The following is a 60969-nucleotide window of genomic DNA, read 5'->3' on the forward strand; positions in this document are numbered from 1 at the left end:
CATTGTTAGTTAAATTTCACATTATATGCAATACCTATAAAGCACTAAACTCCACAAAGCTCATATTTTTAAGAAACAATGTAATACAATTTTCAATTATCGTGTTGTGGGTTTCTCTATTTATCGTACTCCGGCTCTGCCTTTGCATCTATAGCTTCCTCTTTTGGGAGAGTGACAGAAGAGCATCTGAAATGTAGAGAATTTATATTCCAAACATTGAAGCAGAGACATTCACAGGAGCACAGGGCTCCCACTGAAATTTTAATAACGTCTTAGTCAAATGCTTAAAGTCTTGTTTAAATTGAGTACACTGCAGTGAATACAGTATATGAACTGGTCACTGGTCAGTGGTGGAGGATCGGAATAAACTTGGGAGAATGGTACAGACTTGTCATTTTTCCTATAGATTACTCTCTGGACTAGGTTAAAAACAAACAAAACAATACCCTGATTCTAATTGATGAAGTTTTTTTGGCTCAAAATACTGATTAAAAAGTAGGTCCAAAAAAATTGCAACAAAATTAGATTTGTGCTGCATCCTTTGAGAATGGTCTAATCCTTTTACTTTGTTTTCAAAATTGAATTATGTTTTGCAGTAATAACACGTTTAATATTAGCTTCATCAGGCGTGACAAAGCTAATACAGATGTATTGCAACCACAGCTGCCCTGTGGCAGACTGACAGAAAAGGCTGCCTATACACTATTGGCTAAATGACGGGAGTAGGAGAGTATTAAATAATCTAATTAATCTAATTATAGACGTGAATTAGATCTATAAATATGGAGGTAGTAAAAGAGACACGCATTTAAAAAGTACCATTTCATTTTATTTTTGTTTTCGCAGTTGTGGTTGCATTGTCATGAAAGCTGTACAGCTTCAAATTCCTCTTCCATGTTTGGACGTAAACCCCACACGTCAACAGTATGTTAGTATGTGAAAGGCCCGTTAGTCCATCATTTATCAGACAAATACACATGCAACAGTAATTATGTTGCTTTTGCCATGTTTATTTAGCTCCATAATTGCATCCTCCAGTTTGGAGGCCAGTCCAGTGTTGAGCCCTGATACGTGAAGTTTCTAATGTGCTGTAGGTAATTGTTGGGCTGAATGCATGCTTGAGTGTCGATGAACTGCATGTCCACAGGCTCATGCCACAAATTATAATGTGTGCTGTGTGCATTATAAGGCGTATGAATTATTAATGATGATTAGGAAGAATACAGTCACTACGGAATAATTGAGAACATGGGCTGGCATAAACCTGTGCTACATAGTGTCCTTGTGACACATCAACAAACAGCTCACGTGCAACATCCATGCATCAGGACACAGTGTGGAAAGAACATTTTTCATTTATATCAGGCTACGCTTTGTCTACTTTAGGAATCAATAAGGAGTCGTGCATATCTGTCCTCTGTACCTTATCACAAAAACAGTGAGAAACCATAGCAATTGTACTACAAAGCGTGCACAAAGATAGTACATGTCATACTCCATTTGTCCAATTACCTGAGATAACAGCTATTCATAGTTTATATCATGGACGAGTGCTCACAGCAAGAGACATGTAAGTTCAATCCATTTGCCATTGATCTGCAGTAAGATATTTATAGGTCTACGGCTGAATGTCTTGTAGTTTACTTGTAAACTACAAGTAATATTACCAAAAGTACCAGTGTATTACGGCTAAAACTTTTGAATGCCACTGCTTATAAACAGCACTAAAAGCACACTTCATTCACGTTATTTGATAAAGACGAGCACCGGCCTCAGTCTTACAACCTTTTTGTCCTTATATGGTGAAAGATAGGTGGCGACATATGCTTATTGATGGTTGTTATAATTATATTATATATTTATATTAATATTTTAATTTGTTGAAATGTCAATGCGAAATATGAATGGGATGAGCTCTATACTCAAAACACAGATACTCCTATTGGGCAGTCTCCATCATTCTCATGAGTGAGTGACTGGCCATAGCTTTAAAAACATATTTCAGACAAATATAATGAGTGCACATGAAGTAAATTATAATGTGATTTTTTTTATTTTGCATATCGCCCACACATACTTCTGGGGTTTTCTTGTAGAGTTGTTATTAGTTTTTCAGTTTATGTTTATTTGTCACATGCAGGTTAATACATAGTCAATAATGCAATGAAATGTAGGCTTTTTGTATGACTAGAACCTGTCCTTCATTCATCGCCTCATCAACAGCAGCCTTCAATAATCATCCAATCAAGGCCCCAGCTCAAGCCGCACCTTCGCGTCAGCCAATCATTGCAGCTGCTTATTCCTACTTCAATCATTCATCGCACAGGATCCCCTTCTTAAGCTCCCCGGTCAATCACTCGGCCGTTTCCCAGCCGTGCTGCGAACCTCCTCCGCTCCTCCTCCGCCTGGCCTCTCCTCAGGCTCTGCTCATCGCAACGACCGGTCTCGTCCTACCACCACCAGTGTCCGGGCTTCGGGGGAAGATTCTGGCCATCCTCCATGAACACCATGTATTCCATATCATTACTGCAATCTCTCTGTGAGTCTCTTTAGTCAAATGACCGTTTTCTGTAATACAATTGGTTTATGTTTCTTTTGAACATCAAATACTATGTCTGTATTAGCTTTCCTGTCGTCCAGGCATGTTCAAACCCTACTCCAGATGACCACTTTTTAAGGCTTGTGTTACCACTTAAAACTATGTAGATCTGAAACATATCACATCAGGAAGACAATCAGGTGGAGTAAAGTCACGACTAGACAAGATCTAAACCTGCTTTAGTTCTTGGTTTGTTCTACCAAAAATGAAACCAGGACTATAAGTCTGGTTAAATAAAAAACACCACCGTCACCTGCACAAGTTTGAGGACTACTGTTCCTAAACACAAGCTTATTACTACATTACATTCAACTTGCTGGAGCCTATCGTCATCATAAGCTCATGATTAAGGTTGAGACCTGTGTGTCCTTGCCCTGTCCATCTCCAACTTGATCTGTGTCCATTAAAACTGGCCCAGTGCCACATGCGGAGGCAGCAGCTTCAGTCTGATAAACCCACCACTGCTGCAGCTGCACAGAAATGCATATCCTCAGTGGGATTAGAGAGTGCCCTGAAAAGTGAAGTGGACAAACAATAGTGCTGTGGGGTGCAGTGGGAGTCTGCACTTCTGTGAATTAAATGTTAATCCTAAAATGCTATGGGATTTTTCAAAGACTTTAATTGATAGCTGTAGGATAGCAGTGAAATGTGTTGAGAGTAGGCAAGGTGTCGGGTCAAATGTCATGATGCACCTACATTAGCACAGTGAGTTAAAGGAATAGGCCACCGTTTTTTTTAAAGACTTCCCCCCGCTCACTTCCGTCAATAACCTTTAGGAGTTACTGCGCGGACGTTTTACTCCTCGTATCATTACGCCTCACAATATAGTCCCCCTTTTTATTTGCATATAAAATCGACATGCTACATTTCTGTTTAAATATACTTCACATGAAAACACTTCACGTAACTTTATTTAAATAGGGAACACGTGGAAGAGCTTGGTAGCTTCTATCGTGAGCTTTTTTGGAGCTATGTGATATGTGGGAGAGGCTGCGTATGTGCTCCGTTTGCCTGGCAGAGCGCACGGACAAAGACCAGACGGGGATATATTAACTCGGCTAAAGTGAGGTAAGAGCATATCTCAGTATGTAAAAACGGTGGCCTATTTCTTTAAAACAGAGGGGTATGTGAGTGTTCGAGGCAGCATGAGACAGGAAGAAAATCTCAACGGAAATTGCTTTGTCAACAACACCAACAAGAGTGCAATAACAGCTCTCAACACCCTCAGGAGTGTTTTAAGGATGTGTTTGCACTAGGTCAAAGATACTTCAGTTAAAGTTTAAGGTCTAGTTAAAGGAGCATTTACAACTGACCTGAAAAACTCTCAGCTATCCATATTCACATGCAATCTCTCCTCATGCGGCCATGGAACTGAGGACTTGTCTGATTTTGACCTCAATATGTCTAAATCTTGACCTTCCTTCATTCACTAGTGTCTTAACATTCATCAATATTGAATCGTGCTTATAAAGGGACAGAATTACACAAAAATTACTATTTAGTGACACAAATTTCAAGTCTGCCCAACCCACTTACTGCGCCATGTATGAAGCACCATCCCATCCCCATAAATATTATCATGCACTTCACTTTTGAAACCGAAAAAAGCAATTAAAAAAAGAGCTATATAAGTAAGATACACTTTGTAGGTGATCTTGGTGGAGAAGATGCGTTCAAGGTCCCTCAAGATAAAGTATGCTCTTAATGTGTCCCAGTATCGATCTCTGAGTTACGCTGAACTCCTACACAAACAGAAAATCTCACTCTGGGGGCTCTTTGTTCTACCTGTCAATGACATCATTTCTTTTACAATCAATACCAATTGTCTTTTTATTCCTCTGGTCTTTAAGAGCTGGAATGGGGTTAAAAACATATCAGTGTGAGTGGCTATTTTAAGATTATGAAGTCAATGGCAGACAGACTCTGAACATTTCCATTAGATGCCAAATATAAGAGCGTCTATAAGTGGCTGTTTCCTCCTTTTTCCAGTTCCCTTCGTTTTGTTCGAGTGGCTCCAGGAATACAGGCCCAAATTCAAAACATGTTGGACGAATGATATATAGGATTTGAAACTTTTTGAGACAACTTGTGACCTGATTAATTAAAAGGGGAAATGTGTGATTGTGTAAACGGTTACTTGCAGCAAACATTAATCAATACAGAAACAAGCTACGGGCAAGATGAAGTTATTTTAGTCGTTATCTCATCGGCTCAAAACAAGAGGAAGACCATGTAAATTGTGCGTGTAATAAACAGTGCGTCACAGAGGTCAAGTAAAGTTTGCCTTTGTATATCCAAAACTAAGTCTACTTGATTTTACATAGACTTTTAGATCATGTATGCCATTGGATCCTTGCACAAACTGAGAAAAAACTGACCAAAAAAAATGTTAACTAATCAAACCCAAAGAAACATTTGTGGTGAACATCACTGTATGTGAATCTTCATCTTCACGGTCACAAATCTGTAGTGAGTTTTTAATTTGGCTGGCACTAAAGGTCGTCGCTAATTGATGCTTTCGGAGTTCAGAGGTCATCTCGCCCTAAAAGGAAACTCTTTGTGGATTATGTAAGGTCCCAGGGGAGTCCAGTTACTTTTCAACACATCGATTCATAAAACAAGGCTATACGTAGTGCAGGAGGCTCGCTGCAGGTGAACAGGACGGGGATTTCTATAACATTGTGAAACTACCAAAACGTATGGCATCAAAAGACCTACATATTTAAGTAGCAATTTGAAAAATGTAATGGAAATGTAATACTAAGTCATATTAAAGTTGTGGGAATGAAAAATAATTTAAAAAAACAAATTAGACTCTGGCATTACGTTACCTAAATAATTGCAGCGTTTGTAATTAGTTAATAGCAGCCGATTGCAATTTAGATTAAATTGTGATTAGTTGTTGGTTGAACCCACAGTTTGAAGGATTTTATAACTCACCCAAAAAAATATGGGCATGTGCTTTTGGAGAAAACTGGTGCAATTTTGCTTTGAAAACAATTGCACTCAGGAAATCCATTAGTAATTGTAATTCTTATAACCACCAGCAGCAGCACACCTATGGAACAGAGGGAATACAACATACAGAGCAGTGTCCCAGTAAACACGGGTCAGTGCTGACAGTCCTAATCCGCCTCACTCCTGTCCACAAGGTTTTCGTCAGCAAGTTCCACAACAACAACATTGTCTGAATGCAGTAATTACTGAGTTTGAGTTAGTCAGAATTAGAAACAGCGGTGACGGCAGATTTGTGTTGAAACTGTCAGAAAAAACATATTTTCTGCGCTTGTGCCTGACAATGGTGTCACCGTCTCAAGATCAGCTGTGGTTCGGGTTAGGAATTGAACAGTAGTTTAAAAGTGAAATGCAACTTTTTATGTAAAAGGAAAGTTAATATTAGTGCATATTTGACCTTTCAGTGACCCGGGGGCTGTATGGGTGGTTAGCTTGGCGCCTTTACTTTACATCTCGGTGACCTCTAATACGCTTCAGAATCTAATTGCCGGTTTTTAGGGTTTCTGGATGGAATTTATACGTAACCATGGAGACGGTTCACAGAAATCACAGAAATGCCTTACGTTTTCCGAGCCAGTTCCTACATATGAGCACATTTTGTTAGCTGTCGAATCTCAGATCCAATCAAATTGAACGTTCTAGGGACGACAGGTGCAATACTAACATATGCAGAGTTACGTTTTTTTCATGGCATTTATGTAACTTTTGTGGTTTTTTATCCTTAATGTCATCTAATAAGATGAAGTTTAGTGGCCGTTGGATGTGTATGCAGTCCTTTAAAAGCAAAAACCTAACTGAATTTGAGTTAGCATTTAGCACAGAATACACTTTTATACGTTAAAGTAAAATCTCAAAAATCTCTAGTATATTCATAAATGATTTCTAACAAGGTTAGACAGAAGGTAACAACGGACTCTGAAAAGTCTCCCGGACTAGCCTACTTGCAAACTGTCCACATGCGTTGCGATCGAACGCCGCTTCACCTTTTTAATTTCTATGTGAAAACCTACCAGAAACCCTGAAAAAACAAATGATCCTGGAGCATCTTAGGAGCCACCAGGATCATGGTAAGTGGCTCACTGAAAATGTTGTACATAAAAAGAAACATAATGCACCTTTAAGAGCACCATCTTGTCTTTAGCCAAGTTTTTTTTTACGCATGGGATTGTTTTAGAGCAGAGGCTGGATGTACAGTATGGCGATGTAATATTGCAATGCTTTCAGAGACCACAGGGAGTGAACCTCGGGACACTTGAGGGAATGCTCTGAACTTTACCGGGAAACAATTCTGTACTTTTCTTTTGGACCTTGCCAATGGCGTAGAGAAACATGCCTTACACTAAAACAAGGATCACATGCACTTCAGGACATACAGAATATGTAGGGTTAGTAGGCTTGTACATAATAACCCTTTTTTTTGGCAAAGGACATAAATATACAGCCTTTGAGATTTATCAATTGCAACCATTCAGATTATGAATGATTGCATTGTGATTAATCTTGTAGCCCTGTCAGTCAGCTCATTCTTTCGCCTTTTCCTCAGCGGTTGCATGTGCATAGATCTGACTGGTCTTATGCATAATAGATCATCTGGCAGCTGAGTTCTCCTGGCTCTGGTCACGGCTCATTGGCTGCATTTTCAAAATATCCAGGCTCCACTGTGGGAAATCCTGTTGCCCCTCTTGAACGGGATATTTTCAGCCACTGTAATGTTTATGTTTTTTAATACTAAATGAGCCTCAGCTTAAATTTTTTGTAACTCAACACCTTTAGTGGCAGTGTGGTTAGAAAGACGATCCCATTACAAACGCAGCTCGGACTGATGCAGCAAAACGAGAATCCTCAAATATGCTGTTGCTCAGGGCTGAAAGAATTTGTAAATATGATGGTTAGATTTACAACATAGTCAGGATTCAGTCCACGGTGCGCATTTACAACACGTCCGGGGGCATTATCATTTGAGAGAAGACTGAAATATGACCTACAAAAGCCACATATCTCTTCATGCATGCGGAGATTGAATAAAAACTGGATATCAGGAAGGTGAGCTCTCCTCTTCCCTCCCTCAACTGTTCTTGCATATACTTACTCTTGATATTGCTCTATAAATTATGGTTTTTGGTTGTTGTTTTTTTGCACTATCGGTTTGAGAGTAACACTACTTACATGTAGAACTGACCATAAAGCAAACTGAAGGACAATAAAAGACATTATATGCCCTAAATTATCGCACCCTTTCAAATTTTCAACCATTCAAATTGCAGTTTAGATTCGACTGTGATCTTTGAGGTATTGTTGCTACATAGTGATATATATATTCACTTTAAAAGTCTGAGTAATAGCTTGTACTCTCCCGCTAAACGGCTCATCAGAGAGCTATTGTGAGTGAATGCATTAGAAAGGTAATTAGTACAGTTAGTTCATTTACCAGTGTGCGTCATGCTCTGTGTGGGGTGTGTGTGCCTGTGATAAAGCTCCCAAACACCGGGCGGGCAGAGACAGAGAGCCACAATTTTACGCTTCAGGAAAAACCGGGTGAAAGGTATTGACTGATGAGGACCTCTGTGGCTCCACCAAAACCAAGGGCTGTAGAAGCGTCACGGAGGCAGAACTGTGTGTTGGACTGTGCCTTGGAAAGAACCTGGTGTCTACCTTGTGATGAATACATTTTGAAATACGGGTTTGTGAAACTTTACCAATTAAAGCTGCACGACCCATTTTCGTCTTAACAATTACAACACCTCCCACGCATCCGGATTGTTCATTTGAAATAATCGCATGCAAATGTCAGACAGCGTTGTCAGATTGCAAAGTGAAGCAAGGCAGACAGCCATAAATGTGCATTGTGCTAATTAAGACTCTTAATTATGTAGAACCGATAGACAACGTGCATTAACAATAATTTATGACTGTCTTTACTTTTATTTTATTTATTTATTTATTTATTTGAGCATACATTTTGCTCAAAAGGAGTGGGCTGAAGCAAGAAGCTTATGAGCCCCTACCCTCAACTCAATATGACAAAACATTTCACAATAGTACAATCAATGTAAAAGGAAACAAAACAAGGAACAATAGCAAAAAAGGATGAAGTGCACAGCCTGGTCATGGTTAGCAAGATGGCATTTATGTTAAGGAAGATTACATGTCTGAAATTACATATAAATAAAATTAAAATAAATTAAATAAATTAAATATAATAATAATTCTATGTAATGAAATCGTGATCACTCTCGACCCCTGAAGCTTCAGTTTCCGCAGCAATAATAAGAAAATAAGTTCACATGTTTGGTCATGCATTTAGCCGCATCATTTTGTGATTAGTCTCATTGACCTTAAAGAAGAACTTGTTGCCTTTCAGAACAGCTTATTAACACATGGTCTTGTTACATGTAAGATCCTTACAAAGCAAGTAACAAAAGGCGACCATTAATATATTTCTTTCAGATGGTTAGTGCCAAATATGACCCATAATCACTTAAGGGCACATTCATATATATATATTATACTCTGATTTGTTTGCTCCAATTGTCATTACCATGCTCAACACAATATTAATCTGTGTACAATCTGTGTTTTTTTTTTTTTTTTTTTAATTATGTACAGTATATGATGTAAGCCTTACATTGAGTGGTGCGTTAAAAAGCCGGGTGTAGAGCGGAAGAAGAAGAGGGCCGTACAAAAGCTGCCCTGACAGCTGATTTTGTAGATGATTTGTGGTGCATTAAAACCTACTTACTTCATTCTCAAATCCAATAATATCCAACATTTCGCACATGGTATATAAAAAAAACAATAGCCCTAAAATTTAAGTATTTATGAGCTTACCGTCAGAGCAAGAGCACAGGAATACAGGTTTTTAATAAGTGTCAGAGAAGTCACAGTGCAGCAAAAACATCTTCTTCATCTCAATGCCCGCCACTGACCACAGATGCAGGTACACAACGATAACTCAAGGTCTGCGTGCATAAAAGTTAATGGCCTTCATCCAAATAACAGTTAAAGCCTCTGCCAGTAAAAGTTAATGGGCCATATGAGGAAAAAACAGAACTGAGATGCATGTCACCACCAGTGCACTTCTGGCCAGGACAAAACGGGAGAAAATCTAGTTATGGGAGATTTTGTACAACTGTCAATACTGTCACGAGATGCACAGACTACAATGCACTAAATACTCAAAACACAGAAAAGGAAACACAGAGTAAACACAGCTGTGGGACAATGCCATTTTTAACTCAAAGACATGTGCAAAATAAGGGAGCAGGATCCATAGTGCTAATCTGGATGTGAACGCAAACTGATCAAATCTCACACAGATGTTGGCATCATCAGAGCTCTATTGTGATCATTAGTACGTTGTTTATGCTTCTTTCTAATTGAAAAACATGCATTTTCGATTAAGCCCCGTGAGTGAACAGTGAGTCATTGGTCTATGCCATAAACATAATTGGGTCATGGCTCCCTCAAGACTGAAGACATAATAGTGGCTTCTAGCATGGTAACCTCTGCCCTTTTCCTGGGACAGTAGCATTCAATCTCAAAAATCTGGACATTTGGACAACAAACATCTGCAGGTCTGAGCCATGGTTTCTGTGTGGAATAGAGAGTAGATATAGTGAAATGTCAGGGGCACTCTACCTGCGTCACTAACGTGTCCGGGTGAGTGTTGGTTCAATAAATGATTGTGTTTAGAATACAGGCCATCTTTCAGCTTCATTCAATTGCCATGAAAAGCAAACACACGCAAAGACCCCCCCTAAAAGACCGCACAGGTTCGACACAGCCACAACATGAAACTCTTTTTTGGTGTGAATAGGCTCTATTTAACTCAAACGACAATAGCTTTTTCTATGTGATTGCGAAAATGCACCATCCAGAACATACAAAGAAGAGAATGTGATTTTTTTTGGTAAATATTTCACAAACATGTTCAAATATAATACTGATTTCACTATAACAATACGTTGATTTACTTACAAAAACATCCTCTATGATGTCTTTTTACATTATCCAATCAGAGAGCAGAATGAGCCCCACTCTTGGGATTACAAGATCCTATGGCCAGTATAAAACCAGTGGAAAATGAGCATAAAAGGACTCTCTCTCACTTCCATAACTCCAGTACCTGTCCCCAATCAAGTCCTTCTTAATGCCAGTGTGGGCCTCCAGTAGTTGAAGCTCAGAGACTGAATTCCTGTTCTACCGCCAATGAACATTTTATCATCAAAGTTGTTGTAGTATAAGGAAGTTATTATCAAGAGTAAAGAAATGGAGTAAACCAGCAACAGGTGATGCATATGTAGTTACTGCTTTAAATTGTGTTAAATTAAAGCTGATCAAAAGCATCAGAATCAGCTAATGTGAAGACTCATTGGGCTCGATCTTCCGCCTGGCGCAACAACAGCATTGCTCAAGATGAAGTTGGAATCTTGCGTACAAACAACAGTGTGCCAGTGCTTTGGCCGGTAGCCTGAGGGCGTGCTGACTGCTTGCTGTTTTCTTTTCGCTCTCTCCTTCATACATTAACATCGCATGCAGCCTCTTGCATCCTATTAAGTTTTCACAGAACAAACTACAAACTTTTTCTTCCACTGTAACTTAAACACTGTCCCTCTTCTGAATATATCGATGGGTCCTGCTCTAGCACCAGTATTAAAGAGTGGGGTAAATTGCACGCCACAGAAACATGATCAAAACACCAGCATGTGTGTCCCCACCCCCACCAACCCACTGCCATCCACAGTAGCGGCAGCTTATTCCAGTATTCCAGCTTGGAGAGGGACCACTGCTGTGCATAGCATCACCATGGGAGTCTGTCCAGCCACTTACTGCGCCAGGTATGAAGCTGAATGATTTCACAAAGTCTAGTCTACAGGCTGTGTTTGGGGCGATGGTGCCGCAGTTAGTAGAGCGGAGCGTCTCATGATCGGAAGGTTGGGGTTTCAAATCCCAGATCCTGAAGGTTCCCACTGTTGTTGTGTCCTTGGGCCAAACACTTCACCCACCTTGTTTCCAGAGTCTGCGTACATTGTGTATGAATGAGAGAGTGAATGGGTGACTGGTTCCTTGCTGTAAAGCGCTTTGGGCCTAATGAAGGTAGAAAAGCACAATATAAGTTGAGACCATCTACCATTTAGAAACGCAAGATCAGGCCCATAGACTCATTGAGCTGAAATGTCAAACAACATTACCATAGAAATCTGGAGCTCGCAAACATTGTCCATAGACTTTGTTAGCTAAAAACAATAGAAACATGGTAGAGAAAAGATCTTCTATTAACTTCTCGGTCACTACTGGTAAATCTTAGCCTGGCTAACGCCAGACTAAAATCACAAGTGATATTTAGTCTGGGGACCACCAATTCATTTTCTCGTAGGAGAGGTGTGGTTTACGATCGTTCAGAGCCGTTTATTGGGCGCTACGAATGTCTCTCAGCCAATCGTATCATTGTATCAGACGACGTATGACGTACCCGCTGTAAACTTTCGAGCTAAACTATTTAGAACACGGCCTAAAGCTTGAACAAAAAATAGCGTTGTGTCTGCTGCTGTCATGTTTGATCCGTAAATAAACTTTTTTTTTCTTTAAATCCATAAATAAACTACAAGCTTCCGTATATCGAATAGCTCGTCATCGTCTTGCCATCCCTTCTCGTTCTGTGATTGGTTCCCAAAGCCATCCAAAATTTCAGCCATGGTCCCCAGGCTGTTGTGCAGTTCGAAATGATTCGAGCGCACACAGCAGTCTGGTGTTAGCCAGGTTAGGTAAATCTAACACGCGTAATGCTTTTATGTGAACAATAATTACAGTATTTTACAATTTACAACTGGTTTATCAAGATGGTGCCTCAGCACATTCACAGTTTTGACGACACGGTCCCTCGCTCCATATAATAGGACATTCTGCACGGGAGCTTTCACTACCTCAACTCAGTGTCATGAATAAATAACATAAAGATCAATAAGAGCCGTCCACAAAAGAAACTGTGCATTAAAAATTCAAGTTTCAAACTGGGCTCATTAACAAAGGCCTGTTAATCATAACGGTATGCCTCCTGTGATGTTTGCTGCATCATCATGTTAACATGAAACCATTTGTATCTTTATTCAAATCGGATGCAAACATGGGATTTATGCATGGCGACGAACACACAAACACGAACTGCATTAGTCATGTGGTAATACAGCCTGCAGCTATGTTTCAGTCAAATGACTGTTCACCGCAGCACATACCAAGCTCTCTAAGGATTTAACTAAGTCTCTTCTCAAAATGTTACTAACTAGAGCTTTTTGTTATGTGTCCTCTTTGCTATGTTATTATATTATTTCTTAACCATTTCAATACCGCATTTTACAAATTTACAAACTATTTGAAAGCAATTTGAAAATCAACTGAGTGACCTCCAGCTTTTTATAATATAAAGGACATGCACTAAAGAAAATTGATTCAAATCTTTGCTTTGAACAAATACAAAACGCAATGGACAAAATACATGAGTGGATTTGCGTAGCACTCTACCTTCTGAACAATGTCTGTGAATCGATAAGGCACGTTTGTAAAAGCGGTCTTATGTGGGGGCCCAGCACTGACCAGGAAAATCAAATCTGCAGCCATCATACCATTACAAAAGAGTGGCTGGACGTCTGGACCTCCCGACGGGACACAACTTATACTATTAGAATTACTTCTTTCAGAGTAAAAGGCAAAGCAGACGACCAAAAGGACAAAAGAGAAAGGCTTTTTTGGAAATTGGGTTCAACGCCACCTCCCAAACTTGAACGTGATGGATTCTTATTTACCGCAATGCAAAGTCAAGCGCATGCGTTATTGGATCAGCCAGTGCACTGCTCTCCCCTCAGAGCACAGACAATCATCAAATAACCTGCTACAGCACATCAACATTTTGGACAGGATAAAAAAAAAAAATCATCCCTAAATTACAAAACGCAACATGGCAGCAGTAGAATTTGAAGTGATGCGTTGCGCAGCCTGTTTGTGATTTATGAATACAGTGTTTTGAACGTCAGCATCAATGATTACTTGACTATGTCTATAGGGACAGAGGCTCTGGGATCATATATTAAAGAAACATTCACATCAAAGCATTGTGTGATCAGCAGCCCCTTTGGCGTCTTTTGATTGATATCACTCGTCAGGAAAAGCGGCTCGTGCAATGCAATAGGCTTGTACACAATCTTCATGAGGACCAAAACTGGCGACTTTTGAAAATGTGTTTTAGTGTGTACACCTTTAAGTCCAATAAAAAAAAAAACCTGGCCACCTGGATTTAACCTCTTAACCCCCACCTGAAAACCAAATCTGGAAAAAGTGTCCAAAAAAACGAGAATGAAAAAGGAATAAAACACTGAATAAGAGCCATAAAAAAGTGATAAAGAAGCAACAAAAACATGCCGGAAAAAGCAACAATAACACAATTAAAAAAGCGTCAAAACACGGCGAAAACACCAAAAAGCAACGATGAAGAAAGGAACAGAAAATTACCAAAACATTACCCAAAAAAAACTACTAAGACAAGACAAAAACGTGACACAAATGCAACAACAAAAAAATTCACTATCAGTTTTGCAGGGCTTTTGCAAATGAGGCCTTACTCACTTACTGTAAGCCCCAGTCCAGAAGCTTTCAGATTTGGGTAAAGCCAAACTGGATAAAATGTGTGAGGGATGAGAGGTAGCTGCTATGATCAGGGGTTTGTCAGGTCTAGGATCATCAATTTTCGACCAAAATATCGTAAAGGGTAGAAAAAAGGTGTGTCCAGTTGCGTAAAGGGACATGGAGGAAGAGACATAAGAAACTAAAGCTTTGAACGTCTAACTTTTGTCTCATCAAATCTGTCATACAGCTTTGAAAGTCATTTCATTTTACCCCCAACACGCACACACTTGCCACGACAAAGCAAGGAAATGAAAAATAAATACAAAAATAATCAGATAATAAAGCAATTTGGTCATAATGAGGATCAACAGTATACATCTACAAACTCACTCACCCGATTCATGCACATACGAATTCAACAATCATCATTCATAGCTACACCTACCCCTAAAATATTAGTCAAACAACAAACAACGACCACAAAATATCATTAAAAAATGGCATATTTAACAGAAGTAGCAATATTCCTGTCATTACACACATTTCACAGGACACAAACAACAAAGTGAGGCATTATCTGAATATGTGGGACAGAGAGCGACCTATGGATGTGCAGTAAAGGTGCTGGTACACTAACAACTCACGAAACAACTTTAGCCTATCATAAAATGCGCAGTTATACCTAAAGCTTAAAGGAATAAGCTTTCAGTCCAAAAGCAGCCTGGAGTGCAAAAGAAGATGCTGCAGGTGCACTGTGGGAAACCGCGCTGCTCCTCTGCAGCACACAGTGAATAACAATGTGGTAAGAAACACTGAAAAAGTAGTTCATACAAGAATCCCTTCTATAAACGAGCCACTAATAAACTTTAAGGGCGTAAAGTACAGGCTTTTTCTTACCTCAGCGTCACAAGCGTCCTCGCGTTGCGCCACTCCACGGTCTCATCTCAGTGCGCGGGACATCACAGCAGGTACCGTCCAGCAGGTGAAGCCTCCTCGCTGCCAAACTGTCCCGAAGATAATTGTTGCAAGGGAAGAAGACGCAAAGCTTGACTCAAAAGTTTCTGCTTTTACGCGCCCTGTTACTTACAGTCGCGTTTGGAGCGCATCTCGCTCGATCTTCAGCAGTGGATTGAGTCTGACTCAAGTGAGCGGCTGAAAACAGGAGAAGCGCTCCTCTTCAAATGCCTCCAGTGAATGGATAAAAAACGCACGCGGCGCACATCGCTACTTCCGGTTTTGGACTATTAAAAAAATAATACTCCGCACATCGAGACGCAACATTTCCCGACCATTGCACTCACTCCCTCAGATTTATAAAACATTGGGCCATTAAATGATAGCCCAGTGTCACCATGCAGAAAATAAAAGCTTGAAAACAAATGTGGTGCCGATGCCTGGGCCACTGTCGGACTTAATGTTTGTTTTTGGCTTTTACTTTTCTGTTTTCCTCAAGGCCATACAAATTTAATTACAGCATAACATTTAGTCCATTGATTCCAAAGTATCTAAAAGTTATTGTTTTTGTTGCTTTGTTTTTCAAAATAGTTGGTCAATTTATTGTCGATAGAGATTGATACAGATGTTTATTACCCAATGATCCACTAATTGTTAACTAAAACTTAATGTTCACTTTTGTTTGCGTTGTTTTATTTTGTAATCCCACTCTTTTCGTTTCCTTGTAGATTGTGGGCAGCCTGACAATATCCATTGATAATAACAGGTAGTTGCTGTGTGAATTAAGAGTCAGAAGCAATTTGCTGTGACATATTTTACAGGAAAACAAACACAAAAACAATAACATACACAAATGCGGTGATCTGTAGAGAGGTTTTTGGCTAATTTCTGAGGACTTTTCACCATTCAAAGAAAGACTAATTTGGCACAGCCACTGTGACACACATTTGTGAGGTATGCACTTTCTAACTTTCATCCTAAACTGACATAAACGTTGACGCTCATTTAGCTTTTGTCTTCATCGACAGCTGGCAAAGTGGCGTTTGTTGTGGCAAATGTTTTGAAAGGCAGAGAACTAAACCAAGTGCTCGCGCTGAATCTAAAAAAACAAACAAAAACACTAATCTTCCTTCACTACGAGCCTTAATCTGTGGCTGTACGTTGCAGCTGCATCTAAAAGCTGTTATCTCTCCCTGGACTTGTGCTCTTATCTCCTACAAGTCTGTATCTTAATCCATTTCGATATCCGCTGTGCCCCTTGACCTTGAGGTGTCCCAGTGTGGACAGTGCTGAGCAAATCCTTCTTTACGACATGTGTAAAACCGCACCCACATGATCTGCGTGCTCTGAACCATGCGACTACACAGTACCAGCATGTACCGCAGCACACTCAGCACCTTCTGCAACCAGAACGCTGTGAGAGGATAGGGGCGCCGGGCCATTTTAACTGAAATCAAAAGATATCTTACAAGGGAAAGATCATGGATATGCGCTCATTTGTATAAATATGGGCACTTACTTTTCAAGTGTAAATGTTCAATTACTGAGTCATATATTGTTCATATTTATATTCGTCATCCACTCATAACAAGCATTTATTTGGACCTGTATTTCATAACTCTCGAATGTCGACAGGTTTGCTCAAGGTTCATGCAGTCCAGTGTGTTGTGAGTGGCACTTCTTATTAGCTTTTTGCATTGCAACAGGTTGTTCCCTCCTCAGTAATAATAACAGTGTCAGCTAAATAGACGCATTAGTAAGCAGGAGCCTCAGGCAAAACCTGTAAATATTAAACACATCGAAAACAGGAGACTGCTGAGAAAAGGGCTGGTTTTGAAGAATGAAATGAAAGTGGTTATGGATGTCAAGCCAGAAGACATTCAGAAATGGTGATCTGATCTTGGCTTTTCAAACATGGTCCAAGTCTTAATAATAAGTTTGGAAAGCAAGAAGTGTCCCCTATCGTGATGTGTTTCTTGAATGAAAATGAATCTTTGATAACTAACTTTTACACATAATATTTTCATCAAATCAAAACACCAGTACAAAGAGCTGTGGCAAAGATGCAACATGTCATAACAGTGGAATAATTGTGGAAATTGTGGAACTAGCTTGTCCTGGTTAAGCTCACAGAGAACATCTCATTCGCTACTTATTTTAGATTAATTATGATTTCAATAAAGTTTCCATCATACAAAACATAACAAGTGGTCAGTGACCCTCAAGGGCACACCTGTGCCTCCTTTCAGTGGTGGAGAAAGGGAACGTGCTGGTCTGGCCAGTCAGATCCAGCAGGAAGCATGAATGACAAAGACTGAATAAAGATGATTCATTATTGACCTTAATTTTGAATCATGTGCTGCGTGAGAGTTTCTGTGTCACCGTGGCAACAGTTTCAAATGAACGTGAAGCTGGAAGCGACAATGAGCATCACAAGCTGAACATACGGTCAGGTCCACAAATATTGGGACATCGACTCAATTCTTATGTTTTTGGTTCTATAATCCACCCCAATCGATTTCAAATGAAACACTAAAGATAAACTGCAGACATTCCGCTTTCATTTGAGAGAGTTTACATCCAAATCCGCCGAACGGTGTAGGAATTACAAGCGTGTTTATGTGAGCCTCACTTTTCAAGGGACCACAATTAATGAGACAAGTGGCTGCTCAGCTGTTCCATGGCCTGGTATTTGCTTTTCCCTCATTATCCCAATTGAAAAGTAACAGATGAGTCATTTCAAGTGTGATATTTTCCTTTTGGATAATGTTGCTATTATTTTCAATATGAGAGCCAAAGAGCTATCACTGTCAGTGAAACAAGCCATGATTAAAACATATTAGGCGTGGCTAAATCAACAGTTTGGAACATTATTAAAAAGAAAGAACACACCGGTGAGCTGAAAAACACCAAAAGACCTGGAAGACCACAGATGACAAATGTGGTGGATGACCAAAGAATTCTTTCCCTGGTGAACAAAACCCCTTCACCCCAATAGGTCAGATCCAAAACCCTCTCCAAGAAGTGGGTGTATGTGAGTCAAAGTCAACAATCAAGAGAAGACTTCACCAGAGAGAATACAGACGATTAACGGATGGACAATGACCCAAAGCTACTACCAAAGCCACCAAGGAGCTTTTTAAGGCAAAGAAGTGAAATGTTATTCAATGGCCAAGTCAATCACCTGCCATGAATCCAATTGAGCAGCATTTCACTTGCTGAAGATAAACTGAGGGAAAATGCCCCAAGAACAAGTAGGAACTGAAGACACTTGCAGTAGAGGCCTGGCAGAGCATCACCAGGGACGAAACCCAGTGTCTGGTGACGTCTTTGCCTTCTACACTTCAGGATGTAATTGACTGCAAAGGATTTGCAACCAAACATTAAAAATAAAAAAAAGTTTGATTCATAATTGTTACTTTGTCCCATTACTTTTGGTCCCTTGAAAAGTGGGAGGTTCACATAAAAACACTTTTAATTCCTACACCGTTCATCTGTTTTGGAAGCTTCAAATTAAAGCTGAAGGTCTGCAGGTTAACTACATATTTTATTGCAAATCCATTGTGTTAATTTGTTTATGTGTCCAAAAACATAAGAAATTAGTCGATGTCCCAATATTTATGGACCTGACTGTAGCTCAAAACTACTATTACAGTATTGTAATAGTAGTAGTGCAAGGAAGGAAGATTGAATAACATTTCTCACTCTACACCCATAGAGCCCCAGTTAGTCCAGCAGTTCTTTATTGTTCCTCAGCTGTGTCGGTCTGGAAGCTCATGACTGTGTATCCTGCCCACCACCTGAAGAGGTCCAAAGGCGTTTTTTCTTTTCACTGGGAAATTATATCTTAAGAAGAAAATAAAAAATGGCTGTGGAGCAGTTGTTTATTTGTAGGGGCGTAGGTAGCTTTAGTCACAGTTCAGTTGTCTACACTAAAATAAGTCCCAATTGTAATGATTATTTGTATTTTAGCACTGGCTGCAAAGACTCCGTTATTCCCCCTTTGCTGGTCCTGGCCCTCTTCACTCCCCATCATGGTGGAGGCTGCTAATTACACCATCCATCCTCAGACCCCCTGCCATTTGTTTTGGGTGTGTGACGGGACAGTGGGCTCAATTCAACACGGAGAGCGATAAGGGTTATACAGCGCGAAAGCAGTTTATTTATTCTCCCACAATGTCCTATAATGACCCTGCACTCTGCCCACAGCTGCACAATACAGACTCCAACAGTTAGTAGTTAAATATTCAGTTTGCCCAAGGTCCAAAGTTGACTGGGTAGAACCTACTTTGCATTTCAGCCAGCTGTACTGCTCTTCAAACATTTGTCAAAACATTTAACTCTAGACACATTCCCACTACTTTCTGAACAAAATTTCAACATAAACGCAGAAAAAAATAAGAATTCATGGAAGTTAAGGTTCCATAGAAGACCAGGGAGGAATTTATTTGGACATACCAAGACAAATAATTATTACAATTTAGAATGAAATTGCAATTCAAGTTCCTGTTTTTGGCCCATTGGCTTTATCAAACAGGATAGGGTGAAAGCCGGTGTGAAGAGTAGTCTCAATTTAAATGCAGAAATAGTTTATCATTCAAAACTGCATTGTCAGGTATTTATTCTGTTCCCCGTATGGGCACTGGACCGGCCCATCTAGCCTCGTGCAGCGTTCGGGGACACATTCATCTTAACGTACAAGCTCAAATCGTCCCCATCCTCTCCAGTCAAAGTGGTAATATCTGCATTTATTACATGCATTTTTCATTTCGAGGATGTAACTAGAAATGTTGAATGAGGCAAATCTTGGGGCAATGCTCCTGAATTAAGATGGATATGGTCTAACGAGGGTATGGCGTGAAATGTCTCATTTACAATCATCATAACACATGAGGGTTCGGTGATTGCGTTTTGATCGCATTAGAGACAAAGCAGAGCTGACAAATCTCTCCATGTAGTTTGAATTTGTTTTCCACTTGTTCCTAATGTCCAGAGTTATCACCCTCATCTGTGTCAGTCAAAAGTTGCTTGTTGTCTGTGAAACTGTGAAAAGGTGATGTGTACAACCCAAAACATGCACAACAGGCACTGGATGAGTTAAATGCAGAGGAGATAAGTATATCAAACAAGTTTTGGCGATCAGACCCCGGCGGTAGACATCGATACATGTATGAAAGTCGGTATGGATGAACAGCTTGGAGTTAGGGATGTCTTCCCCGGAGCCTGGACACTGCTGGTGGTATGGAGACCCGTGAAGAGGCAGCAGGGAGCAGTGTTAATTTTGGTCAAAGTTATATTTTTGACTACTAAAATTGGACTAAAACTAAATTAAAAGTTTTTCATGAGACTAAAACTATGACTAAAATGTCCAGATATTTTCATCGACTAAAATAAGACTAAATAAAAATGAAAAGGAGACGCTAAAATCATCCTTCTTCTATTGACAGTCTGAAAGAGCCTCTTATCATGTAAATTCTCTGACTGAAGGAGCTTTGTTCATGTGGGAGCAGCTCCATGAAGAAGAGGAACAAGATTAAATATGATTAGAATGAATATTATAAATGCAAAGTCGACTAAATTAGTCTTAAATTTAGTCGACTAAATTGACATGCAATTTTAGTCGACAAAAACTAGACTAAAATTTAAAAGATTTTTTTCAACTAAATCTCGACTAAAATTAAATGACATTTTAGTCAAAAGACTAAAACTAAATTAAAATATATGGTCAAAATCAACACTGGCAGGGAGAAGCCTTGGGCAGAAGAGGCAGAGATGGGGCGGAGGTGGATTGTAGCACAGCTGGGAAGCGAACAAACCATGATTGCTGGGGCTTAAAAGCGAGACCGAAGGCGATGATTGGCTGCTACGGAGGTGCGGCTCTTACGCTGATGGCTGAGTTGGAGGTGTGGCCCTCTCGGAAGCGATCATTGGCTCGAGGGAGGTGATGCTGAAATTAGTCTGCCAGGTTGAATTAACGCCTAAGCTTCATTATACTGCAGTGGTGGTGGTGGTCCATAGTCTGGTTCACTGTGTAATTTCGACAGATTTTTGTGGAGAGTATCAAAACTATACATTTTTTGAAAACTTTGTTAAATAAACAATCAGAAAAACAATATTTCAATTTGCTCTGATGTGTAAAAAAAAATAGATAAAATAAAAATAAAAAAGGTGCGATAATAACGTTTATATGGGGAGTAAAAACAGAGTTTGGTGGAAATTTAAAAAAATTGGCAGAAAATACCATTTGGTCGTTCCAATCAAAAAGTCAATGAAACCTTTGTCATATTTCATGTTGCCGTAGCGATGACCAGAACTCCCCATTTACTCTAATGGAAAAATTGTATAATTGCACAGTTTAACCAAATGACAAGGGCATAGGAAACATTGTTTTTCTCATTGCTTATATACCATAAGGTTTCCAAAAATATATAGTTTTCATACACTCCACGAAAATCCCACAACAGTGTGAATCTAAACACAGTGAACTGGACTAACAGGGTAACGCGAATCAAAGTTGTTGTTGCATAAACAGTGGTTTAATTTTTGTTAGACATTTTTCTTTCTACACATTTACTGCTCTGACACTGACCCAGCAATATCTCGTAATAATAAACCATAATGTCAATGACACTGTGAGCAGTACGGCATTGTCCACACTGCAGCCTTGCTCAGAGTGGAGTGTCTTTGTAAAGCATCTTTGATAAAAAAATTAAAAAAACATCAGTGAAACCTTGAGCTGTATGACTATTTTGTTAGACAAAATCTTTCTTTGCAATTCAAAAAACTTCAAATATATAATTAATACATTTGTACCCAAAAAAATATTACTGTTTTGTGGCACAGAACTGAAGAAAGTTAGCAAGAAATTGTGTTTAAAAAAAAAAAGAGCAAGGAAACAATTTGAATTATGTTGCATGTTTGTGTGTAATTATGGTCAAAAGAAAATATTCAATGTACATGTGATTGATGGGATTCATGTGCATCAATCTAATAAAGTTGGAATTTGACCCCCTGTTGTGCCAGTCCAAAGCTGAGATAAATGCCAGGATATATCAATCCTTACATACTGGAACATTCTGAGTCATCCAGGTGGTTAATTCTATCTTGTTACATAAAACAAAAAGACTGAACTTACATTTTTTGACAGACACCAACGTTTCACTCACCATCCATAGAGCCTCCTCGTGGCAGTTGAGGACAAGGACAGGTCGGACAAAGAGCTGGGGTTGTTTGAGAGAAGGGTGAAGGAGGCCAAGAGTGAGAGATGAGAGTGAGGTCATCAAACATTCATCAAACATCACTGGAATTTCACCATCTGCGTCGATGTCGATGATCACCAAAAACTGACAATGAAGATGCTCTAGACGGGCAGCGAAACTGAATACAGAACACAGAGCAGGTGTCCATCATTCTCTACTATGTTTGTATGGTCCATTTCTCCATCCATCCATCCATTTTCTTCCGCTTTATCCGGGGCCGGGTCGCGGGGCAGCAGTCTCAGCTGAGATGCCCAGACTTCCCATTTCTGTTTTGTGTTATTTTTGGTATTTTGACCTGAGAAGCTTTTCACTTATAACTGTACATAATTGTGTAATACATACATTACGTATACTTAAAGGGGCTAGATGCAAGTTTGTGATTTTATGCTCACTACTGCCATCTCAGGCCTTATGCGTAACTGCACCTTCTATATTAAGCTCGTGCATGACGGCACTCTGGACCCGAATTAACACCTTTTTGAGTGATGGATTTTAGAGGCAGTTGTGGTGAACAGGTCTGGACTTATTCTACACATTAGGACATGGCTGGAACATGTAGAGGGAGGAAAATACATAATTGTAACATTTTTAAACTCTGTATAGTTCCTTTAAAAGTGAATTTCTCCATCATTAAGTTATCGTACCGACTGTTGTGGCATGGTATAATACTGTGTTGAGAAATTGGAAGTTATAGTCTGATTCTGAATGAAGGCATTGATAAAACTGAGGCCGTAGTGTAAATGCAGAATCAATCTGTGTAAAAAAAAAATAGAAAGCACTTCCTGAGTCTTGTGGATAAATTACCCTGAACCGTGATGTAACTGCAGACACATAACAAAAACAGGTTTTCATTAGTATTTTAATCAAAATTAATTAATGAACTATAAAATAAACAACAACAAAAAGCAGTTCCACGACAGTCAAGACAAGGTACAGTGGACTGAGATGTCAAGGAGAGATTTATATTGGTGAGGCTCAAGTCAGCACACTGTACTACACTGCCGCCTGGTGGACAAAAGCCATAAGGCAACAAAAGTCAACATTGCAACAGGCACAGTCCATATAACATTTTAAAATGACCTTTAAAAAAACAGAAAACAAATCCTAACAATAAAATATCTAAATCTGTTAAGAGCCTCCAGTGTACCGTTCACATTGTTCATCAACACCAGTTTGTGTTTCTTGATGGCAAGATCAGGATTTCAGTAAAGTGCCTTGTTGAATTAAACAGCGCCCCACATATTCACAACCACTAGATTATGGAGCGCTTTAGAGTTTTACTTTTGTTTTGTGGACTGTAATGGAGCTCTGCCGTGGTGGAGAATTCAATATCTGATCAATTTTCCAAAGATTAAAATATTACAGGTTTAAATCCACAATGAAGCAGGGTTTGACTAGGACCGACTGTAATAACACAGTAAATGTACCAATGGAAGGAAATACTGAAAATTGATATTTAAAAAATGCTGGTATCACTTTTTTTTGCTTCAGATAAACATTTGAAGGCGTGTTACATGAGGGACCGTTATTTATTCTACATTTACTGACTATAATTTGAACCGTCTGGGGAAAAATTAATGGAAATTGAATTTTCCTTGCCACCAACTGTTGTGCTCAACAAGAAACTATTTATAACTAATACACATACAGTATTTTAAGTTTGGTCCTTTTCCATAACTGTTATCCGACAATTCCATTTTAATTCCAGTTTATGACAGTACAGTAAAAAACTCATCAGCTCAGGCGGGAATGGTCAGTGGATAATGGCTTGAATTTGTTATGAGCTAGAATAAGGCATGCTGCGTTTGGTACATAAATACTGGCCCTTCACAATATCATAGAGAAGGCTTACGGTCCATTTAAATTGCATAACGTCACTAAAGATTAACACGAATTAACCTGAAACACTATTAAATCTTATGAAATATTCATTAGATTGAACAAATATGAATTTCATATTCGAACAGAAAACCCAAACAATAACGTTTGGCATTAAGGCTACACAAAACGTTTAGATTTTAGAAGGCATCTTTAAGTGCAATCTCCAAATCAAAATACATAATATTGAACTTAAGAGTCCGAGACCTCTTAACCCCAGCTTGAACCGAGCACATTTTCTCCAGTTTGGCTTTACCCAAATCTAAAAGTATCAAAATAGTGACAAAAGCGCGGAAAAAAAAAACCTCAACAAAATGAGACAAAAACGTGAAGAAAACCTTAAAAAAATGTGACAAAAAACCATGACTAAAACACAACAAAAAAGGTACAAAAGAAAGTTGTGATCACTTATGTAGGTCTTAGCTTTCAAATTAGGCATTATACTGAGCTTTTAGATTTGGGTAAGGCTGAACTGGAGACAATGCGCTTGGTTCAGACGGGGGTAAGAAGTTAAATCAATTAAATGAGTTTTCTTTCTTTTGTAAAAGATAGCAAAAAAAACAAAAACGTACAGCTCTAATTTAATTTCCATTTGTAAGATTCTGACTACGGTTAGTAAATATTCAAATATCAGTATTAACATTATTATTATTCTTTAAAGTATGAAATTTACCTGGACAGCTACAGACTTACAATTTCCTCATGTTAAGCAAGGCATTTAATTATGTACATATTAAGGATCATACTTTTTTTGCGTTAGGGGTGAGACTGGAGGTAGAGAAGCAGGAGGTATCTTTCTATCCCAGAGTCTAAAGCGTTTCACTGTTGGGTGCGGGACGTAGTGTTGCTCACGAGACGATCCGGATGCCGAAGTGGTTCTTCAGCTGCTCCAGGAAGATGAAGGTCAGCACCGTCTGAGGGATCAACCGGATCCCGGCCGGGACAAGGCCCTAAGAGAAAGCACAGACACGTTAATCTTCACGATATCTTATGGCATTGTTACTAAACATATCAAGTCGTTTCATCGTGAGGATTATGTACAACCTGACACTCAGATGCAGCCCTCAGGCACTTGTGTTGGCAAGAGATGATACTTTTCACTGTAACTTTAGTCATTCAACACAATCAGAGATGCGTGTTTGTTGTTACTGCTGTCTGGTTTATATTTCACAAGAAGCCAACTATTTTCATATTGCTTTTTTATAAAGATACTTCCAGTTTGCAGCAAATCAAATAAATAAATCTATCAACATATTTTAGAGCTACACAATGACATGGATTACAAAACAATGCCACAAATGTCAAACCTTATAAAACGCCATAGGACCCAGCTTTGCAGTTTCTCGTAAGCAATGCGTAACTCCCTAAAAACAACATGGAAATATTAACACATGCTAATCATTCAAAGGGGAAAAGTAACTGAAAGTCACTCACTGTGTACTCTCCCTGAGAGTTCATGAGCCTGGTCTTCATCACATCCAAAGGTTGACATAAGAAGGTCGCACAGCCGCCCTGCACGCACAACATGCAGCTGAGATAAACTACTGTTCATAAAATACCATCTTCATAAAGGACAAGAACTTAACTAAGGGGGGTTTTCAAGACTGAGTATGTCCAATGTATCAACAGTTTAAACCCACAGTTTGCAATTATATCAGTCTGGAGACTCCAAAGCATCGATTTCTCATTTGATGGTTTTGGGGATGAAAATGGATCAAATCATGAATGCAGACTTTCCAAAAATGAACAATTCACAATATTTCAAATAATAAATACATAAGTTTAGGAAACTGTTTGACCTCAGGCCCTGCACAGCTTCCACACACACAATGGTCAAACCGCCTTGTGAAAGCCTGATCGTGTCTGATCTCCCAACACTGGGTCTTAGAGCTTAGTTAGTTCTGAATATCACAAAAGTGTCAGAGCATCTCCTCGGGGTCCATACTCACAGCGATAAAACTGGAAAGGAAATGTGTGAAGATGTTGTCCCCCATCAGGCCCGTCCCCAGCACCAGCTGTTTGGCCTGGTCATAACACGCCAACTGGACAAACAAACAAAGATTATTAACAATAATCTCTTCAAATACACTTCAAATAATCTCTTGTGTATGTATGTGTATATACACTGTATATGTGTGTGACAAACTAAACTAAATATGCATTGTCTTATATAGTCATTATGGATCAGCTACTTCAGTTACTGGCTGCAGAATGTCCATCCTCTTGTTTTAATGTTTCATCAATGTTTTGGTCAGTGAAAAGTCATTATTTCAAGAGACGTTTCTTCTATTTTCTGTGTTCATTAAATTGGAGGCTACCGACAGGAACTGATTCATGACTAATTCATCAGGTTTAAAGTGGAGCAGCCTGGTTTTAAATTTCAAATGATCAGAGCAAAATCCATTTAAAAAACTATATAGCTGGGCAGTGGACATTACTGTGGAATGCATTACATTTCATATAAGAATATAATATATAATATAATAAACTGAGCTGATTTTTTTTTTTTTTAGGTTTATTTTCCATTCTAACAACTCTTAAATTACTCACCTGTCCCACAGTGACCATCGCGCCTCGACTGGACGCCATTGTTGCTCCAGAAAAGAGTTTTCTTACTCCCTCTGTAAAAAGGTGCATTAATCAATATAAAGTCACTTTAAGGTGATTTACAAACCACTCTGTAATGCACCACTCACCCTCTCTGAAGACTCTCACAAGACCGTCAAAGGCATGTTTATAACTGAAACAATAAGAAAAAGAGTCTCTGAACCATGTAATGCAATGGCTTGTCAAATGTAAATGACTCCTAAAACTAATATTAAAATATCAAAGAAATTCAATATCATTTATGAGGTACATTTCTGTAAATGTCTGCATGTGTTAAATCTACAGCGCTAATACTCTTTGGACAAATGTAGACAAATAAAACACTAGGACCAGTTAATTATATATAGATTGACTTGACTTCTACGTCCTAAAACAATATTCACTCTGAATATGTTACTAAATACCATATAATTGCTGTAGTTTAAATACTCACTTGCGCCTCAGTTCTGGTGGTAGTTTCATGTCATTTTGCATCCTAAACACAAAGTTCACATTATTAAACATGCTTTACATGGTGAGAAAACACAAGATTTGCCCTGATCAATCATTACCTGACATTCACCAGGTCTGAAGGAGTGCCAATGAAACCACCAGTGAAACCTGTGGGCAGATATCGAGTTGTTAAAGCTATGTTTTAGAAGGTCGACAGGAAACAAAAGGAATCTGATATCCGAGTCCAAGTTTTAATGAAAGAATAAAATAAAATAATAAGGACAGTATTTGGCGCATCAGGTAAACGTCCCAAATGTATGTTTTGTCACCTCCAAAAGCCCCCAGCAGAACCTTCTGGTAAAAAGGCATGGGGCCCTTGTTTGTGCTGCCCAAGACGTCCCGTACCGTCTCATAGATGGCAAATCTGGTGAGTGAGTAGGACATCTGAAAAAAGCAACAACAACAAAAAAGAGACGTTTAACCACTAGGGGGAGACACCAGCAAAACATGCACATCAGATACAGCTTTGAAAGAATGTGGGCCTTTTACTCCAGTTAGATAATGAGATGTTCAGTCCCTTTGGTGACGCCTGAACTGGCTTTAAATGTATCTCTGTTGTTCTATGGATGAAGAATGCCAATGCTTTTTTCTTTTCTTTTTTTTAGTTTTAGAAAAGGGGGCAAAAGGAAACAAAGCTTGCATAAAGTTGTACAGATCAAATACCCTATACCTGTCTGCAGAGAGAAGCAGAGAGCCCGTTGTACAGAGCCAGCACACCGTCATGTTTGACCACGTGGATGGCCATCCCCACCATCTTCTTCTTCACCTCCTGCTGGGTCTGCAGGTGCACCTGGAAATAGTATAGACATTAGGCACCGTCGAACTCGGTCTAGAATATATGATTATACATTGATTCAGAAATGCAGTTGCGTAAGTCAGGGGAGTCTGCAACCTTCGACATCGAAAGAACCACTAAAGGCTGTTTTGAACAATGTGAAACTTGTAAAGAGCTGCAGTAATATCTTAAACTCAAACAACAAAGAAAATATGTTTAGTGGCATAAATTAGATGGTTCATTATTTTTTTTTAAAAGGCACAATTTATAATTTACTTTTTCAATATAGTTTTAATGTAATATAGCGGTTGTGTGTGTGATGTCATAGCAACAGCATGGTAGTTTTTATTTCATCACAATAAAAGCAGCAAATTGAGCAGCAAGTGAACAATGTTTTTCATTGATTTGCCAATTTCTATTCCCGTTTAGATGTAAATGTGCTTACGCGCTATTGGCGAGGTCTATGATTGTTATAGTCTCTATAGTATTCTGGTTCGTTATAGATGTAGGCCACAGCAGAGGCTTTAAAGGTGGCTCTTGTCATGTAAGTGAATAATTGCAAAAGTATTTGTAAGTATTTGTAAGTGTACACCTAATCAGAAGAGACAATTGTTTCTCTAACTTGATTCTGATCCAAGTCCACCCACAAAGTATACTGTAAAATCACCACGAGCAAGTAACATCTTACTGAATCATTGATCTTTTCACAATATTCAGTTTTAGATTTTCCAATCCCATTCCACATGAGTATGAACTAAATAAATAAGAAGCTCCATTTTGAGTTTAGACACATAAGTTGTTGTGCACCAGTGTCTTTCAGAGGTAATTTACTAACTAAAGAATGTGCCTTTTATCATTGCCCTTACCTGTCAACTATTCACTAAAACATGTTAAAACTCGTCTGCCCATTACATAATTAGAATTAACTTTCCAATCCTGTGGCGTTATTGCCATTCCATCTTTTAAACACAAAAGACAAATGCCTTGGGCCTTCTCAGCCACTGTACTGACACAGTGACCCAAACAGTTCCCGAGTAATTGGGTGAGCAAATCCCTTAAGCTGCACTGACTTAGAGCTGAGAGACTGACAAGCTCATAGGCCAAGCGGTCACAAACATGAAAACAGAGTTAGTTGTTGCACAAGGGACATAATTAAGTATTGTCATGTGACTTGGGGGCGGGCCAGGGAAAAAAAATCTGTTTAGTGAAGCAACAATGATGTAGCAGTTTTGAAGGACAATAGAACAGAAATAACACGAGGAGCAAAGTGATACAATAAACTTACTTTACCATCCATGCACCAGTTGATTCTAGCTCTAAGTGAGTGTGAGCAATGTCTTTGTTCCTAGAAGTCTTTTTTTCTGTCCATAATTCACTTAATGGCACATGCTGGATAGCTGTATCAAAGGGACAATCAAGAGTTGTTGTCAATCAGTCGCCTAATGAGGGAAAAGGGGGTGATTTTCATTGTTCTGTAATTTTTTTTCCCCATGTAGGTTTTAACAGGTTGTGTTTTACCTTTCCAATAAAAACTGTGTCTTACAACAACTGATGGTGATGTTTTTCTCTTCATAAACAAGGTCAAAGTTGTAGCCTCCTTAGCCTCGGGAAGACCTTTGACAAAGTTTGTGTGATAATCTAGATTAGATTTTTTTCTTTTTAAGGTGACATGGGAGCAGACCACTTCCCTGGCATCATGGATTTTTCATATTTCTCAGCATACCAGTCACTTTCTTTCAGGAAATGAACAGCAGATGCACTTTCAATTTGATACTCAAGGTTATGCCGGTCACGTCAAGGCCACAATACTCGGCTGGTCCTCAATTACACTGCACATGACTTACTCGAGGGGTTATTTAAATCATGTGTAACTGGGCTCAACTGAATTGAAAGTACAGGCTCATGTATAATCAGAGGTGGGGAGTGCTCAGTTACATTTCGCACATATAGTCATGTAATTGTACTAAGTATTTTTTTCAGACAGTAGAATTTATACTTCTACTTAAGTAATATCAAAATGAAGTATATGTATTCTTACTTGAGTAAATAAACACAGTAACTGATTCAACTTTGAGTAAATCTTTAACCACTTACCCCCCACCATAACCGAGCAGATTCTCTCCATGTCAGAGCTTACAGCCTATAGGCCAGTGTAACGCCTCATTTGAAAGCTAAGACCTACAAAACGTATTTAAACAGATCTTTTGTCCCTTGCATTGTTGTCGTCACTTTTTTGTTGCACATTCACCTCTTTTTTGGCGCATTCTTGTTAGTTTTTGTTGTTCTTTTGTTGCTTTTTTTAATTTTGTCACATTTTTGTCACTTTCTCTGTGCATTTTTTCCACCTTATCATTGTGCTTCTGTTGCTCTGTTGACTCTTTTTCAAGAAGCTTTAAGAATGGTCGGTTCAGGTGGGGGTTAAGAGGTTAAGTGATGAAACTTCATTTTAACGCACGTTTACTTAAAGTTGAATTATGCAACTTTTTAAGCGAGAGGAAAAAGTAGATATTTGCGCGTTTCTGACTTTGTAGTGACCGAGTGGCTGTGTGAGTGGTCAGCATGGCGCCATTACTTTCCATCACGGTGGCCTCTAGGACATTCCAGGATTCACTCTTTTGTAGGTTTTCTGGTGAGAGGGTCCACACGCGGTGAAAACCTACAAAACAACTGATCCTGGAGCATCACAGAGACCATTGTGAGCGAAAGTAAAGGTGCCATGCTGACCACTCATACAGCCACTCAAATATGCATAAATATAAATAAAAAAAATCTGCATAAAAAGTTGCATAGTGCATCTTTAAAATCTTCGTAATGATTTGTTTTCTGTTTTTTATGGAATTTTATTTGGGAATCTTGTTTCTCATAATGTATGTCACATCTGAAACATGACTCAAGCAAACTTTTCTCCAAGGACTTTTTTTTTTTTAAATTCTTACTTGAGTAATAATTTTAGCCACTACTTTAGACTTCTACTTGAGTAAAGCATTTCAAAATAACTTGAGTAAATATTGTTGGCTAATCTACCCACCTCTCTGTCTGACAAACAAGAAAAAACATGCACACTTTGCAAGACAAGCCACTGCCCCGAGTAATTCATTCCTGCGCGCTTCCTGCACTCTATGACCCGTATTAAAACTCCCTTCACTGAAATGCAGAGGTCAAGTGTGTGCCATGTGCACAATGAGCCTATCACTACAGCTATAGCCCACTAGTAGTAACATGATGAGGGCTCTGGGGTGACTTGAGGACTGCAGCTTCTCCACGAACAGCTGTAATGCTCGAGTTATGAATCGTACCTTTATTAGATCCAAGGGGTGTGTGCAACAAGCAGCTCCACAAGACGCCACCCCCCCGAAATACCATCGTGAAAGCCGTCTCTCTGCCATGGCCCGGTCCACTCTGAGGTCTGATGACGCACAGGCAACGATGTAGTCCAGCCGCCTGCCTGCTCGCTTCTGGCCTGGTTATCGTAGCTGCAGCGCGCGTAAAGTCTGCACAACGCGACTGCCGGGCTCGTTAATCTTCAAACATTTCGATAAGAGAAAGCAGCTCGGACTGGGGGACTTTGCGCAGCGTGCACGCTCTGGCCACGTACAGCGCACGGACAAGCGGACGTGTGCAGTGTTTGGGCCACAATGCAATAGGAAGCAGCGGCAAAAGCTGGGGCGAGGAGCGCAGCCAATTGCCACAGCGGAGTGTGGACCTGCCTACCCACTCCGAGTGTTGAGAAGCAAAGGTCGCTAATGGTCCTGAGCGAACCTACAAACCCCGTCAAGACGAGCACATTTTTACTACAGGAGCTGTCACGAGGAGGATTTAAAGCGGCATTCACTTATAGGCTGCTCCACATGATGAGTCAATGTGTGTTACAGATCCTGTCCCTTTAAGACAACAATGGTCACATTCTTCCATATTATCACTGTTGGTCAACCAATTTTCGCGATTTTTTTAGTTTATCCAACGGAGAAAAAACAAACAAACGTATATATTCTTATTGTTAATCGTCCTCTTGTGTTTGGCAGTGGAGTTAGTTCTTACAGTTACTTCACGGACCGACTTATGGATGCTGTGCGCCATCTGTTGGTGAACTTCCTGTATTGCATAATCCTTTCGAAACATCTGGTCGTGACCCCTCCTCACCAGTAGGGGGCACCGCTGGCTGTGTAGTCTGCAATGCAACCGTTTTTAGTTTTTGATCTGTTTTTGTAATGCAATTCTATGGTTTTTAGTACATGGATGAGTGACTATAATGCATGCAGACTTTTTATTCATATTGTTTATTTTTATGTTGACGTGTTTTGAACCCAGACTTTCTCAATTCATCAATTCACATTCCAAATCAAAGCTGCTAATGTCTGGAGTCTAGATCCTTTCTGTCAAACACTGATTCACCATTTACTGTGTGTTTTTTTTTTATTTCTGCTATGTATTCATTGATTAGATTTAGCTGTGTATAAATTGTATTTATTGTTCTGTACAGGCCTCTTCTTCATCTGTCCCAAAACGTGCCCAAAACCACTGAAGCCTGTCTCTGTTTCAGCAGGAACTGACAAAGCAACATCCAAAGACACTGCACACTGGTGAGTTTCCTTTTTACTGACATAAACACTTTCAAATCATCAAAACCTTAACCTAAATACACACAGGCTTCCGGTGGGTCCTGAAACAGCACAAAAAAAGAGAGAAAAATTCTTGATAGTCCAAGTGCTGGTTAGGTACTGGTTTTGCTCAAAAAGTCTTTAATAGAATTTATGAACATCATTGTGTTTTCCTAAAGCCACATGTCACATTTCACTTAACAAACAGAATAAAAGATAAGCATTTATTTTATTAGAGGTATTATTGTTGAAAAATACTAATGTCTCCAGACTCCAGCCCTGTAACCTTTCTGGTCGTGGGGAGGTCTTCAGCTCGTCTCCATGGAGATGTTGACTAAACTCAGCCAATCGATTTTGCATCGGTGATTGAACGTTGAACTAAGATCTTTTGCTCTCTGGGTAATGCAATGACACAGAGTTAGGAAAGAGAAATATTAGTCTTGCCTCGCTCTTTCACCCTTACAGGTTATTATTTAAAGCTGGGGTACCTGACTTTTTGTTGTTGTAAAAAATGTGTAATGTTCTAAGTGTGTTGTAAACACTGCAAAAAGCAGAACTTGTTGAATGGTCTTCACCTATTTTTTTTATTATTGCGCGATAGAAGTAGAATCTAAATCAGTGCAATTTATTTTGGGGGAGGTTCCCCCTTCTTCATTTAGCCACCGATTAAAGCTGCACATGGGCTTGAATTGTGCAATTTGTTTGAACAATTCGGATATGCTGGAGGGATTGTGAGAGCTAGAAACAAGTTTGGGCGAAATAAAAAAATGTCATAGTTTGTGCAGGAAAAATCAGGTACCCCAGCTTTAACACGATTGTAGCGGGTAACTTTCTGTGATAAATTACAGTTAAAAATGGGCCGAAATGAGTGTCTCTGCTGCTGCGGCCGGTGCGGAGTGAAGCAGCCTTCTCCGGACCACTCCACTCCTTCTCTCTGCATTTTAAACACTAAAGTTTCCCTTTCCTTTTATCTATTGACTGCCATCAGGCCAAAACAGGGACAAAACCCACAGGTCGCTCACGCTATTTTTGCCCAATTACTTCTGCAAATGAGCTGCGCATTTGTAGACTCGTTCATTATAAATGCACGGCTTTAGAGACTCGTTTGACGTGGTTCTAGTGAGAGTGTACGAGATGGCCTGTGCCAACAACATATGAACTGTAGCCTACACCTGAATGTAGGTTTCAAATATGGTGAGACCAAAACAGCATTGGTCTTCATGTTCATGAAATGGCCACACATGAGGCAACATATCGTGAATTGTCTAATATGAACTAGAGTTTTAAAGCATTTTATCGTCAATTTCAGAGTCTTACATTATACCTGATAATATGACATCCTTAAGGTCTACACAAAACTAATAATTTCAATAGGCCTACTAAAAGTAGATCAATTTAAACACATGTATCAAAATTAAGGGTAAAACAGACCTTTACATTTTTGCAACTGCAGCCAGTCCAGATGATATTTAAAGTCAAACATTCACACAATAAACAAAACCACCCAGAAAGTAAATAGAATGTAGGTATACAGTTTGTGTAACAAAGTTACAATGAAAAATAAATTAACTACAATGTCAAACCAAACTGAATATGTTGAGATTAATATAAAATGTTGCTCAACTTTACTAACAAGTGTAGGGGGGGGTCAATCAAAAATAATTTGTACCTAGGGTCCAGAATTTGGTGCTACACCCCTGATTGATCTGATGTTGTTTCAATGAAGTGGGGATTCGATGAAAGATCAACTTTGTATCACCATAACAAGCAACTTTATTGCAGTTTCAATGCCAGAAATCAATGTTGATTCAACAAAAAAGCTTGACGCTAGATCAATGTTGATTCAACAACATTCTGCTATCGGGATAAGGAGCTCACCCTCAGACACACGCGCTGGGCTGAACACAGACTGAACCATTTGGAACATTTTTAAAGGGGTGTCAGGGCCCTGAGATATCATCCATCATTGCAGTTTGTGCAAAACTCTGTCTGGACACCATTGTATTTAAGCCTGGTTGTGTTCTCTTTTGTAGCAGCACTTTTAGGGCCCCTACCCTGCTCTGGGCCCTGGGTACTTAGTACCCTTTACCCTCCATGTCCGACGTCCCTGTAGCCAAATATGAGATGAGGTCCAAATCCAAATCTATTCTTTGATTACCCACTACGAAAATAAACAGACGTTGGTTATTAGAAGTATGTTTTTGGCAACAGTAGAATCTAAAATGTACAATGTCATCTGGACATGTTGTTTTCTTCTTTAACAAAACAAGATGGTCTTTATTGCGGATTTATTGTTTGACAATGTGTCATTATGTGTGGTCATACATGTAGTGTGCATTTCTATAGTACTTGTAATAAACTATATTGGGAGGATCAGAGCTTTCAACCTTTGATCCAATTTACATTTGTTGCTTTACAACATCACATTTCATACAATTGAAAAAGGCAAGTATCCACCAAGCTGATTCACAATTTAGAGCCACTAGAACAGTTTGTAGGACTCTCGCCGTTTGTCTCAACAAATGTGACAAAAGCTCCTCAAAGGGATCAGTTCACTCAATTTTCGCTCAGTTTATGTATTCCATGCTGTGGGTTTAAGTGAACACTGGCTTCTCCAAATCAACCAGAACCTAAAGCCGAAAAGCCTGTTCCAAGGCTTAACAACTGATGTTACTTTTTTTCCAACGCCCTCTAGTGGAAAGGATAAGCTAATACACTATTCATCAACGGCCTGATTACACTAGTGCTTTTAGACTGGCATGACAGAATATATGAATTAAATGAAACAGATTTTATGGAAACTTTATTGTTGTTATTACAAACAAAATAATGTGTGGTTATTAAATTGTACTCATAGACAACAAAGAAACCTCTTCATCAGCCGCAGCTGTGTGTATAAGCCCAGTTGATTCAAGTCTCAACTCCTGGCTGATGATGATTGCTGTTTGAACATTTAATCCTAATTAAATTACTCCCGTTCACTGGGACTACCTCATTCTTGAACTCCCACATTACTGACATATTGTTTAATATATTTCCATCGAAGTCACTGAAGTTCAAAAATCCCCCCAAAATGATAAGTTTCCTTGAGTGAATTTAAACTAAAACACAGTGTACAGTATGTAACCAACAAATGGCCAGTTGATAGCCAACAAGAACCAGATTGAGTGCCCACCCCACGTCATGTGACCACAGCACACGCGCTGCCCACTCGGTGTCACTAATGCAGAGGATGAGAATTCAGACAATGTTTGTAACACACATTAGTAAACACATCTGCCCACAGCCCACACTTATCCCCATTACGCACTACATGTGGTATTACAAATGAAAAAAACTGAGACTTGGTTATGAGACTTCTCATTTAGAAAAACTACACGCCTTAGACAAAGTGGTATTCTCCTCTATCAGATCAATAAAGTCCCATAGACAATTGAAAATGAACCTAAAACTCAAATGGAGATGGGAGTTCTGGTCTTCAACACTTTCCCAAAACGTCCCCCCTATAGATTTGCCATTGAGCCGTCCTGTTAATCTAATAGTGCACTTTAATGTCCACGGGAGTCCCACATAGTCCAGTTGAATGAGAATCAAAGGAATAAATCTGCAGTCTCTTCCATTCTCACGGTAAAGAAATATTCACACAAATGACTTTTCCGGTTGTTTGACCTCTGGTGCTTTTGGGTTATCCTTCACCGGTGCTGTGATAACCGGCTTCACTCGGGACATGGGGGGGCCAGAGCCATGCTGCAGCAGAAAACCACCCACTATGAGCAGCACACTAGCGGCCCAGCCCAGGTACAGCGCGGGCCCCAATTCCCTTTTCAAAGGAGCCGCGATATTTGGGTCGTAGAAGTCCTTGATAATCCCATAGGCCGTCCAGCAGATGGGGACTATGTAGATCACGCCGGACGCGAGAAAGAGCACCCCAGCGAGACGGGCCACACGAGTTTTGGACGAGGGGTTGGTTCCGCCCATGCAGTGCGTACACTTCGCCCCGGCCACTGCCAGCATGAGGGCCAGCAGGCAGAGGAGCAGGGAGAGGACAGTGAGGCCTCGGGCAGCCTGGGCAGAGAAGGGCAGTGCCAGCGTCGAGTCGTACGTCTTGCACTGGATTTGGCCCGTGGTCTGGGACAGGCAGTTCATCCAGAGGCCCTCCCACAGCACCTGGGCGATCACCAGCTCCCCCCCGACGAAGGCAGACACACGCCAAAGGGGGGCAGCGCACACCAGAGCCCCAAACACCCCACCCAAAACGGACAGGACAATTCCCACCAGCTGTAGACCTGTGGACGCCATCGTCGCTAAAGCTCCTCTGAAGTAGTTCTTCAAATATTTCTATCGTTCATTCAGGTGTTTTCTCCGGTTCCTGCGTGTCCCTTTGTGTCTTGTATTTTCCTGGAAATAAAAATGTAGTCTTTATCAAAAAATAAGTCAAAATAGTAGTCAAAGTAGTAAAACAGAAAACAGTGCAAACACAGAAACATAACGACCAGGTTGTTCAGCCAGAATAAGGTTATGTTGTTGTTGTTGAAGTTGTGACTTGTTGGTTGTTAGCAAGACAAAACTCACAAGTTCAGTTCGGTTTAATATCCATTTTCAGCATAAAACCACATTGCAGAAAGATTTGAAGGAGCTCAAACTGCACTGTCAACATATAAAAGGACATTACATGACAGAAAACAAACAAATGCCACATAAAGACTAAGGGGTAAAATGCCGTGCAATATAAACTCCAATAATTAAATTAATATGGAAGCCGTTCATCACAAGCTTACCTGGATTTTGAAAGTTATTTGAAGTGTGGTGCTGGTCTTTCCTTGTGCAGTGAGTGATGAAATGTGCAGCAGTTGTAGAGGCTGGTTGTTTCTCTGTACATCATAAGTAGGGTTGTAGGAGGGCAGCTCAGTTGAAAAATGCATAACTACACACAAGGAGAGCACACAAGGACGCTTTGTTGCGCTCATGAAAAGAGCTGAGTGATATACATAATACACTGCATGACATGCCCAGATAACTGTTTATCATATCATTTTTTTCATTTAGAAAAAAGCCTAACTTCCCATACAATATGTGTATTGTATGCATTTCTGATGGCAGCCACTAGATGACAGTGATTAGTCTAAAGTTGGAATGGTAATCATAATACATCTGTCTTATCTCTGTAGTTCAGTTCTGAGTTCAAAGTCACATGCTGCTGCCACATCCCCGCCTCATGGGAGATAAGGTACTGTATTGTATATGGTCTCAACCTAGATAGTGTTTTCACCTTCATGAGGCCCTCAAAGCGCTTTACAGCAAGGAACCACTCACCCATTCACACTCCCATTCATACACCAATGTACGCAGACACTGGAGGAAGGTGGGTGAAGTGTCTTTCCCAAAGGACACAACAACGGGACAGAGAGGGATTCAAACTGCTAATCTTTCTCTTATAGCATATCCACTCTTGACAGAAGCCAGGAACTGCATTGAACAACACAAGGAATGGCCTCCCATTTACTTCTAATACCTCAATCTGTGTTTGCATTTTCAAACACAATACTTTTTCCACGTCTGCAAGTACAATGCCCATAGCGTGAGCGTTTCCTTTGCCTGCTTTAAAGTTGACCTGGTCTTATAAGTATGTGCTCAGAGAAGAATGTTTCCTGTCAGTGTGAGGCATTGTCTGTGATTTCCTTGTGGGAAATGACCTCATGTTCTAAAATAACGTCATGCAAAGTGTGCCTTGTAGTTTGAAAATTCAGCTGTGATGCAATTGCGTCAAACATGTTACAAAGTACATAATAGAAAATTATATTTATTGACAAGCACGGTCTATTAAGGAACTTAGTGATTTAACACACCAAGAAGGCTCAACACAACATTGAACTCTGTGTAAAAATCTCAAACCAACAAAGCTGATCCATTCAATCTAGATTTCATGCTAAAACATTTGTCCTTGTTGTAGTTGTTCTGTTATACTGGGACATTCGCTTTGGGTTTACACGTTATTCCTTTCCAGATGCCTATGGCCCCTAGCCCACACAGGACGCCTAAGACAAGTACAGGGGCCCCGAGAGCCAGGGCAACAGTGGTATGGGCCCCCACAGCGATCACCACCCCGGCCAGCACCAACACCACAGCAGCAGCTGACGCCACACGAAGATTCTTCCGTTTGACCTTTTTCCCCTTCTCGCGCTCTTTCTCCTGCTGCTCTCTCTCTTCGTCCCATATCTTCCTCTCCTCCTCCTTCTTCTCCTCTTCCTCCTGCTTCCTGCGCTCCTCCTCCTCCCGCAGCTTCCTCTGGGCGCGCTCGTACATCTCATTGGTGTAGTGCTTGCCGCCATTGTCCTGTACCATTTCCTTGATCATGTTGATGAGCTCAATGACCTGAACTCGGTCGTCTGCGTCATTGTTGTTGAAGGCGTGATACCTCCGTCCGAAAGTGATGGAGAGTCTGCGCAGCTCCTTGCACTCCTTCAGCGCATTGTCTGCTTTGGCCTGGTCTTTGCATGTGAACAGCATGATCGTGTACATGGAGGCGTCGTCCCCAAAGTTTTCCTGTATCCACTTGACCGCGTTCCGCTCCTCCTCGGTGAAGCGCACCCCGAGCCTGATCACCAGTAAGAACGCGTGCGGCCCGGGGACAGACATTTTGACGCACTCCTCTATCCGTGTCTTCAGCTCCTCCTCTGTGATGGCAGTGTCAAACAGGCCGGGAGTGTCGATCACCTGCACCGTTGTCCCGTCCACTTCCCCAGTGTCGGTCTCACAGTGTTTGGTGATGGAAACGGGGCTGGGGTCCTCCCTAAAGGCAGCTCTCCCGAGAATAGTGTTTCCTGTGGCGCTCTTCCCTGAGCCAGTTTTGCCCACTAGGACTATTCGGAGCCCTCCGATCAAATCCAGAGCTGTGTAGGAGAAAAAAAACATATTATATCCACAACGAGATAGATATGCACAATATGAATGTCCCATATACATATTTTATTTATTTTTACACCTTTATTCAACTAGCAAAGTGCCACTGACATTTCAGAATCTATTTTTCAGGGGATTTCTGACTCCAGAGGGAAACCTATTATACTGTGTTGTGTTTGTAGCTGTAGGGAAAACCAGAGGAAACCTATGCGGGCACAAAGGCCCCACCCGACCGAGGATTAAACCCGGGACATTTGTATTAACGATGAGACAGGGAATTCAGAAGACAAAAGAATACAAACAAAAAAGCACACACCTTCAAAGTTCGCATCAGTTCGAGGTAGAGTCCGCTGTTTCTTTTCTCGCAGTGGGATTGCTGAGTATTCAAAGACCAACAGTCAAAGACCGGAAAATCATGAGCAACAATATTGAAGATAAACTTACCTTCCGCCATTTAGTCTAATTGAGCTTGTTCCTAATTTTTCAATGGAAAAGTGAGTTGCTCCGCACCAGAGCAGTGACTTTACCATGGGCACAGTCGCTCGACCACTACCTTCATTGCTGGGAAACGTCTGGAAGCCCGGGCTTTGCTATGTGGGCTTCCTATTTCCTTGTATTGTCTTAAGTTTACATTTGACAACTGCGAATCCCCACAGATGTTACCCCTACCCCATGAAAGACCAGCCCTCAGTTTTCAGAAGCTCCCAGTCGATCCTGCAGGGGCTGCTACAGTTTTTAGAGTGGTCCCTGTGTTGTGAAATTGACTGTGAGTAGTTTCAATTATAAAGTCAGCTGTACAGTAGAGATTTGGGCTTGCTGTTCACGCTTTGTCCACTTGAAGTGAACTCTTGTGCACTTCCAGGAAAATGACCTTATTTTGTGCCGCTGCCTAAACCTGGAGTGCACCAGTGCTTACAAATGTAACTGAAGACTTAAGTTCAAAACTTAGCTGCCACCTTAGGGTCAGGTTTAGGGTTAGGGTTAACAATTATTTACATTTCATAGCGTATTGACTGGAGAATTTACAGCCTATGTGCCAGTGTGATACCTAATGAGTGTGTGAGTGAAACACAACTTAGGTTACATTTGACGTTCTTAACCCTAATTATATCCTGATTAGGGTTACCTAACCCTAGCCCCAGCCCGCTGATCAGGGGGAACGGCAGGTAACAGGTCAAGTCATACTTCATTCATTACTTCGTTGTAATGAGAACAAATTCTCATTACAATTCTTTTTCAAACAAGCATATTTGTCTCCAAGCTGGCCTGGTGTCGCCTCGGGGTCCCCCAAGAACAGCTGGAGGAGGTGTGCGTTTGGGCATCTCTGCTGAGACTGCTGCCCCCGGGACCCGGCCCCAGATAAAGCGGATGGATGGATGGATGGATGGATGGATGGATGGATGGATGGATGGATGGATGGATGGATGGATGGATGGATGGATGGATGGATGGATGGATGGATGGATGGATGGATGGATGGATGGATCAATGGATGGATCGATGGATGGATCAATGGATGGATGGATGGATAATTGTCACTCAAATGCCTATGTCCGATGTGTACATGTTTTAACCTCTTAACCCCCGCCTAAACCAAGTGCATTTTCTCTGGTTCAGCTTTACCCAAATCCAAAAGCTTGCAACCTATTAGGCCAGTGTAACGCCTCATTTGAAAGCTAAGACCTACAAAACTCATCGTAACTTTGTTGTTGCATTCTCACTGCTTTTTTTTTGGGCATGTTTTCATCATTACTTTTTCTCCGTTGGTTTTTTGACTCTTTGTTGTGTTTTCGTCCATTTTTCATGAGTTTTTGTCACTTTTTTTTTTACATTCTTTTCATTAAATTTTTTTCACTGTTTTGACACTTTTTCCATTTATTTATTTTTTGTCACGCTTTTGTCGCTCTTTGTTGCATTTTCATCCACATTTTTATCTCATTTTTGTGGTTATTTTGACACTTTTTTCAAGAAGCATTTAGATTTGGGTAAAGCCAAACTGATGAATATGTGCTCAGGGATTAAGAGGCTAATGTCTTTTGCACATTTTTGACAATCATTTTTAGTCTGTTTGCTTCCATTAGTCCATTACTATGGCAACAACACATCATAGGGTAAAACTAACAGAGGATAACATTAAATCGCTATTTATCCCACTGGGTCAAGCTGTAAAGTCACACTATCTCTGTCATAGCCTTGACCCAGTGTGATAAATAGCAATTTAATGTTATCCTCTAACACGTCTAAACCCAGCTCCCGTTCCCTATTCGTGGGTGAACAATCCAATGCTTGGTAAATTCAGCTTCACAATGATAGGAAGAGTCGACTTGGAAGAATCAAAAAGCGCCATTGCTACGAAAGCTTGGCCGCCACAAGCCAGTTATCCCTGTGGTCACTTTTCTAAGTCCAAAGCAAAACAGGGTCAAGGCGAGCAGCTCAAAAGGAGCACATTGTCCCTAAACCAGTCATTTTCTCCCCATGTAGTTTCAGCACACATCGTCAAACCTATCAATGCGCAACTTAAAAAACATGTTATTAAAGTTAAGGCGCACGACCCACAGACAATGATTCTGCAATATACCTGATTCAGAAAGATTCCTTTGAAAAAAAATAGTATATGCCCTGTAAGATTTAATAAACTCTTGTATTTGCATATTCAATCATTCAGTCAATCTTTTTAAAGACACTGTGCTGACACTTATATGTACACTGCGTTCCAAATTATTATGCAAATGACATTTTTCTCTGATTTTCTAAATTGTCAACTCAAATGAGAGTCAGCATAATTTTCAAGTCTTTAACTGGTAGAGGATCATTTAAATGTGGTGGAAAAAATTTCCTAGTGACAACAGTATTTTTTTCAAAAATAAATATAGTAAAAACCTCAAAATCCACTGTTCCAAGTTATTATGCAACTCATCGTTTCAATACATTTTAAAGCTTGTACTTAACTGAATATGGTCATTTGTTGTATTTGTAGCATTAGTAGGTCATATTTACTGAAATCAAAAGCTATTTCAATCAAAAAAATATTAACAGGTCAAGTTATATTTTACCAAAGGAGCCCTTGTGTGACAGCAGCTTCAAAATTCTAAAATCCATTAAACTTGTGAGTTTTTGGACAGTTTCTGCTTGGATTTCTTTGCAGGATGTCAGAATAGCCTCCCAGAGCTGCCGTTTGGATGAAAACTGCCTCCCACCCTCAGAGAAGTTTTTCTTGTTGAGGCTCCAAATGTTCTCAATAGGGTTAAGGGTCAGGGGAGGAGGGGGTCCACATCATGAGTTTCTCTCCTTTTATGCCCATAGCAGCCAGTGATGCAGAGGGATTCTTTGCAGCATGACATGGTGCGTTGTCATGCATGAAGATGATCTTGTTAGGGAAAGCACGGCTCTTCATTTTGTAGCAGAGAAGACAGTTGTCAGTCAGAAACTCCACATATTTTTCAAAGGTCATTTTCACACCTTCAGGGAGCCTAAAAGGGCCTAAAGGGGCCGACCAGCTCTCTCACCATGATTCTGGCCCAAAACATGACTCCGCCACCTCTTTACTGACGTCGCAGCCTTGTTGGGACATTGTGGCCATTCACCAACCATTCACTACTCCATTGATTTGACCATCCAGGGTTACACGGCCTCATCAGTGAACAAGACTGTTTGAAAATGAGTCCTCATGTATTTCTGAGCCACTGCAGCCGTTTCTGTTCATCAGCATTCAATGAACTGTTTAGGGGAGGCCCGGATAGAAGGTTTATGCACAACTGCAGCCTCTGGAGGGTCCTACACCTTCATGTTCGGGAGACTCCAGAGGCACCAGCAGCTTCAAATACCTGTATGCTGCTTTGTAGCATCTGTTCTAATAATCTGATGTGTTTGTTTGGCAGAAACCGTCCATATTGTGCCATTATCTGCACAAAACGGAGTGTGCTCTGAATCATCCACAAATCTCTTATCAGTATGATGATTACGCTTAATCTTTCATGAAATATCGAAGGTTTTCATACCTAGACCAAGACATTCAACTATTTCACGCTTTTCATTAGCAGAAAGACCCTTTTTCTTTCCCATATTGCTTGAAAATGATGATCTGCATAATAATGTGGAACACCCTTTTCAGCAGTTTTTCCCTTAACTGGGCTTAACCTGAAAACTAATTATCCCAGGTCTCTGAGATTAATGTCAGTGATTCATAGAGCCCCAAGACACGATACCATCCATGAGTTTCATTATTATTGTTTTTTTTTTTACCTTTTTGACACAAAAATCCAATTTGCATAATAATTTGAAACGCAGTGTAGTATAGTAAACTTGATCAATAATGACTCACTGTCTTGTAACATTAGTGTTTCTTCTGAAGAAGATTATAAGATTGTGAGGATAGTTTAATCTTTATTAACAGACAGACATTTTTGTTTGAAAAGCTTATACATTGCCCAACATTAGGTAATCTCAAATTCCCACTTATTCCTCAACATAACCTTAAATCATATCTAAATTATATTGTTATTTTAATTTATTTTCCACATGTCACACTAATCTGTAAACCAGCCTCTTGGTTTACAGAATACAACTTTTAAATGCATTTTCTTACATTAATCGCTCGATTAATGAATGCCTGTTATTGTCCAAAGTTGTTCCATGAAGACTGGATGCAGTTATAAGCTTTTGGGCCCATTGCTGCGCACACTGGGATCAACCAGGGTTTTAAAATCCCCCCAACAAAACACCCAGCAAAGGTAGAAAGTATATATTTACACCATTCATCCTGAAGTTTTTTCTGAGCTTCTTGATACATTTCATTGGTGTAGTGTTGACCGTTATTTTGCTTCACCATCCACTCAATCTTCTGCAGGAGTTCCGTTACCTGGAGCCTGTTCTGTCGCTGCTTGTTGTTAAGTGAATGGTATCGTCCTCCACATTGGTTTTTCAGTCTTCGCAGATTCACACTCTCTGTGATATATTGCTCTAAAGACTTGTCCTCCAGCAGGTCGGTGTGCGTGAACAGCAGCATGGTGTACATTGAGGCATCGGAACCAAAGTTGTCCTCGATCCACTTCACGGCCGCCTTCTCCTCTTCTGTGAATCGTGCCTTTACACTGATCACCAGCAGAAAAGCATGAGGCCCAGGAACAGACTGGACAACTACACAGTTCTCGATTTCATTTTTCAGTTCTTCATTGGATTTGCGCGTGTCAAAAAGCCCCGGAGTGTCAACAATAGTAATGAGTCTCCCATTATGGTCTTCGCCTTCCTCCTTTTGGCAGTTGTCGGTGACAGACTCTGCAGTCGTGGCTGTTCCGAAGATGTCCTTGTTGAGAATAGTGTTTGCAGAGGCACTCTTTCCTGATCCAGTTTTACCAACCAGGATGAGCCTTAAGCCTTCAGACAGAGAAATATCTGGGGAATATAGTGACAAGCAGCAGGTCTTAGTGAACACTGGTAAATGCATACAAAAATAAGATATTGTTTATTTTGCAGGAACTTTTTGCCATTCCTAACCCCTCACAGTGGGCATGAACACTGGTAGTTGGAACAGAAGGTAAATTGTGTATGTGTTGCCTGCCTAGGGACTACAGATGGAAACATCTCTGCTATAATCTGGCATATTTACAGTGCTCATGTGCAACTGTTCATCAATATGCATTGTCCCTTTCAAATAAATAAATAAAAAAATAATTTAAAAAAATAAGAGGGCATTTTTGTGACGAATCTTACATTGTAATGCAGTCCCTTTACGTTATGTAGCAGCCGATGTAACGAGTAGGGGAAAGCTGCAGACCCGGAGCCCAGACAGATCTAGCGTGAAGCAAATCCACCCTGATAGTGCGCCCTCTCCTGGTAAAGACGGATATACGACGGTATTTGGGAAGATTGATTTTGATCAATTCTGCGAATGTGAGTAGACTTTAACCCAGTCATGTTTTGATTTCTTATGAACCAATTTTGAAGTCCTAGATGCTTCTGTTGTTAGATAAAAGCTAAAACTTTAAACAACGTACGAATTGCTTCATTACCCCTTTGCTTCATTTACTTTCTGTGGCAAATTATTGCATATTTTAATTTTGAAGAATCTGGGCCAGGGCACTCTTGAAAAAGAGATTTTTAATCTCAACGAGTTTTGTCCTGGATAAATAAAAAATCATCCATCCATCCATCCATTTTCTTCCGCTTTATCCAGGGCCGGGTCGCGGAACAATTATTATTATTTTTAAGTTATGGCACCATTATTAATGGCACATTGTTGCATGTTTATGTCATTCCAGACTAGTTTTGGCCGTATTATTATTATTATTATTATTTTTATTATTATTATTATTATTACTCTTATTATTATTATTATTATTATTATTATTATTATTATTATTATTATTATTATTATTATTATTATTATTATTATTACTATTATTATCAACATTTGATTTTTTACCCATTATTGACATCAGTGTTGATCTTTTGTTTTCGTGAGGTTGAGGAATTAAACAGAAAGATGCTGCTGAATTGAAGACCCTGACGGAACAAATTTTATTTTTTACTTTGTTATTGCATCTGCAAGCATCATTAACCCAGTGATTTCTCTTTCTTTTCTTTACTGATTACAGCAATGGCCTGTTACCACAATAACAATTGTATTTTGTTCCAAAATATTGTCTCTGTTCGTTGTTGAACAAATGAACAAATGTTACATGTCAGCACATTCTAAATTACACACAATAATCCCAACAATACAACTGTAAATCATGAGCTAAATAGCATCGTATATCCGTCTTTACCAGCAGAGGGCGCACTATCACGGTGGATCTGTCTCGGCTCCGGCTCTGCAGCTTTCCATTATTGCATGTAACCAACCCTCCCTTTCTCTTTCATTTTTCCTGCACAGGGAGCAGTAGACACACATTCTCACAATTCACCTACTCAACAAACACCAAGCCAAATCTACATGTTTTTAAAAAGTTGTTTGATCACATACACCAAATAATAACTTACCTATTTGTGCACTGAAGAGAGTGAGAAGCAGAAGCAAGATGTGTTTTGGGATCCATGAGTGAGACATGTCTTTACACACATGCAAGAGCTCTTTGCTTTGATGAAATAATGCTGTGTTACCTGTTCAGGTGGAGCATTTATCCACCCGGATGATTTACAACACACCCACACTGAACGCAGTTCGCAGGCTTTCCGACCTGCCACTGTCACAGAAAATACCAATGTCTCTGTTTTTGTTTGTTAATTTATTTCAAAGGGACCATGTACAATTGTGACATAAGCGTTGCCAGTTGATGTCTTGTACCTGACTTAACCGGAGGTTAGTTTTCATCTGCAGTTCCCGGGGAGGATAATGGACTAACAATGTAAACTGTCCCTTATACAGGACTGTAATGATAAGACAGTTCACATGCTCTAGTGTTGTGCTCTACTGTTGTCTGGACTCGCCTGTTGATGTGGTGAAGTCTTATTAACAACCGTGTGAGAAGGAAGAGGGCTTGAGTCATACAGGTGCGTTTGTGGAGTTTATTCTACTGCAATAAAAGGAGCAATGGATAGGAGAGTCAAAATAAGTAAAACAGCTCATTGGTGCCCACCCATGTCCCATGTGCTGAGTTACACCCGCACACACACACACACACTCTTCAAGCTTCTTCCTCCTCTGCTCCTCTTCAACTCATTTCCTCTCAGACCGCGTGTGAACCCTCACATCACTTGTGCATGTGTGTGTGTGTGTTTGTGATATACAGCAAATTCTGCAATCTGGCAAATGTGAGAGGAGTTTGTCTGTGTGTGTTTGAGAGAGGAATATCCACTATCCAACCAACTTCATTTGTGCAAGACAAGAGACATTTATTTACCTGGGTATGGCTTATCTAAATGAGATGTAAATGAACCCTATTGTCACCTCAGCTGCAGAGAGAGGTGAGAACTGCTCTTTCTTTGAAAGAGGTTTACTCCCTTCAACCTTCGTTGAAGTCCTAAATTCACAAAAGTCTACAAAATGGTCCAAATATTATCAGAGCTCCATGTGTTACACATTGTTAGAAAGCAACAATCTGTGAAAAGCTCAAAATGCCCCAGAACCAACTTGTGTCCCTGGTTCGAGTGACAGGTCACATATTCTTTTATTTTCAGAGAATAATCGTTACTGTCTTGTTTTGCTTTTATAAAAATGTATGTATTACTACTTTGAACCTATAGGCTACGTATAAAACAATCTCTATAGACTGATTTATTACATTTTTCAGACGAACTACAAAGGACACAAAAGGACCACATTTGTAAATATTTTAGTCAAAATAATGAGAATGAATATCCAAAGAAATGAAAGCAGTATATGTGCATTGATAATGTTTCTGAGTTTGCAATAGCTTAGTTTATTTATAATAATTATCAGTTAATGGTCTACAATAGTCAATAATATGTTTCTGTGGACAAAAACACAGCTGAATGAGAAATTACCAAAATTCACATGACACAATATATTTTTATTTTGTAATGCAAATACTCTTAACACTTACAGACTCACAAGACAATACATTGACAACAGACAGTATAGTTCTGATGCCATTTGTTTTGTCGCTATATTTAAAAACATCTAAAATTCAAATATTTATTAGTGACATTCTTGTGTAAAAAAAAAAGGCTGTAATATTCATTGTGCATGTGCGTAATGTAGGATTATAGTTGTTAGGTGACGGGCCTATAGAGGAATTAAAGAGAAATATAGTTGACATCTCTCTCTTTAGTTTATCCCACTTCAGCTAAAAACACAATCCCAGTCTTGAAGGAGCCCAAGAGCTGCTCCTGCTGCTACCAAAGCATTGTATGAGAAATACCATCCCCCAGTAACAAGACCTCCAGCAACAACAGCCATAATTCTACCGTAATTCACCTTTCTGATCCGCTCTTTCTCTTCCTCTTCCCGCTTCTTCCTCTTCTGCTCCTCTTTAACTCGTTTCCTCTCATCCTTTCTGATCCGCTCTTCCTCTTCCAGCTTCATCCTCCTCTGCTCCTCTTCAGCTCGTTTCCTCTCCTCCTCAAGTCTCTGCTGAGCTTCCTCATACATCTCGTTGGTGTAGTGCTGACCTCCATTCTCCTGCACCATCTTCTCAATCTTCTGCAGGAGTTCACTGACCTGGGATCTGTCTTTGAGCTGGTTGTTGAATCCATGGTATCGTCCTCCACACCGATGTTTCAGGCGCAGTAGATCCTTGCTCTCGCTGATGTATTGGTCCAAAGACTTGTCCTCCAGCTGGTTGGTGTGTGTGAACAGCAGTATGGTGTATAATGAGGCATCTGAACCAAAGTTGTCCTCAATCCACTTCACAGCCGCCTTCTCCTCTTCTGTGAAACGTGCATTTACATTTAACAGCAACAAAATAGCATGAGGTCCTGGAACTGACTTCACAACAATGCACTCCTCAATGTCTGTTTTCAGTTCTTCATTGGTTTTGTTTGTGTCAAAAAGCCCTGGTGTGTCCACAACAGCAATGTTTCTGCTCTTGACCAAACCCACTGCTTTCTGACACTCACTGGTCACAGATTCTGGCGACACTTCAGTTTTAAAGACCTCTTTTCCAAGAATGACATTTCCAGCTGTACTTTTTCCTACTCCTGTTTTGCCGACTAAAATGATCCGCAGCTCTGAAGAGAGAAACAGATGCCCTTCATTTAAGCATCAGACTTATTTGCTCCTCATTTAATTTGTGAAAAAAAAAAAAAAAGATTTACTCACCAGTGGGATCAGTGTCTTGTGCACAGGCTGCGATCAGGAAAAGCGAGGCTGGTATCCAAGTCCAAAACATTGCGAGTGCAAGTTTTCACAGGTCTAAAGAAGTTGGCAACAAAAACAACATTGATCATTCTGTACAGTCACCTTTATAGTCATGAGATCACGTGGTCGTGTTACCGGTTACCAGTGAAATGATTTGTAGTTCTGGATTAGCAACACTTGTTTCTGAGAGGCGAACAGTGCAGTAGATAGAATAGACAGGTAATGTTGCCACAGGAACATTTTTGACCACTTTTTGATTTAATAAAGAAATATAAGTAAAAGAAACAAGAGGGGCGGCGCCATCCAGTGGTGTCATGAAGAAGGTAAATTCTTCCTGTAGAAGCCATTATTTTTCTACAATTTACATTTTTCCCTATCTCTATAGAGCATCAATAAAAGGTATCTTACATTATTTTGTTTTTCAGATTACTTCTAAAAATCTTCTGAATACAAGTTGGTCCACAGTGTTTGTTTAACTCTTACAACTAGTGAAATGAAAAATATTTGTTTTAATTTGATCCTTCAATATTTGTTCTTTTGGTATTTAATATTGAACTCTTTCTTTAAAGTAATGCTTTAGATCGGCCATGGATAAAGCAATGTGTTGTTTGACTTTCATTTCAGTGGAAACCGGCAGGACCTATGGAGAAATGAAAACTTAACTCAGTGCCCTCTTGTGGTATAAGTCATGCTGTAAAGGCATGTCAGAGACTCGTGTCACTTTAGGGTTTGTCCTTCATTCACCTCTTATATAATGTGGTAGCCAGCTGCCCTGAAGCACACTGACACTGATGTGGCAATGACCCCTTTCATGTCTAAATAAACAAAATCGCAGTGTGAGACTTGATCAGATTCTTTGATACAAGTTGCCTCGACATATTCTTACATTTTCGCAAAGAAATGCTAAGTACTCTATCATTACTGTCCTGTCTACACATGTTATTGCTTTTATAAAAATATTACTACATTGAACCTATAGGCTACGTATAAAACAATCTCTATGGACTGATTTATTACATTTTTCAGACAAACTACAAAGGACACAAAAGGACCACCTTTGTAAACATTTTGCTCAAAATAATGAGAATGAATATCCAAAGAAATGAAAGCAGTACATGTGCATTGTTAATGTGTGTAATAGCTTAGTTTATTTATAATAATTACCAGTTAATGGTCTACAATAGTTAATATTATATACAACAGAAATTTTATAGTAGTATAGAAACAAAAGATATTGTTCCATTTAACTGCATGTGCAAGTTCACCTTACAGGTTTGGAGAAGTTGGCGACAAAAACAAAATGTATCTTATTTTTACCACCTCGCATGTTGGCGATTTTAAAGAGTAAAAAACTGAATTAATGTAGATTTAATGCAAAGGCAGATATCATATTATTGATCTTTTCTGCTCTTTTTCATTCAAATTGCATTGGCTTGGCTGTTTTGTTGTAAACATATTAATGTCACTGTTGAATGAAATGATTAAGTTAAATTAAGCTTATCTTTTGTTCAATGTCCTTGTTAATTATAGTCATGAGATTGCTGTGTTACCTGTTCAGGCGAGGTGTGGCAGTGAAATGAAGGTATCTGTAGTTCTGGATTAGCAACACTTGTTTCCGAGAGGCGAACAGTGAATAGAGAGAATAGAATAATGTTGAAATGAAATCATATGCCACAGGAAATGTTTGAATACAACTTTCATTTCATTGAAAATCATAATTAAAAGAAACTGAACTGAACTGTGTATTATAGGATAAGGTTTAAGCTTTTACTTGTTGTCTTTAAATGTCTCCATGGCGCTGCTCCTCTGTATTTGTCTGAGCTTCTGGTACGTCACGCCCCTGCTCGGACTCTGAGATCTGCTGATCAGCTGCTTTTAGAGGTCCCTCGCTCCAAATATGTGACTAAAGGGGACAGGGCTTTCTCTGTTGCAGCTCCAAAACTGTGGAATGAACTGCCTCTCCACATCAGAGCTGCACAGACACTTGAATATTTTAAATCGTTGCTTAAAACACATTTTTATGCAAAAGCTTTTAACACTGTCTAGCACATGCCTGGTCAAATCTAAGCTGTTAGTGCTTTGCTGTTTTGTATATTGTGTTTTGTTTCTTATTATTATATTTATATGTTTTTCTTTTTCTCTCTGTACTGTAGACCTTTTGTGAAGCACTTTGGTCAACAGCAGTTGTTTTAAATGTGCTATATAAATAAATTTGATTTGATTTGATTTGATTTGATTTGAGAAATATAATAATGTAACAATCATCTGTAGGAGCATCTATAAAAGGTATCTCATGACTTGTACACATTTTTTTCCAGATTGCCTCTCAAAATCATTTGTTTAACTCATACAAATCACATAGAAATAAAGATAACAAGTGAAATCAATAATAATTTAGCAATTTGATCCTTCAATTGTTGTTCTTTTGGTATTAATATTAATTCCTTATTTTAAACCATGCTCTAAAAAAGATTTGTCCGTTGTGAGATCAATAAAGGATTATCTTATCTTATCTAAAACAGCACTGGCTCCAGAACAAACTGACTGAGAGTTCCAAAAGTGTGCAACTACAGATTTTCGTTCGCCACCAAAACATATTGTGATGCCACTAAAACTAAGGGTGCAAACATTTCAAAGTTGTAATGCACCCTCTTCCACCCCATAGATCCGGGCCTGGGGTTAAAACGATGTGTTGTTTGACTTTCATTTCAGTGAAAACCAGGACCTATGAAGAAATGAAAACTTAACTCAGAGCCCTCTTGTGGTAGTGATTGTAATGAAGAAGTCATACTGCAAAGGTATGTCAGAGACTCACTTTAGGGTTTGTCCTTCATTCGACACTTACATAATGTGGTAAGCTTAATCTGTTGTCAGCTGCCCTGAGGCACACTGACAGTGACATGGCCATGCCCCCTTTCATCTAAATAAACAAAAATAATCTCTTACCAGTTTGAACAGTGATGGCTGTTATCAGGATAATCTGGAAGACCTACCTGCAACATTCATTCATCGCCTCATCCCCAGCAGCAGCTCTTCACCGATCATCCAACCACAGTCCCATCTCAAGCCGCACCTTCGCAACAGCCAATCACCACAGCTGCACATTCCTGCTTAAGCCATTCATCGCCCAGGATCCCCTTCTTAAGCTCCTTCGTCCATCACTCGGCTGTTCCCCAGTTGTGCTGTGACCCTCCTCCGCCCCTCCTCTCCTCGGCTCTGCTCGTCTTGTCAACTGGCCGCTCCAGGTTTCATCCTCTACCACCATCAGTGACCGGGCTCCGGGGGAAGATTCTCTCTAACATTCATCATCATGTCTTACATATTGTTAATGAAATCTTCCGCCGGGGTCCGATCCCCAATTATAATTCATGTCCAATAAAATGTCCTAACGCCACTCTGTTTCTGTGCGTCTTCATCAAAGCACTTAACCACATTTCAAGTTTCAATAATTTTTAAGATTTCTGAGCTTGCAATAGCTCAGTTTATTTCTCATGATTACTTGTTATTGGCCTCCAATAGTCAATAATATGTTTCAAATTTGTATTATTTTCCGTGGAAAACATCACAAATGAATGAGAAATTACGCATTTCACCATATATTTTTATTTAGTAATGCAAATACATGTAACACTTACAGACTCACAAGACAATAAATACGTTGACACGAGACAGTACAGTAAAGGTACAGCAACATAAACAATAAAAAGTATATATGGGATGTATATGTGTACTCAATTTTGATGCTGCTAGTTTGGTCGCTATATATACAAAAACATCTAAAAAGATCACATCTAAAAAGATCATATTTTGGCCCATTATTGGCAAAATATGTGTAGGATAAATTTAGAGAATAGCTCTGCGCATTCTTGGTAAATAAGGCTGTAATATTCATTGTGCTTGTGCGTAATGTAGGAGTAGGTGACGGGCCGATACAGGAGTTAAAGAGAAAGATGTCAACTCATTTAATTTATCCCACTTCAGCTAAAAACACAATCCCAGTCTTGAAGGAGCCCAAGAGCTGCTCCTGCTCCTAGCAAAGTACTGTAGGAAAAATACCATCCCCCAGTAAGAAGACCTCCAGCAACAGCAGCCAACATTTTACAGTTTTTCTGTCTCTCCTGCTTTCTGATCCGCTCTTCCTCTTCCAGCTTCATCCTCCTCTGCTCCTCTTCAGCTCGTTTCCTCTCATCCTTTCTGATCCGCTCTTCCTCTTCCAGCTTCTTCCTCCTCAGCTCCTCTTCAGCTCGTTTCCTCTCCTCCTCAAGTCTCCGCTGAGCTTCCTCATACATCTCGTTGGTGTAGTGCTGACCTCCATTCTCCTGCACCATCTTCTCAATCTTCTGCAGGAGTTCACTGACCTGGGATCTGTCTTTGAGCTGGTTGTTGAATCCATGGTATCGTCCTCCGCACTGGTTGTTCAGGCGGCTTAGATCCTTGCTCTCGCTGATGTATTCGTCCAAAGACTTGTCCTCCAGCTGGTCGGTGTGTGTGAACAGCAGTATGGTGTATAATGAGGCATCAGAACCAAAGTTGTCCTCAATCCACTTCACAGCTGCCTTCTCCTCTTCTGTGAAACGTGCCTTTACATTTAACACCAACAAAATTGCATGAGGTCCTGGAACTGACTTAACAACAATGCACTCCTCAATGTCTGTTTTCAGTTCTTCATTGGTTTTCTTTGTGTCAAAAAGCCCTGGTGTGTCCACAACAGTAATCTTTCTGCTCTTGACTAAACCCACTGCTTTCTGACACTCACTGGTCACAGATTCTGCTGAAACATCAGTTTTAAAGACCTCTTTTCCAAGAATGACATTTCCAGCTGTACTTTTTCCTACTCCTGTTTTGCCGACTAAAATGATCCGCAGCTCTGAAGAGAGAAAAAGATAAGACCGTTATGGGTGTGGCCTCCAGACATTTAAACACGTCAGACTTATATGATCCTCATTGAATTTGTGACAGATAATGATTTACTTACCAGTAGGATCAGTGTCTTGTGCACAGGCTGCAATGAGGAAAAGCGAGGCTGATATCCAAGTCCAAAACATTGTGAGTGTAAGTTCGTCTTGCAGGTCTAAAGAAGTTGGCAATTTTTGTACAGTCTCCTAAATATAGTCATGAGACCGCTGCACCTGTTCAGCTGAGAGGGGGCAGTGAAATGAAGGTTGTTTCTGGATAAAGCAATGTGTTGTTTGACTTTCATTTCAGTGGAAACCGGTACCCACGTTGAAATGAAAACTTAACTCAGAGCCCTCTTGTGGTCGTGATTGTAATTAACTGCAAAGGCATGTCAGAGGCTCATGTTACTTTAGGGTTTGTCTTTCATTTAACTCTTATATAATATGTTTAATGAGCTTGATCTGTAGCCAGCTGCCCTGAGGCACACTGACACTGATGTGGCAATGACCCCCTTCGTATCTAAATAAACAAAATCGCAGTGTGAGACTTGATCAGATTGTTTGATACAAGTTCCCTAGACATATTCTTATATGTTCTTATATTTTATAATTGTACACATGTTTTTGCTTTTACGAAAATCTATATATTACGACGTTGAACCTATTGTAGGCTTCGTATAAAACAATCTCTTTGGACTGATGGCAATTATATAACATTTTGACGATGAACGAAGGACACAAAAAGACCACTTTTGTAAACATTTTACTGAAAATAATGAGAATGACTATCCAGAGAAATGAAAGCAGTACATGTGCACTATTGAAAAGCAGTCCCTATAACACAATGCATTCAGAATGTTGATGCTTTCATTTTATTGTCCAAACCACAACACATGAAGAAGAAGAAAAGGGGAAAACAAGTACAGAACAGCATTTCCTTATTCCAGTCAGTCTTGGTCGAGTTGTGAACCCACTCCACCTCTACTGACAGTTGGTGGAGAAAAAAAGACCTTGAAAAATTAACCAAGTTTGATTTTGAGCGATTTGGCTCCACTTGACACAAAGACATGCCTGCAGTTTGTGCAGTGAACTATGACCCTAACTGCTGAACTATTTCAATAACATTTTTTATTTCTTTTTTTTTTTTTCAGTTTTAGGTTAACCAGCCTGACTATCAATGTGATGATGATGAAAATGTGTCGAACAAAAGGATTAGTTCTCGGATTATTCTATTTTAAAAAATGCAGAGGTATTGCTTTTCTGCTAAAGTTATCGTCGGCAATCATGGTATTACGTAAAATAAGCCAAGATTCTTCAAGACATCAGTCACATACTTGTACACATATTTTGGCTGTTCTGTGACAGCTTCAATGGCATCAGATGGGATAGAACTTACAACATCCCTAAAATAAGACCCTGACAGAGCTCCCAAAAGCGCACCCATAACAACACCAGTATAGATCTTGTGTTGAGAAGCCTGCCTCTCCTCCTCTCTGATCCGCTCTTCCTCTTCCAGCTTCATCCTCCTCTCCTCCTCTTCAGCTCGTTTCCTCTCCTCCTCAAGTCTCCGCTGAGCCTTTTCATACATCTCGTTGGTGTAGTGCTGACCTCCATTCTCCTGCACCATCTTCTCTATCTTCTGCAGGAGTTCACTGACCTGGGATCTGTCTCTGAGCTGGTTGTTGAATCCATGGTATCGTCCTCCACACTGTTGTTTCAGGCGGCGTAGATCTTTGCTCTCGCTGATGTATTGGTCCAAAGACTTTCCCTCCAGCTGGTCGGTGTGTGTGAACAGCAGTATGGTATAAAATGAGGCATCAGAACCAAAGTTGTCCTCAATCCACTTCACAGCCGCCTTCTCCTCTTCTGTGAAACGTGCCTTTACATTTAACACCAACAAAATAGCATGAGGTCCTGGAACTGACTTCACAACAATGCACTCCTCAATGTCTGTTTTCAGTTCTTTGTTGGTTTTCTTTGTATCAAAAAGCCCTGGTGTGTCCACAACAGTAATGTTTCTGCTCTTGACTACACCCACTGCTTTCTGACACTCACTGGTCACAGATTCTGCTGACACTTCACTTTTAAAGACCTCCTTTCCAAGAATGACATTTCCAGCTGTACTTTTTCCTGACCCTGTTTTGCCGACTAAAATGATCCGCAGCTCTGAAGAGAGAAAACGATAACAGCGTTATGGGTGTGAATTTCAGACATCAGACTTATATGCCCCTCATATTGTGAAAGAAATGAATTTACTTACCAGTGGGATCAGTGTCTTGTGCACAGGCTGCGTTCAGGAAAAGCAAGGCTGGTATCCAAGTCCAAAACATTGCGGGTGTAAGTACGTCTTACAGGTCTAAACAAATTGGCAACTTTTGTACATTCTCCTTGGTAATTCTAGTCATGACATTGCTGTGTTACCTGTTCAGCGAGGTGGGGCAGTGAAATGAAAGTAGCTATTGGTTGGGTTGTAGCTCTGGATTAGCAGCACACCCACTTGTTTCTCAGAGGCTAACGTTGTAATAAAAAGTTTCATTTATTTGAAAACATAACTAAGGAGCAAGAGAGGAGGGTTAGAGTGAAGCACCATCCAGAGGTGTAAAGAAGTCCAATTCTTCCTGTAGTTGCCTATATTATTCATTAATTCATATTAATACTAAACATTACACATTCCTGAAAGTTGAAACTAAAGGATTTTGTTCCATTTAACTGAACTAATTATGTCTCAGACCATGAATGTACAATGTTTTATGATAATTGTGCATACATAATTATCAAATTGCAACCAAATTGCAACTACAGAAAGCTTTTATTCAACATTTCAGTATACAGTTTGCAGAAAAAATATAACCTCTCATAACCTCCCATAACCTTCAAGCTAATCCGAAATGTTAAGAAGCAGCGACATACTGCAATTTCAAAGACTTTGAAACAATAGTCTAACAGCATCACGAATAGTAATGTCGTGATTTGTTCAACAGTTTTTCCAGCTCTTCTTTCAAAATCTCATAAAGACACCTTGGGGTACAGTGGTTGTTAAAATTAAAGAGACTAATAATTGGATTTACCCATTGACGGATAAAATGAGGCAAAAACTTAAAGGCAAAATCAAAAATGTTGTGAAATTGTGTCCTCAGATACTCTTTACATTTTTGTTTGTCATCCTCACTCGTAATCGGTCCAATTGAATCTTGGTGCGTGAATGCATAATGTTCATTTAAAAAGTTCAGATGTTCTTTAATTCTCCTTTGAGCTTCCTCATACATCTCGTTGGTGTAGTGCTGCCCTCCATTCTCCTGCACCATCTTCTCAATCTTCTGCAGGAGTTCACTGACCTGGGATCTGTCTCTGAGCTGGTTGTTGAATCCATAGTATCGTCCTCCACACTGTTGTTTCAGGCGGTTCAGATGCTCACTCTCGCTGATGTATTGCTTCAAAGACATGCCCTCCAGCTGGTCGGTGTGTGTGAACAGCAGTATGGTATAAAATGAGGCATCTGGACCAAAGTTGTGCTCGATCCACTTCACAGCCGCCTTCTCCTCTTCTTTGAAACGCTCTTTCACATTTATCACCACCAGAAAGGCATGAGGCCCAGGAAATGAATGGGAAACAACACAGTCTTTCATGTTCTTATTCAGATTCTTTCCAAGTCCTGGTGTGGTAACAATGCTGATGATGCGTCCCCCATTTTCACTGTCATACTTCTCACATGGGTCCCCATTATTCTTAAAGACTTCCTTGCCGAGAATGATGTTTCCAGCTGTACGTTTTCCTGACTCATCATTGCCGACCAAAATTATTCTGTGTTCTAAAGCAAAAGAGAAAGTGAAGTAAGTCACAATGTGCAATGCAAACCTTTTTGAAATCTCAGTACAGCACAATACAGATGTCCACATGACTTACCAGAATTGACCATCTTGGCCCAGACTGCAGTCAGGACGAGCAAGATGAACACAAGGAACTGGGCTTGACTCATCCTTGTTGCAATGTAAAAATCTGTTTACTCTGATTCTTTCTGAAAAATGACACAATGATAATAATAGTAAATTATATTCCTTTTATAATCCATCTAAATAATGTAGGGTGGAGCATATTACCTGTACAGCTCAGGCCTGGTGATGTGACAATGGCATGAGTTATGGGGAAGAGCACTTGTATAAAGTCAGCTGCCTGTTCTAAATTTAGCTGTATATACCTGAATAACTCAGCAGTCAACGCCTCAGCGAGGTATTGTAGAGCAGTGGTTCTCAACTGGTGGTCGAGACCCAAAAGTTGGTCGTGGAACTGTTTTCATGGGTTTGCGAGCCTTTCCTTGGGAACATTTATTTGTAAAATTTATTTAAAAAGTATAACATGATAATAATATGATTTTATCATTTTAGGGATATCGAATCCTAATTCAGTTATAATCTGTGGAGAAAATTAAATGTGGGTCGCAGTTTGTCATCCACTTTGCACTTTGTGTTACAACCTTGTATGAAAAGCGCTTTATAAATTAAGTTTTGATTTGATTTGAATTGAATTGATTTGATTTGATTTGATTTGATTTGATTTTGATTTGATTTTGATTTGATTTGATTTGATTTGATTTGATTTGATTTGATTTGATTTGATTTGATTTGATTTGATTTGATTTGATCCTTGCATGACGGTGGGTCCCAGCACCTTTTTAGTTGAGAACCATTGTTCTAGAGTTAAATGAAGATCTTTTTTATAGGTATATTCCTTTGTACCATGTCCTAGTCAGGAAATCCCATTCATGTGAGCTAGAATCAGATTTTACTGAACAGGTGAACTTGCACCTTCATATGTTGTTCTTCAAGTATTTAATATTGTTATATTTTATATGGATAAATATTATGTGACGTAACATTTCAGTGGAAACAGAGTACAGAGACATGAAAAGTGAAACCGAGCGCCCTCTTGAGGTGATTAGAAAGAAGCTGTCATTCTGTAAAAGCACCCCAGGGATTCATGTTACTTTGTCACTCATTCACCGCTCCTGTATTAAATTGCCTCTGTAGCCACATCTGCCCAAAGGCACACTTACTGAGATGTGGACAGTGGAAGCCTCTCCACCACCTCTAAGCCTGATTACAGTGCTATTGAGCCGTCACCTTTGATACAAGCTGCCATTTACATGTATCATAAATCGATTTACACTTATTTTATTTTTATAAAAGGATCTAGAACCCAATGTAAAACAATCTATATCCTTGTATTCCATTCTATATGATCCCATTGTTGTTGCGTGAGAGGCAGTGAGTCTTATCTTCATAAAGCCACATCACGCTGCTGCTCTCAAATGGTCCTGATTGCTCTGGGAAAAGCAGCTGCACGCTCCAGATGTACATCAACACACTGTCGATGGAAAGTGTTTATCTGGCGTCATAATTAAACATTCAGTGTTGCTTTTGCTATAGCAGAGGTTGGTTTTGTGGCTAAATCAGATTGGTCCCAAACACAAACACGACGTCCACTCAGCAACACCTGGCGGAACAGAGATGTTGATAATGGAGCTTCACATGCAGTTTATGGTCCTGCATTATAATACTGCAAATTATTTCACATTGCAGTAAACTATGATATGCTAATGCTATGTTCTTAAAGGTACTAATAAATACATTTTTACTCATCATCATCAGGAACATGACTAACCAGGATTGTTACTGCACTCTTGACTTGTTTGGAGAATTTGAAATATATCCATTTCATTTTCAGTTTGAAAACTGAGGTCTTCCACTAAACACTGTTTGGTGTGGCCCAGAAGGTTGTGACCTCAACTAAAACTTTATGGGCAAAAAGGTCATAATAAAATGAATGAATCATTAATTGGTGGTGGTACATGTGGCACTGTGGCTTCTTCAGAGGATGCAGGATTCTCTGCAATTTTAGACTTTACTAACTTTGATAGAAAGAATGTAAGATAAGATAAGATAAACCTTTATTGATCTCACAAAGGAGAAATTCACTTGTTACAGTCGGCGTTCAAGAAGATCACTCAGAGTTAATGAAGTGCAGCTGATACAGAGATTATTGCACATGTTACTTTACAGTCTTATTGTATGTTGTGCTTTTTATGCATTTAAGTGTAAACCCAGTTCATTTAATCCAATTTAGCTCTATGTTGGACCCATTTTTAGCCCTGATTTCTTCAAGGCCTGGTAATATTTAGAAGGTCTTTGTTTTGTTTTTTTCAGCTATACTTATATGTGGAAAGTTTGAGAACCTCTGAGATGTAGACCACTACTGTTAATATTTGATTTTAGTGTGAGCACAAGATGCCTTTTTACTTCTCATGAATTGACCCATTACTGGATCCTTTTCCTCATTGGCTGAAAAATGTTCTATGGTGACTCATAGTCTCCGTGAAAACTGCTTTTACCAGAGGGCCCTACCAGCCGTCCTGCTGTCAATAAGGACCTTAAGAAGTTACTTTATTTACACTATTTTAAGCCATTTTGGCTTAATCAAAATATCTTAGAACCATACAGTACATGCCATATAGAAGCAGCCATGTAAAACAACACAATTAAAATGTAATGATGGCCTAATAATAGTAAATAAATACATTAATGGCTGTGACAAAACCTAGGACTGACCAATAAGTATAAAATAGGTATT

The 60969-nt window shown here is 39.7% G+C and overlaps 6 protein-coding genes across 6 annotated transcripts; all 6 read right to left on the reverse strand.

Annotated features, from left to right (window-relative positions):
* Positions 1-24906: 24906 nt before the first annotated feature.
* Positions 24907-32016, reverse strand: slc25a10b (solute carrier family 25 member 10b). Its single transcript, XM_079554264.1, has 11 exons — positions 31492-32016; positions 28091-28210; positions 27690-27804; positions 27480-27528; positions 27362-27403; positions 27018-27061; positions 26872-26942; positions 26271-26363; positions 25756-25833; positions 25629-25685; positions 24907-25271 (listed from the first exon to the last, which is right to left on the reverse strand). Exons 1-11 carry the CDS (start codon positions 31579-31581, stop codon positions 25170-25172), a joined length of 861 nt encoding a protein of 286 aa, XP_079410390.1. The 5' UTR covers positions 31582-32016; the 3' UTR covers positions 24907-25169.
* Positions 32017-35630: 3614 nt separating this feature from the next.
* Positions 35631-37766, reverse strand: LOC306960703 (claudin-4-like). The gene is made up of 2 exons (XM_079553179.1): positions 37572-37766; positions 35631-37191 (listed from the first exon to the last, which is right to left on the reverse strand). Exon 2 carries the CDS (start codon positions 37090-37092, stop codon positions 36433-36435), a length of 660 nt encoding a protein of 219 aa, XP_079409305.1. The 5' UTR covers positions 37093-37191; positions 37572-37766; the 3' UTR covers positions 35631-36432.
* A 947-nt stretch (positions 37767-38713) lies between these two features.
* LOC306961068 (GTPase IMAP family member 8-like) lies at positions 38714-49527 on the reverse strand. The gene is made up of 6 exons (XM_079553679.1): positions 49412-49527; positions 48559-49320; positions 46672-46740; positions 44308-45084; positions 40010-40069; positions 38714-39683 (listed from the first exon to the last, which is right to left on the reverse strand). Exons 1-6 carry the CDS (start codon positions 49479-49481, stop codon positions 38752-38754), a joined length of 2670 nt encoding a protein of 889 aa, XP_079409805.1. The 5' UTR covers positions 49482-49527; the 3' UTR covers positions 38714-38751.
* Positions 49528-53327: 3800 nt separating this feature from the next.
* On the reverse strand, positions 53328-54604 carry LOC306960701 (GTPase IMAP family member 9-like). Its single transcript, XM_079553177.1, has 2 exons — positions 54426-54604; positions 53328-54317 (listed from the first exon to the last, which is right to left on the reverse strand). The coding sequence occupies exons 1-2, from the start codon at positions 54493-54495 to the stop codon at positions 53428-53430; spliced, it is 960 nt and encodes a 319-aa protein (XP_079409303.1). The 5' UTR covers positions 54496-54604; the 3' UTR covers positions 53328-53427.
* Positions 54605-55627: 1023 nt separating this feature from the next.
* Positions 55628-56734, reverse strand: LOC306961069 (GTPase IMAP family member 9-like; the record flags this gene model as incomplete). The annotated part of the gene is made up of 2 exons (XM_079553680.1): positions 56606-56734; positions 55628-56511 (listed from the first exon to the last, which is right to left on the reverse strand). The coding sequence occupies exons 1-2, from the start codon at positions 56673-56675 to the stop codon at positions 55628-55630; spliced, it is 954 nt and encodes a 317-aa protein (XP_079409806.1). The 5' UTR covers positions 56676-56734.
* Positions 56735-57293: 559 nt separating this feature from the next.
* Positions 57294-58321, reverse strand: LOC306961070 (GTPase IMAP family member 9-like; the record flags this gene model as incomplete). The annotated part of the gene is made up of 3 exons (XM_079553681.1): positions 57294-57363; positions 57610-58153; positions 58249-58321. The coding sequence occupies 3 exons, from the start codon at positions 58319-58321 to the stop codon at positions 57294-57296; spliced, it is 687 nt and encodes a 228-aa protein (XP_079409807.1).
* Positions 58322-60969: the final 2648 nt, after the last annotated feature.

This window comes from Gobius niger, assembly GCF_951799975.1.
Source record: "Gobius niger genome assembly, chromosome: 3".
NCBI classification, from domain to species: domain Eukaryota; kingdom Metazoa; phylum Chordata; class Actinopteri; order Gobiiformes; family Gobiidae; genus Gobius; species Gobius niger.

What these genes read in the sequence shown, in the direction of transcription:
- slc25a10b (XM_079554264.1), bottom strand. Translation starts at nt 31,581, where the DNA reads ATGGCAGAGAGACGGCTTTCACGATGGTATTTCGGGGGGGTGGCGTCT. An exon ending in CCACCAGAACTGAGGCGCAA is followed by an intron (nt 27,062 to 27,361) that starts GTGAGTATTTAA and finishes TTATTGTTTCAG; the next exon opens with TTATAAACATGCCTTTGACG. An exon ending in CGATGGTCACTGTGGGACAG is followed by an intron (nt 26,364 to 26,871) that starts GTGAGTAATTTA and finishes TTGTTTGTCCAG; the next exon opens with TTGGCGTGTTATGACCAGGC.
- LOC306960703 (XM_079553179.1), bottom strand. Translation starts at nt 37,092, where the DNA reads ATGGCGTCCACAGGTCTACAGCTGGTGGGAATTGTCCTGTCCGTTTTG.
- LOC306961068 (XM_079553679.1), bottom strand. Translation starts at nt 49,481, where the DNA reads ATGTTTTGGACTTGGATACCAGCCTCGCTTTTCCTGATCGCAGCCTGT. An exon ending in GATCAGAAAGGTGAATTACG is followed by an intron (nt 46,741 to 48,558) that starts GTAGAATTATGG and finishes ATGTGTGTAAAG; the next exon opens with ACATGTCTCACTCATGGATC. An exon ending in AACTGATGCGAACTTTGAAG is followed by an intron (nt 39,684 to 40,009) that starts GTGTGTGCTTTT and finishes TCTCCTACACAG; the next exon opens with CTCTGGATTTGATCGGAGGG.
- LOC306960701 (XM_079553177.1), bottom strand. Translation starts at nt 54,495, where the DNA reads ATGTTTTGGACTTGGATATCAGCCTCGCTTTTCCTCATTGCAGCCTGT. An exon ending in ACAAGACACTGATCCTACTG is followed by an intron (nt 54,318 to 54,425) that starts GTAAGTAAATCA and finishes TTCTCTCTTCAG; the next exon opens with AGCTGCGGATCATTTTAGTC.